This window comes from Pinus tabuliformis, chromosome 1_2 (genome assembly GCF_031772625.1).
Source record: "Pinus tabuliformis cultivar Carrire ecotype Pingquan chromosome 1_2, CPIR1, whole genome shotgun sequence".
Taxonomy (NCBI): domain Eukaryota; kingdom Viridiplantae; phylum Streptophyta; class Pinopsida; order Pinales; family Pinaceae; genus Pinus; species Pinus tabuliformis.
In genome coordinates, this window is record NC_142298.1 from 1,041,263,199 (window position 1) to 1,041,335,287 (window position 72,089).

Sequence of the window (72,089 nt, forward strand, 5' to 3'; positions counted from 1 at the left end):
CAAAGCGTTGTTCTCTGGTCTTTTGAGTTTGAAATCACTTGAAATTTCCAACCACTGGTATCAGAGTATCTTGCCACTGTATTGTGTTTGGAATGACCAGAAGTTCCCGACAACCTCCCCTCTCCCAGAGGCTGCGATTTCAACCACCATGCCCTCTCTTTCTTTTGCTTTTCATCTGCTCTTTCTCCTCCTCATCTTTTCCTTCACCCCTGGGAAAGGATCCCACTCTTTCCACAATGACCACCAATCCCTAGTGGCATTCAGGAACCTCATTGCCAGCAATCCACATCATTCCCTCACAGATTGGACTCCCGCCAACCCCTTCTGCAACTGGACCGGCGTCACCTGCAACCGCCGCCATCCAAACAGAGTGGCCTCCCTCGACCTCATTGGCATGGATTTGCGCGGTCCCATTTCTCCATCGCTCGGCAATTTGTCGTTTCTCCGCACGCTCATTCTCAGAGGAAATGAGCTCACTGGTCATATCCCCAATCAATTGGGACGCCTCTTTCGTTTGAGGGAGCTCGCGTTGGACAACAATGGCTTGGAAGGAGATATCCCAACTCAACTCTGCAGTTGCAGAAATTTGACTCTTCTGGCGCTCTCCTTCAACAACCTGACCGGAAATATCCCGAGTGAGTTGGGTTCCCTTCAGCTTTTGCAAGTGCTTGCCTTGGGAGATAACGAGCTGACATGTACCATTCCCTCTTCCTTGGGAAACCTTTCATCGCTGATTGAATTAGGTTTGGAAGACAATAGTCTGACCAGTCCTATTCTGAGTCAACTTGTCGGCTGCAAAAATTTGACTCTTCTAGTTCTCGCCCGCAACCATCTGACCGGAAATATCCCGAGCGAGTTGGGTTCCCTCCCGCAATTGCAGAATATTTTCTTGGACCAGAACGAGCTGACAGGTACCATTCCCTCTTCCTTGGGTCGCCTCACCCATTTGCAAGGACTTTCTCTTCGCTTGAATGATTTGTCAGGTCACATTCCCACATCTTTGTCAAATATGTTAAACTTGCAATATCTCGATTTAGAGGGAAATCAACTTAGTGGAGAGATTCCAAAGTTTATTGGAAATTTCTCTAACTTGGTATTACTCGGTTTAAGTGTTAACAAGCTGAGTGGGACTGTGCCAATAGAGTTGGCTAAGTTATTTTTTTTAGAATCATTAGAATTGCATAACAATCAACTAGATAGTGGCAATGTTACAAACATGCCTTTTCTCACTACTCTTACTAATTGTTCTCACTTACACTACCTATGGTTGCACAACAATAAATTAAGTGGTGTTTTACCATTTGCCATAGGTAGATTATCTACTAATTTATCTATATTAGATTTATCAAATAATAAAATACAAGGAAACATCCCTCCACAAATAGGTAATCTTAGCAGCCTAACCTTCTTAAAGTTAAGTGAAAATTTTCTAAATGGTAATGTTCCACCATTAGGAAAATTTCTAAAAATAGAAAGATTGTATTTACGTAACAATAATTTAGAAGGAAACATACCTGACGAATTTGAAGGCTTACAACACCTTGGTCTCTTGGACCTTAGTGTAAATAGTCTCTCTGGAAAGATTCCAAATTCCCTTTCACTCCTTAAACAACTAAGAAGACTCCATCTTCATCACAATAACTTATCAGGGACCATACCTTCCAGCTTAGGAGATTGTATAATTTTTGAATTGCTTGACCTATCTCACAATAGCCTCTCTGGAAGTATACCACATGAGATTGGGAAATTATCTAATCTACAATTCTATTTGAATTTGTCATGGAATTTATTAGAAGGTTCCTTGCCCATGGAGATTGGTAAAATTGCAATGGCTCAATCTATTGACATCTCTGTCAATCAATTGATTGGGGCAATCCCCCCTGCACTTGGAAGTTGCAGTGAGCTACAATTATTGAACTTATCTCACAATTCCTTCCAAGGGTCTATTCCAGAGTCCCTTGGAAATTTACAAAGCCTTGCAAGTCTAGACCTGTCTTTGAACAACTTATCAGGTATAATACCAGTGGTCACACTCAAGAATTTTAAAATGCTTCAAACCTTGAATTTGTCTTTCAACAATTTCACTGGGGAAATTCCAGAAGGAGGGTATTTTGCAATTAGAACAATTGTCATGTCCTTAATTGGAAATCCTGGCCTTTGTGGACCGCAAGTATTTTAACTGCCTACATGTCAAACACCAAGACATCATTTTGCACTTGTGGAAAGATTGATACTGCCAGTGAGTGGAGTTGCTGCTTTTATATTATGTTGTTTACTTTTTGGATTCCTTTGCAAAAGAAAGGGATTCCTTTGGAACAGAAATATGCCTGTGCAAAACTTTGATTCCTCACAAGCCATTTTGCAAAGGTTGGAGCACAAAAGGATCTCATATCAAGAGCTTCATATAGCAACTAATGGATTTGTCGAGGCCAACTTGATGGGAACAGGGAATTTTGGTTCAGTTTATGAAGGAATTTTGATTGATGGCACACTTGTTGCTGTAAAAGTTTTCCATTTGCTAAAGGACAAGGCTGAAAAGAGTTTTAAAGTAGAATGTAGCATCTTGCAAAAGGTTCAACATCGAAATCTGGTGAAAATCATAACCTCATGTTGCAACATTGATTTCAAAGGATTAGTGTTCAAGTTTATGTCTAATGGAAGCCTGGAGAAGCATTTGTATCCTAATACAAATGACAACAATGGTGAAGATGCATGTGAAATGGGACTAAAAACAAGATTGGACATTGCAATAGATGTGGCCCATGCCATTGAATATCTTCATCATGATTCATTTGTGCAGGTAGTGCATTATGATTTAAAACCAAATAATGTGCTTATTGATGAAGACATGTCAGGGCATGTAACAGATTTTGGTATTGCAAGGTTAATTGATGAAACCTCTACTGAGTCACTTACTTCAACACTTTCTTTGAAAGGATCTATGGGCTACATTGCACCAGGTATGATATTTAGAATGTTAAATGTTTGCTTTTCATGTATAAATGTCTCACCAACATTTTTGTATGGAATAATAGAGTAAAATTTGATGAATGTTATCTTAAATGCAGAGTATGGATTCGGTCAGCCAGTGTCTACCAAAGGAGATATTTACAACTATGGCATTTTGTTATTGGAAATGATTACGAGGAAACAACCAACTAATGCTATGTTTTCTGGAGACCTGAACTTGCACAAGTGGGTAAATCTAGCCTTTCCAAGCAGCGTTAAGGAGGTAATTGACAACAACCTTCTTAGGGAGGTGGAAGGAGATGAATTTGAAGAAAACATTGTATTCAATTGCATATCTTCTCTTATACAAGTTGGTTTGGTTTGTTCAAAAGATTCACCCAATGAACGACCAACTGTGAGAAATGTGGTAATGGTATTGGAGAACCTTAGAAATGATTTGGGGGCAAATGCAATTGCTTCTAGGAGATAAAGGCAAAGCATATCTAATTTGCTTAGCAATACAAATGCAACAAGGAGTGATACACATGCATCAAATGCCCATAGTTCTTCCTCATTTTAGTTTGTGAAAATTGCAATACCAGAAGATTTCAATATTTCCATTGTGCATACAATGGCACTTGTTTTTTTTTTTTAAGTTATAATCGTTGAAGTAAACTTCTATTAGTATTTATATTTGTATGTTAGTATTACCAAAATAAAAAGTACACGCTTTTGTGACATTGCAACTATACATTGGTTTATTTTATTGGCCATTCATAATGATGATGTTTTTAATTGTCTCAAATTAATTTCATTATTTATTTGTCTATAAATGAAAGGATATAATTAAACAATAACAATCTCCTATAACTTATAAACACACTTTTTTAGATCAGAGAATTGATTTTATGAATTATATTGGATTTTAATTACACTTTTGATATTATTTTTAATTATTTGACCAAACTTTTGTTCATATTTACTATCTATTTATGATTATCATTAATGTGAAAATTCAATTCTTTAATAACACTTTATTAACCAAATTAAAAAATTATATCTTAATGTGATTTATTACTATTATCCATGATGTCAATATTGATATCTACAAAATAAAAACCTCTCTCACAAAAGGTGATATGAAACTAATTGTATTATCTTTAGAGCGCAAATTACTAGATTAATATATTAAATTTAACCATAACTAATTTGTTTATGTCATTAACAATAATTTAAATGTTGAATTCCCATTTAGATGTGATTTTTTTAAATTTTCATGTAAATCAAATTGATGAAACATCAAGAACAATTCTATTCTTTTAAATATATCATTTGATCCATTTAAATTTCAGTTATATATAATTTGTTTATATTATCAATAAAAATTCAAAAGTTAAGTTCTAATCTTAAATATGATTTTTTAATTTTCTTATTAATGAGATTAGTGAGCCATTAATTTAACTTGATGGTGAACTGTATACAATGCACGAATATTTAAGTATACAATTTTGATCTAAAAATCATGTTGAAAGACATGAAAATTTATGTTACAAAACTATGACTTATTATAATTTTTAACAATTTAGAACTTTTTTTAGTTATATTATAATTATATCATATATAAATTTTATATCCCCATACATTGTTGGAGACATGTCTGAGAGATTTCCTTACCCTTTCAACCCTTCTTTTCTTCAAATGACTCTTGTTGACCATGTAGATATTTGGCTTCTTGTATTAGGGCTTCTTATATTCTAGCAAATACTTCAATTTGATAGTTAATGTTATTGACAAAACGATGGGATATGGAAGACGTTTTATTCTATGCTCCTATTAATAAAGTAGCGAGTGATGAAAGTTAAGGTTTTATGCTAAGTTGGCCTCTCTAGCTTCCAATGGATAGAGGTTTCTTGAATAGGGTATAAATACATTATTATTTCAAAACCATAAATCACATAGATTTCAATTCACAATTTTCTAAGTGGTATGTTCATTGAATTTATCTCAAACTACCTTATTAGGATCTACTCCAAATTCAATTGGAAATTTACAGAGTCTTATGAACTTAGATCTTTCTTCCAACTCCCTATTAAGGACAATTCCAATTACTCTTGCATTTGAAAATGTTTTAGTATTTGAAATTATCTTTCAACAATCTCATTGGGGAAATTCCAAAAGGAGGGTTTTTTTTTTATTATAAAAAAAAACATTTTTCATGTCCTTTATTGGAAACCCTATCTTTTTCAAACCACAAGCATTCCAATTACCTATCTCTCAAACAACAAGAGATCATTTTGCATTTGTGAAAGAGTAGTATTTCTAATGAATGTAGTTATTGTTGTTGTACTATGTTGTCTACTTTTGGGATTCATTTCGAAAGGAAATAAGTGTATGCAAAATGTTAATTCCTTGCAACATATTGTCTAAAGGTTAGATTAGAAAAGGATCTCATATGATGAGCTTCACATAGAAATTAATAGATTTACCAAAGCCAACTTGTTAGTAATGAGGAGTTTTGGTTAATTTATAAAGGAATTTTAACGATGACATAGTTGTGGCTACATAAGTTTTCTAGTTGCAAAAGACAAGGTTTTCAAGAGTTCTATATTAGAATGTAGTGTTCTACAAAAGGTTCAAAATTGAAATCTGGTGAGAATCATAACTTCATGTTCCAATCTCCATTATAAAGGATTAATGTTCCAATATATGTCTAACAAAACTTGGAGAAGCATTTTGTAGGGATGACAATAATGGTGAAGATATATGTGAATTGGCTTTGAAAACACAATTGGATATTGCCATAGATGTGGCCCATGCGATGGAGTACTTTCATCATGATTCTTTTGTTCAAGTGGTACTTTTTTATTTGAAATCCGATAATGTGTTTTTGGATGAATACATGATGGTCCATATAGTGGACTTTGGTATCGAAAAATTAATGAATGCAACCTGTACTAACTCACTTCAACATTTGGTTTGAAAGAATCCATGGGATAAATTGTCCCAAGTATGACATTTTAGAACATTAATTTTACTTGTTTTTCCTCATCAATAGTTTTTGTACACAGTGGTAAAGTAAAATATAATGAAGGTTGACTTCAATATGGAGTATGGATTAATTGAGATAGTGTTTACCAAAGTAGATATATATAGTTATGATATTTTTTTTAGTGGAAATGCTTACTAGGAAGCAACCAATTTTTTTTGAGATGACATGTTTTTCTGGAAATGTAAACTTGCACAAGTGAGTGAAGCTAGTGTTTCCAAACAAAGTGAAGGAAGTATTTCTCTTAAGTATTTTTAGTGAGGTGGATGGAGATGGATTTGTAGAAAATAATGTATACAATTACTTTATGTGGTATGAGTTAGTTTGATTTTCTCAAAACATTAAACCAATGAATGAAAAACTATGAAAGATGTGGTAACGATATTAGAGAACCTTAGAAATGATTTGGGGGGGATATGTAGTTGCTTCTAGGAGATTGAGACAAATCATATCTAATTTCCTTAGAAATACAAATGGAATAAGGAGTAATACACATGAATCAAATGCCCATATTTCTTCTACATTTTAGTTTATGAAAATTACGTTACCATAGTTCTTCATGCTATTATTCATACAATGGAATTTTCCATTTAGCTTATACTTGTTGACGTAAAATTTTATTAGTATTTATATCTATGTAATTTATTTATTTTCCTGCAAACCTAGCACTCAACACTTAATTCCTAACAAAGTTAATATATCTATTGATTAAATACAAAATTGGGTTCATAAACATAATAAAATTTAGTGCAACATACGTGGTACCTTAAACGTTTTCTTCTTCACAAGCTTAACAATTATCTCTGGTACCACTTTGTAACACACCCAACCCTTAATCCCACATGAGGGCTATGGGGTATCACATTTTATCTAAGAATTTTATCAAACAATTCCCACACATTATCTAATCACCATTGATAAAAACCACATTTTGAAGGGGCGTTTCATTAATTAGTTTATGTGCACCATTTATTTTTCTAAAACCAAAATATTCCATATAGTATATCTTGTAAATTATAGAGGACCAAATTCAAAAATTTTACCACATATACCTTGACAATACGGAAAGAGTGGAAGGCTAGAATGTGTTTGGCCAAATTATTTAATAAAATAGTGGCCCAATCGAAGATGTACCCCTCAAAAGACCCGTCAATTTAAGGGACCCAATCAGCGGGGAATTTAGACACATTTGGAAATGCATGTAGCCTACAGAGCATGGAAACTACTAACTAAAAGAAGAAGCTAGTGAACATATGGAGTACTTACCATCTTTCTCCTTTTTGTGCTTGTTTGGGTCACTCTTCTAGTCTTTAATGGAGTCAGTTGGATCCTCATGCTTTTTACCTAAGTCATCCACATACTTTTTGTCATAGACGCATTGAGGGTTTGCCAAGTGGTACATCTCCTTAAAGGCTTTTCTTGAAAACAAATCAATTGTGGTGCCCTTAATGGTGTGGAACTTCCTCTCCATGATATCCACCATTTCAATAACCCATCTAACCATGTCTGTGTAAGCCAGAATGCGAGGCCTCACTCCAATTATGTGCAAGAAATAATTGGCCTTGTTATGTGGGGTTGCCTCTGAGGTGGGGGTTTCATTGTTGATGATGACTATTCTAATAGTCACTCGGGGACCTTCATATTTAAAATACTTGTAAAATTCCTCCCACGAGGAATGCCTTGAATCCCAGGTGCATACAGTGTTCGAAAATAGTCCTACCCCTGGTAACTTTTCATCAATGGTTTCTCTAAATGGAGTGGTGGGTTGCTACACAGGGGCTTTCAACTTCCCCTTGGCTTTCTTCATTTCTTCTTGATGAGGGTGGTATAGGATTTCTTTGTAAGTGGAGGGAATAAAACACTGTGAGTGCATGAAGGTCTTCACTTTGGTTGGAAGTTGATTGGAGGTAGCTGCAAATAGATGGAATGGCTTACCATAAAATTGTTTTAAATAGACCTATTTAAATTGCAACAGTCGGCACGTGGGATGCAACCATCGGTTCGCGGGGATTTCAAGTGAGAAAGGGAGGAGATGGCATGGGGGGGAGACACGTGGAGTAACTCTATTGGGTAGAGGAAAAGGGAGGAGGGTGATGTATCAAACTGTCTCACACTGGCTTGCCACGCTCAGTTGATAATGGTCCCAATTGCTGACATGGTTGTTGTGCTACCCTATTAGGTGGCGGGCCCATTTTATCTCTTCTAGCAGGGTTCCTGGGTGGAGTTGGAGGCAAGGCTCGACCCACCAGAATTAGTCACAACCATTGGTTTTCACTATCCATTTTGTTGACTCTAACTTTCCAGGGGCAAGCATCGGATTAATGACCTCGATTGTTTACTGACTGGAGCTTCTCCCGGGTAAGGTAGCTTCAAGATGGATGATGATCTACTCCGTAGGTGGCCTCCCTTTAATCCTTTTCATTTGAGAAATGGGGGAAGGCCCACTACCACTTGGTGATTCCTCCATGCCAAAAAATGGCGCCGCTTACTACTAAGCTGGAACCCAGATGCCCCAGTGCTCTAGTCCCCTGGTCCCTGAAAGCCCGGTTCCTTTTGAAACATAATTTGCAATTGTTACAGGGCTCTGACCCTCTGGGGTATACTATTGGGATGATGCCAACAAAGCCACATGTCAACATGTGATTAATCCATGTGTCATCCATATATGGGTCCTTTGGGTACCTGAAAACTTCAAAACTGTTTGCCATGTGTCCCCATCCCAGTGGGTGGTTGCTGATGTCACCTTTTCCCAATGATATTTTTCCACCTGTTTGGTCAGAGGAGAGAGAGAAGGGTCCCTAGTGATTTTCTATGCGATCATTTCCTTCTATAAATGGTTCAATCTGTGCGCCTTGGAAATTTGAGTTAACAAAAGGTTACAGGGTTTCATGGTAGGAGGTCTAAGCCTCCAATTTTTGTTACAAGGTCACATCAATAGACGACCCTAACTCTGACAATTGATGGATCCATGGTCCCTGGTCCCTAAAAGCCTTTTGAATTTGATTTTATAATGAGTTATGAGATTCTAGGGTCATAGGGTCTCCGAGATTTTGACTTTTATGGGTCCAACTTTGACTTCCCTTATCTTTTGATCTAGGAGGCCAATTTCAAACTTCCTTATACCATTGGAAATATTTTCCAAAGAAATTTCTGATTGAGTGGGTCTAATATGGTCTTTGATCTCATATGTTTCTTCGAAAATGGCCCCAAACTCTTCTATGTTTTCCACTTCACCCCCTTTTTCATGTAAGGCTTAAGGGAAAAGAACAAGAGGGTACAACAGGCAATCTAAAGCTTGATTAGAGAATCTATTACAATGTAATGCTCTTGACCTACAATAAGATACTAGAATACAAAATATGCGAAGAAATATACCCAAAACACAAAAAAATAAGAAATAACAGCAAGTATTTTATTATTCAGAAAGCAATGTTCACTTGCCTCTTCGAGGGGGAAACCTCCAATAGAGCTGGGCTCAATTACAAAATAAGACACGATGCTCCTCGATGGGAGTCTCTATCCTTTATATAGGATTCATACATGCAATACCATGGGTCAATACCATGGTTCTTATTAATACCATCTATTTAATACCATGGCCCATTTACAACTAACTGTGGTCCCTTCTTTAAATGTGGGTCAACCACTTCCAATTACTAATATGGGCTTTATTGACTCTTTACTTAACTATAACTATGACTCAATCCTATTACATCAATAAGCGGGTTAGGGTTGGACCCTAACATGACCTCCCCCATAAGAATAGCCTTGTCCTCAAGGCTGAAGCTGCGAAAACTGCTGAAGGATAGTGGCTGGTTCCCAGGTCACATCTTCGAGAGAGGTGTCTTTCCACTTGACGAGGACTTCCTTGATCGTGTGGCCGCACAGGTGCCATTCTTGTGTGTCAAGAACCTGTTTAGGTTGGAGCCAGATTGACCCTTCTTCATCCAATTCAGGTGGACTGGTTTGAATTCGGAAATGGTTCCCAATCACTTTCTTGAGGCATGAGACATGGAAGACTGGATGGATTTTTGTAGTGGGTGGCAAAGCTAGCTTGTAGGTGACTTCTCCAATGTGCTGAAGTACTTGATAAGGTCCGTAGAATTTTGGAGATAATTTCTGACAACCCTTTCCTTTGAGTGATGTTTGCTTATATGGTTGTGGCCTCAAAAATACCTGATCCCCTTCTTGAAATCGGTGTTTTGAGCGATGTTGATCTGCCTGTTGCTTCATGCGGTTTTGGGCTTGATGAAGATTCTCTCTAAGGTAGGCCAGCATGGTTGTGCGGTTCTGTAGGAGTTGATCCACTGCTTATACCTTCGAGCACCCCTTGAGATAAGAAGTAGGGGAAGGAAGGAGTTGACCATGAATTGCTTCATATGGAGTCATTTTTGTGGTGGCATGATAGTTGGTGTTATACCACCATTCGGCTAGAGGTAACCATTATACCCATATGTGTTGCTTTTCTGAAGTGAAACACCTAAGGTAGGTCTCCAGACATTTGTTGACTGCTTCAGTTTGACCATCAGTTTGTGGATAATAGGAAGTACTGAGTTGAATTTGGGTACCTTGTAGCCTGAAGAGTTCTTGCCAAAAGTTACTGGTGAAGATCGGGTCATGATCAGACACAATGGAAGTGGGCATGCCATGCAATTTGAAGATCTGGTCCATGAAACATTGAGCGACCAAAGTTGGTGTAAAAGGGCGAGGTAGGGCGCAAAAATGAGCATACTTAGAAATTCTGTCGACAACCACAATGATGATGGACTTGTTTCCTGACTTCGGAAGACCCGTAATGAAATCCATAGAAACCTCCGTCCATATTGAGGTCGGGATGGGCGATGGCTGTAATGTGCTTGGGGATTTGACTGTTTCTCCTTTGTGGTGCTGACAGACGTCGCACTCAGCTACAAAAGTAAGAATGTCCTTTTTCATGCCTGTCCAAAAGAATGATCGTCGAGTGCGAGCATAAGTCTTCTGAAAGCCTGAATGTCCTGCAGTGGGAGATGAGTGCAACTCTGCCAAAATGTGGCTTTTGAGGGTGGATGTTGGTGATATCACGACTCTGTCCTTGTAGCAAAGAATCTCATGCCGCCAAGAGTAGCCCGCTGTGGAATTTGGATTCACCTGCAATTGATTAATGAGTTGGGAGAGCCAGGGATGTGAAAACCATTCCTTGCAAGCCTCTTCAATCCACTATGGAATAGGAAGGGAGATTGCGTGTAATGCCCCACTTAAATCTTATCCTACAAATTGTGTTAATATTTACATTATCTGAAAATATTGAGAAATATTGGTCTAAAATAAATTTATGATTTTCATTATTCAAATTCCTCACTTACCTTCTCAATTTGAATATTGTGTAGGATATGGTCTCCTTCCCTTAATTCAAAATATATTTATTCATTTCAAATTCCCCAATGTACCCTCTCATTTAATTGGGAGAAGACATAGTCCTCTCCATCTTATCATCAATATATATATATATATATATATATATATATATATATATATATATATATATATATATATATATATATTTATTCATTTCACATTCCCCAATGTACCCTCACATTTAATTGGGAGAAGACATAGTCCTCTCCATCTTATCATCAATATATATATATATTTATTCATTTCACATTCCCCAATGTACCCTCACATTTACTAAGGAGAAGACAAAGTCCTCTCCATCTTATCATCAATATATATTTATTCATTTCACATTCCCCAATGTACCCTCACATTTAATTGGGAGAAGACATAGTCCTCCCCATGTAATTACACTTCACATTCCCAAATGTACTTTTCAGATTTACATGGGAGAAGACATGATCCTTCCCCATTAAATTCTCAATTTTAAATTCATATCACAATTCCAAATGTACTCTAGCTTGGAAGATAAGTCAACCAAGGATGGGTGAGAGTTAATGACATTAATGAGAGGTGGTTGAGGAAAGAGGGTATAAAAGGGAAGGGGGAAGGAAGAAGAGGGGAGGGGGAGTCTTGCTTAGGATTGTGGGGGTTGGTTGTGATTGTTTGGCCTTGTTATGATTTTTGGGAGACCTTTGAAACCTGTGGAGGTTTCTTGGGTTGAGGGAAGGAAAGTAACATTTTCTAGTTTTGCACATTCTTCTTGAGGACACACTATACCTAGTTGGACATGGGCACGGAGGGCTAGGGAACCTGTGGAGGTTTCCTGGGCTAGGAATTTATTTCCTAGTTGGCTGGGAGGTAAATCCGGTTGGGTCGGCCAGAAGGAGCGTTCAGCTGGAGCTATTAGACAAAGGTATCGTCATCAACCGCCGGAACAGGTATTTTTCCATGGACTACTCTTGTTAAGTTGATATCAATGGAATTCTCACCTTAATTTATGTTGCTTATGATAAAATGATTAGATGTTAAATGTTTAAAAATATGTGAAAAGGTCAGCAAGCTCCTTTTATTATTTATAAATTAACAGGAAAATAGATATGTTAGTGTATAACGAAATAAATGCTCTAATAATAGGATTCAGGTTCTTACACATGGTATCAGAGATTTGGTTCAAAATCTGGACCCAAAGCCCACTAAACCCACAATTTATACTTTCCACAAGTCTCCTTGTCATTTGATGCGAATCCCCACCCATGACTACTGGCCTTTACTTCTGCCAGGATCCCATATTCCATTCGCATTTAGTTTGAAAATCTGCCCTTTCCTCCACCAATCTGATGGCTAGTCTGAGGAGCTTCTGTGTTTTATAATTGATTTTTTTTTGCGCTAGCCAATTATCTGAGGACAACATAAGGATTAGACTCTCTGCAAGATAAATCTGGGCATGTGCAGTTCATAGAGGGACCAACAAAGTCTAGCAGAGGCGGTCAACAATAAGCTGAGCTTCCCTCTTCTGTGATTTTATTTTTGAAATCTTTAGAGCGTAATTTGGTGGAAACTTAATGCCAGCGTTAATGCACCAGGCAATCGGTACAGCTTCTATACTACAAGGCTTTGGATTGGAAAGCCGCCACAAGAATTTGCTCTAATTGTGGATTCAGGAAGCACTGTTACATATGTTCCCTGTTCAACCTGTACACGATGTGGCAATCACGGCAAGTATACATTTGGTCCACATCAAGGGAGTTTAAAAGTCAGACTAATGTCTACAGGCTAAAACTCATTGTTTGGTGAAAATCCTGCCTGGATTCTGTAAATAATAAACAAACTGACTTCTGCTTGTCTAATTCTATCCATCATTGTTGCTTACCAAAGTGTGGCGAGAAATTTGTTACTTGATAAACAAATTAATGTATATCTCTATCTAGAACATAGTAGCTTTCCATGGACTTTCACTTGTCTAGTGGAGTGTTGGGTTGTGATGTCATAAAGAAGGCATTGTTGCTGTGAGCATATGTTCATATTTATCCTTGATGTCTCAATTAACTGAATCCCTTTGAGCTACAGACTATGAGGAGGAAGTAACTTTTACGATTGGGTTACAAGAATAAGCAAGAAGTTTGAAATCCGAGGGAGAGGTTGAGATTCCTGAAATCCGAGACAGGCCTTTGCCGTTTCTGCTTCATGGTCCATCTCTCGCAGGCGAAGCAAGCGGTTCCGTCATAATATCTGATCGCGTTTCTGGGCCTAGCTAGCTTTAGCTTATTTAAGTCGCCACATTCCTTTTGCTGAAGTAGCAGAGGAGGTTCATAATTGTATTTTGTGGATCGTATGCGGTAGAGTTCCAAGGCAATTTGTATCAAGCGTAGTAGTCCAGATGTTTTCGAATTTTATTTTTAAAGATGTTTTGGTATTTTATTTTTAATATTTTTCTGTTATATTTATCATTTTTTTATAAATTAAATATATTTATATAATCAAAATATATAATTTTATAAAAAAAAAAAATTATTAAATTTTAAGAATTAAAAAATCCCATGCTTAATCGTATGCTCAGATTCCTTTGTATTATAGTCGATAGATTTGCAGTATCGAATGCTCAAACGCTTTTGTATTATAGTCAATAGATTTACAGTAGTCCCACCGTGTTCACAAATTTGTGACGAACGACCGATTTACACTGTACAGTCGCCCAGTATTTCAGCGGATCTATCGGTCAAAATAATATATTAATACATAATATCCCTCAATAATATCGGTAAAAATTATCCCTCAATGATATTGGATTCATGACATAATATTCCTCACGAAATTTATGCTTTTGTGACGGCAGATTTATAGTGTCCCACTGTTTCTGCGGATCTGTCGGTCAAAATCAATATATATTATATTAATATATTTAATATGATATAATATAATGGGTAAAAATTACAGATTTACTATGGTTCATTATTTCTGTCTATTTAGTGTCATAATGAGATTTAGTGTCAATGGGATCTTGACTGCTTGTAGTCCGTCAATGATTTATTGTTTTGCAGTTTACGCCCATTCCTTAGTACTGGCTTTTGTTAAGTTCCTCTAAACCCTTTGATATATTCGACCGTCCCAAAAGCTGGTAGCGAGGTGTAAGTTGTAACTAGTAAGGATTAAATCCCAATTATCCTCATTTGATGAAAGGAAATGCTGAAAGTTAGTGCCATAAGAAGAAATTCAGGAATAAAAAAAAAAAAAACTAAATTCCAGACGACCTTTTTATGCACATTGCAGCCAAGCACTTTGATTTTGCCAAGTAGGTTACATACTGTGTTGTGTTAAGTTTCTGTTTTAATGGAGGGTGACATGCGTATTACTCTAATGCAAGCCACTTTTATGCAGCATATACTTATTACTTGTGTTGTAGCCATTTGTCTGAAGTGGATTATGATAGAGAAGTTGTTGGAGACTCATTTAATATTTTAATCCATTCAAAAGTAAATATGTACCATTTCACTCAGTGGTTTATATATATAGCAAATCAGAGCAAAAATTAAATTCCAGATGACCTTTTCATGCACACGCAGCGAAGCACTAAGAGCTTGTCAAGTAGGTTACATACTGTGTTATGTTAAGATTTTGTTTTAAATGGAGGTATGTTGATCAAGCCATTTGGATAAATATCATTTGATTGTGTGCGTGCACTGGAGTATCTCTTCAACCCTAAAGATTCATTGAAAATCAGATAAGTGGCAGTGAAGAAGGTTGCTTTTGTTCTGAATTTTTTTTTGGTGAAAGAAAATTGGGCTCGGTCCTCATTAGGGCGTCATACTCTAAAATAATACATCCTTATTTATATGTTTTGAAGACCTGTGGAGGAGAAACATTTTCAGGACATTTGACCCTTTCTTAAAGAGATCTAAGGGTTGTCTTATCCCTGCAAAGAAGATAGTAAATATTGCGGCCTTGTGATTAAGGTATATCCTCATAATTTTTTAATTTAAGAGCACAAATTGTAATAGCAAGATCTATTCTCGGCCTTAGGTTTCTTCAGAAGTTGTAGACCAATAATTTTGACAATGGCAAGGAATGATGATTACTATTTCCATTCTCTCCACGATTTTAAGGTTTCAATATGAGCCACATTGCAATGTCTCAGCCTTATTGCATAACAACGAAGATTCTGAGTTTAATTGCAGTGGTCAAATTACAACCACAACACTCTCCTTTAGGTGATGTCTAGAATTTCAATTCACTAAGTATAGATCTATGTCTATCAAGGGGAATTGAGCCGACCTATGCTAGATAAAGAACCAAGCAGTTATAGCTAAATGTTTTGATCTCATTCTTCAGGCTGGCTTGAAGTCTTTATTTCTTGTTGAAGACTGTCATGAAAGTTTGCGTATTTATCAGTGATCTAATTACATCACCTTCTTCAACAATCATCTCAAACTAGAATTGATCCTTGTGGATGATATAGATTCAAATCTGTCATATTCTTGAGGCATCAGTAACATCAGTACGTCTGATTTGGGAATTTGGTCCTCAAAAGTGAGTTCAATTCGAAGAGATGATATAGCTCAAGCATGTTAACAAAAGTTTAGCACCCATGTACAAATCATTGAAGCCTCATCATTTATAGCATGTCTGTGTAGTCTAACATATTGGTAAATGAAAAGGCAGTGTAGGATGTGTGAATTGCATTAGCTTTCAGCCTGGTGTAGTTCTTCATGGACTATCATAATCAAGTTTATAGATATAGCAAGGCATTGACATATACAGGCTGGTGGGAAGGTATCCAATCATCCAGGAACATTAATTCAGCCTTGCAATAGTTGGGCTATATATGTACTTGACAGGGATTGTTGATTCTGAGTAAAAAGTCAAGGAACAGAACAATTATAAGGATATCACCAGTCAGACTTATATCATTATCACAGGATATCGTCATCAATGCGCTAGAATATGAGAAATTTCCAGTCCGGAAGATTCTGTTCATACTCTATTCTATTTTGTGCTGAAGTAGCCATTCCAGAAATTTTCAACATGTGGAACTCTGCTTCTGAATTGTGTTTATTCTATTGGGTACTTTATTGCAGTCTAATTCGGTACTCGGCTTGGTACTTGATAGGTTTCCTGGTAGTGGAAATTATAGTGAGTTCACTTTACTCTTTGTCAATGAAAAATTGAGATGCATGAAATGCAACACTGTCTTTCTAATCCAGTAGAAACAACATAACATGAACAAGATTCTGATAATTGTAAGTGCTGAGAAGCAAATACAAGAGACAATGAGATATACCTGTAGATTATAACCCTTGTGTTGATAACTCCAAAACAGAGAGCAATATTCACAGGCAAGTTCAAAATTCGAAAAAAAAAAAAAAAAAAAAAAAGCTTTTCAAGACATCATATACATTTGTGCAGAAATGCCGATACTAACTATAGTAGAGGGTGCACCTTCAAGACACACTTCATGTATATATGGATGTAGGAAGAAGATGATCTGCAGTTACATATAGAAGAGTCCAACAAAGAAAAACTTTCAACGTTATAGATAACATAAATAACTGTCAATCTGTTACTCTTTAATTGAAGGTGAACAGTAACTCAATCCAACGTTGATTATTGTTATAAGCAGCAATGTGGTTCAGGCAAGAAATTGGATAACTTTGGAATCCCTCCAGTTTGCATTATCAAGCTAAACGTGTTGTATCTTAAGGTGGGAGACGATTTCTGCCTAGTCAAGTAAAAGTGGGACAAAGTTGTCTTTAGGTTTAATTAAGAAGATCCTCCCAAGATTATACCTCTTACCACTTGGTATGCATTCATTATGATAGATATATTTACAAACATTTAATTTGATCTAAACCATAGCAACTAGATAGCCACATGTGTTTGATCACCATTTTTCATGATTCTGAAAGGGTGTGAGTTGTTGCTTCCATCTGACGTTACTGACTTTATATTTACGTATAGTAGAATACCAAGCCCTCATGTAGGATTATTTTTGTTCTTATGTCATTCAGTCTTTTACAGCAAAAACCTCAATGACAACCTCATTGTTGCTTTACATTACATTTGCTTGAACCATGTTGATAGCAGCTGTTTCCTAAAGGAATTTGGTTCTTAGGCAACCACATTATATTTAGCCCTCCCTGTGTTTGAGTGAAACATGGGTAACATATATTTTATATAGGCTTATGTTAACTCAGTCTTCATATGCTTCCAGCATCAATATATATATGGAGACAACAACTAAATCTACTTAGACCCAAAAACTTTCCATCTCAGTTTACAAGGAGTATATTCTTCTCCATGGATTAATGGTAATTTCCAAACCTGTCTATAGCTTCAGTATCATGAATTCCTTCTATATAAATACATGAAAACAAACAAAGAGTGCAGAAATAAAGGAATATAGTGGAATGAGAGGGAAAATGATGGAATAGATAAAAAGATTGGATGTTTGACAAAACTGCAAGAATAGATTGATAGATAAGATTTTATTAAACCTTCTGCAAGGCCAACCATCCTATGGGACAAGATCGCTTGTATACTATGCAACATTTCACATAAAATTCAAAAAACACAGCAATGCAAACCTAAAGATTACGACAAAAGAATAGAACAAAGCGATGGCATGTCCAGGTCAGCATTCAAAAAAGTTTTGGACTAATCTGAGTTGGTCTCCTTTGCTCTGAACTGGGATGGGTTTGTCCTTCCACTGTTGATTTCAGTACTCTGTCTCTACCATGCCTCGGTGGTGCAATGATCGAGAGTTCTCTATACCCTTTGTAATGAACCAACTAGTTTGTTATGAGAAAGATATGTGCATAGGAAATCAAACATTGTTGATCATCATCCTTACTGGGACAACGCTCATACACCGCATGTGTCTAAGACCAAAGACTACATAATATTAGTGGTTGTGGCAAGAAGGGAGAACATAACACAATGTTATTAAAATATGAATTATGGGCACAGAAGGTGATGAATTTTATATGGCACTGGTAAACCATGGACCTGTCAGCAGATCTTAAATCCTAACCCGACTAGCACATTGCATTTTAAGACTATTTATCTTTTCTACTTCTATCAACTAGCATATATATATATATATATATATATATATATATATATATATATATATATATATATATACATATATATATATATATATATATATATATATATATATATATATATATATACAATGTATATATATACATATATACATATATATATATATATATATATATATATATATATATATATATATATATATATATATATATATATATATATATATATATATATATATATATGTATATATATATATAGATATATATATATATATATATATATATATATATATATTTCTTTTTATGTGGAAGAGAAATATTGTAGCAATGGAAGCTGAAATATGGCAAAGGATCCCAAAAGAGTTGTTGCATATGATTTTAGCGAGGCTGCCCATTAGGGTTCTTGGCAAAATGAGGACTGTGTGCAAACAGTGGAAACATCTACTGTCTTCCCGTGATGCCTTCGAAGGACTGGTTCCAATTTGGTCGCTGTACTCCACCCCTGGGTTTTTATTCAGATCCATTGGAATCCAAAAGATGACGTGGATTCTTGGGTTATAGAAGAACGCAGTTCAGACATGTACAAAGTTCCTTTTCTCAATCACGTCGTTGTGAATACTTGCAAGGGCATCTTCTGTTGTCATAGAAAAGGGGATATGTTGGATCTTTCCATAGGCATTCCCAGTGCCAGAATCCAACACCTGGACTCAAGTTTCCATGATGGTCCCGGACCATATTCGGCCTACTAGAAAGGGTATCTTCTATAATGGCAAGTTTTACTGGGTGTCTCTGCCTCCCAATCCCCCGAATCCCATCCCTAATCTCATGGTAGCCTTCAATATTGCCGACGGGCTGTGGACAGAAATCTCGTTGCCACAGAGATGCAAAAGGATTAGTCCTGAAAATTTAGGGGATTACAATGGGCAAGTGGTGCTAGTGGAGCACAAGGGCCATGACTCTGTTCGCATATGGAATTTGAATGAAGCAGAAGTATGGTGTGATGTAAAAAAAAAAAAAAAAAACATTTGGCAAAATGCAGCATTCCATTATTGGATTCAGTAGTAGTTAATAGCAGTGGGTTGGTAATGGTAATGGATCGGAAAATGAATATACCGATATATAACTGGAATGGGAAATTGATAGTCTGGCGATTGAGATTCCCTGGGCCTCGCATGTCTCAATGACCAATTCGAGTATCGATATCAGCCTTCGAATCTAACAACTTATGGTGGCCTCAACCATGATTTATATACTGATCCATTACTTAGGAAATTTAGATGGTTGTGTTTTATTTCTCCTAGTTCTTTTTCTAAATTTCGATGATAATTGAAGTGCTGGGTTTATGAATATATTCTTTCTTTTTATCATATATTACCAGCGTAACATTTTTCATTTACTCAAACTATGGATCCTGAAACTTTATTGACAATTAAATTAGAATCGTGGAAGTTAGTTTCTAAACTTGCAGAGCTGTTTTATCTATATATGTAAAAGAGAAGTAAAAGGTATGAATAGAGAAGAAGATTATTCATCGTTATATGCAAAAGAGAAGTAAAAGGTATGAATGGAGAAGAAGATTTGGAGGCTTTTTGGTGTTTATTTTGCAGTTTTGAGATGGCTAGTAGTGTACCATAGCTTGATGGGAAAATGGTATCTGGTGCATCAAGATGAAGACTCTTTTCTACTTGTAAGAAATATATGAGATATCCAAGTGTGAAGATGATGATAATGACTTTGTGAGTTTTGCTATATTTTTTTTTTAATCTGATTCTATTTATTTTGAGAATGTAGTAAAAGAAAGAAAATGGTGTGATGACATGGATGAAGAAATCCAAACAATTGAGGAAAATGAGACGTGAGAGATAGTAAATCTTCTAGCAGAAAAAGGAGTTATTAGTGTGAGGTGAGTTTATGAACCCAGAAATGATGTATAATGCATAATTGAAAGGCACAAAGCACAACTTGTAGTCAAGGGTGCAAACGACAATATGGAAGAGAATATAATTAAACCTTTGCTCTTGTACAAAGAATGGAAACTGTTATAGTTGTCATGGCAATAGTAGCTCAATACAAATGATAAGTCCATCAAATGGATGTAAAATCAACTTTTCCCAATGACGTATAAGTTAAGAAAAGCATTGTGTGGGTTCAAGCAGTTGCCAAATGCTTGGTATAGCTGCATTGACTCGTAACTATTGAGCAATGGTTTTAGTAAAAGTAGCAGGAAGCCAAACAGTTTACATCAAAGTTAGCAATGAAGGTGAAATTATCAAAGTTAGCAATGAAGGTGAAATTATAATTATTTGCTTGTATGTAGATGATTTTATTTTTACAGGAAATAATCTATCCATAGAAGAATCTAGATTAGCAGTCGAGAAAGAATTTGTAATAACAAAATGGGCTTATTGAGATATTTTTTCGTATTAAAGTCGAACAAACAAATGAAAGTATCTTTATATCTCGAACCAAGTATGCAGGGGTTATCTTGGAAAGATTTAGGAAGTTGAATAGCAAGCTAATGCCAACAATTATTGCATGGTGCATAACAGATGGAGGCCTTACAAAGATGGTCTAGTGGGGTAGAAGTTTCTAGTGAAAATATTACGATACACATTTACCCTTATTCTAGTGTTGAATAAAAATATCGTGAAAAGTAATGTGTTGCTAGTTTTGGATAAAAAAACCCTCAACTTTCTTCGCAACTTTGTGGTCACTGGCCACTTATGAAAGGAGTAGGCATCTTTAGAAATGTTGTGCCATTTAGAGGAAATACTAGTAGCAACAGGGAAAAGGAAATTATTCCGTTCATTTAATTAATTTTCAATTGTCTAGTCATATTGTGAGCTGCAATATATATCACAAGATTGTTTTAGTACTAGTAAACAATGATTAAATTTATAATAAATTTGAACCTTTTGACATTTACAGGACATTCCTCTCAATTTACAAAAAAAATAAAGTATGAAAATCATGTTGGAAACAGTTCTGAAGTTTGGAGTTTTTATTTTATTTTCAAGATTAATTAAATGGGTTTGGAAGATTGGGACTTATCTATTCACTAAGGTTTTAAATAAATTATATGCATAAAACTTATACTAACACCTCCTAGTGGAAATTGATAGTGCACTAATTTGTTGCTTGCTATTATCTTGGTTTTGGTACCACCTTATAGCATATACGGGTTCAAATTCTATTTTCCATGATGGACAGTGGAATCTGTTTCAACTCTAATTGTTAATGAGGGGTTCCACAAGGATGTGACATGAGCATTTATGATGCCCATTTTAACATAGATAGCCACCTATGTTAAGGTTCTATTTTGCAGTTCCATGTTATTTATGAACTTTATATACATTTGGTTGGACACGTGAAAATCGATTGATGGATTGGATATTGATGATGGACATGTTGGATGTATGACCAAATGTATGACTTACTTGGTTACAATTTATCTAGTGCATGACTTGTCAAAGTTATTGTTGCATCGTATAGGCTTATATAGATATGATTTATCTAATCAATGACTTAGTGAAATTATGATTTATCTAATGTAAGATTTATTTCCAGTATGAACAACAAAAATTGACACATGGACACTGGGCTTAATAAACATGATGTTTAAGATCATGTACCTATATCTATTTTGTGGTTGTATATATGCATGGATGAGAACTAAACTACAGGTTGGAAAGAACCATATGATAACCAAGATATACTATTCCATTGGGGAAGGTCGAGATGACCAATGAGGGAAGGTACGATGTACATTGTTCTATTACATTTGGTATCTACTTGATATGCACTCTTATGACATGAGTAAAATGCAAATGGCAGGTGGCAAGACGACCTGACTGGATTATTCGATGACAAGTCCAACCAGCTCTGTAGTGTGGTCCATGCTCTGAAGGAGGGGTGGAGGTGTTTCCCACCGTGTATCCTCCGAAACCTGGAATCGTGGAGGAAAGCTGAACACTCCCCCTAGACGTGTGATGACGATTGCCAGATGCATGCTGGGGAAAGTTCGGTCGAGGTATTCGACGCTTCCACCATGTCGGTTTTATCAGTGGTTAGTATGGCCATTGCCACTGATAGAGCAGCAGAGGATGGATAGGGTGGGAACGGAAGTAGGTCAAGGTGGATAGGAGGATATAGATCAGTTGGAAACACTTGATGGGAAGTAATGTCATTGTCTAACTTATCAAATTTAATGCTATAACTCTTTCTGGTTTGCTATGCTTTCAAACTCCTTGTATCTTTTCATTCTAACTTTGGGACGAAGTTTTCTGAAGGAGGGGTGTATGTAATGCCCCACTTAAATCTTATCCTACAAATTGTGTTAATATTTACATTATCTGAAAATATTGAGAAATATTGGTCTAAAATAAATTTATGATTTCCATTATTCAAATTCCCCACTTACCTTCTCAATTTGAATATTGTGTAGGATATGGTCTCCTTCCATTAATTCAAATTATATTTATTCATTTCACATTCCCCAATGTACCCTCACATTTAATTGGGAGAAGACGTAGTCCTCTCCATCTTATCATCAATATATATATATATATTTATTCATTTCACATTCCCCAATGTACCCTAACATTTAATTGGGAGAAGACATAGTCCTCTCCATCTTATCATCAATATATATATATATATATTTATTCATTTCACATTCCCCAATGTACCCTCACATTTACTAAGGAGAAGACAAAGTCCTCTCCATCTTATCATCAATATATATTTATTCATTTCACATTCCCTAGTGTACCCTCACATTTAATTGGGAGAAGACATAGTCCTCCCCATGTAATTACACTTCACATTCCCAAATGTACTTTTCAGATTTACATGGGAGAAGACATGATCCTTCCCCATTAAATTCTCAATTTTAAATTCATATCACAATTCCAAATGTACTCTAGCTTGGAAGAGAAGTCAACCAAGGATGGGTGAGAGTTAATGACATTAATGAGAGGTGGTTGAGGAAAGAGGGTATAAAAGGGAAGGGGAAGGAAGAAGAGGGGAGGGGGAGTCTTGCTTAGGATTGTGGGGGTTGGTTGTGATTTTTTGGCCTTGTTATGATTTTTCGGAGACCTTGGAAACCTGTGGAGGTTTCTTGGGTTGAGGGAAGGAAAGTATCATTTTCTAGTTTTGCACATTCTTCTTGAGGACACACTATACCTGGTTGGACTTGGGCACGGAGGGCTAGGGAACCTGTGGAGGTTTCCTGGGCTAGGAATTTATTTCCTAGTTGGCTGGGAGGTAAATCCGGTTGGGTCGGCCAGAAGGAGCGTTCAGCTGGAGCTATCAGACAAAGGTATCGTCATCAACCGCCAGAACAGGTATTTTTCCATGGACTACTCTTGTTAAGTTGATATCAATGGAATGCTCACCTTAATTTATGTTGCTTATGATAAAATGATTAGATGTTAAATGTTTAAAAATATGTGAAAAGGTCAGCAAGCTCCTTTTATTATTTATAAATTAACAGGAAAATAGATATGTTAGTGTATAACGAAATAAAGGCTCTAATAATAGGATTCAGGTTCTTACATTGCGAGTAGGGTGCTTTCCTCCTCAAATTGGTGTGATAACACATCTGCTACGATATTTTCGCGTCCTTTCTTGTAAATTATCTCATAATCATATCCCAGCATTTTGGCGAGCCATTTATTTTGTTGTGGCGAGGATACGCAATGCTCCAAAAAAAATTTAAGACTTTGATGGTCTGTGCAGATTTGGAAACGCCGCCCCAATAAGTAAGGTCACCAAGTATCTACTGCATGTAAGATGACCATCATCTCCTTCTCATAGGTAGATTGTCCCAGATTTTTCCCACATAGTTGTTTGCTAGTGAAGGCCAAGGGTTGACCTTCTTGCATTAAGACTGCCCCAATACCCGTACCTGAAGCATCACATTCAATCACAAAAGATTTGGTGAAGTCGGGTAGTGCTAATACGGGAGTGGAACACATGGCATGTTTGAGAGCTATAAAGGCCTGTTGTGCTTCATCATTCCAGAGAAATGAATTTTTCTTGAGGAGTTGAGTGACGGGTCTAGCAATGCGACCATAATTGCAAACAAATTTGCGATAGTAGCCTGTGAGACCCAAAAATCCTCTCAAGCTCTTCAAGGTCTTTCATTGAGGCCAATCCTGCATTGCTTGGATCTTTTTGGGGTCCACCCTGACACCTTCACACCCCACAATGTGGCCCAAATACTCAACTTCTTCCATGCCAAAAGAGCACTTGGACATCTTGACAAATAATTTATGCTTCCGGAGTAGTTGCAAGAGCAGATCTACATGCTGAAGATGTGTGGCCCAGGTGTGGCTGTAGATGAGGATGTCATCAAAGAAAACAAGGACAAATTTTCTGAGATATGGTTTGAGCAGGTGGTTCATAAGGCTCCGAAAAGTGGATGGGGCATTACAAAGACCAAATGGCATGACCAGGAACTCATAATGGCCTTCATGAGTTCGGAAAGCAGTCTTTGGAATGTCTACTTCTTTCATGCGAATTTGGTGATAGCCCGAGCGAAGGTCAAGCTTAGTAAAGAACTGAGCCCCATTTAGTTCATCCAACAAATCATCGACAACCGGGATGGGAAATTTATCTTTGACCGTCAACTTGTTGAAGGCCCTGAAGTCTGGACACATACGCCATTCCCCATCTTTCTTGAGCACCATGACCACAGGCGATGAATAAGGAGTAATGCTGGGACGAATGATGCCTGCTTTCAAGAGTTCCTTGATGATTTTTTCAATTTCATTCTTTTGGGCGAATGGATATCTATATGGGCACACATTTGGTGGTTGGGCCCCTGAGACCAAAGTAATGCTATGATCATGTTCCCCTATCGAGGGTGGAAGCTCATGAGGCTTGTCAAAGACTGGTAGATGGTTGTTTAAGATCTGTTGCATCTTAGGATGAATATGAAGAGAAGTGGGTTCGAAGGCCTGGATGGCATTAAATTGGGCTATAACTCCATGGTGGCCCTTTTTCAACAATTTTTCCATCCTATGTGAGCTGATGATAGAGGGATCACCCGCCTGGAGTCCGCGGAGGGTATGTGTGTGGTTGTTCTGCTTAAAGCTCATATATAACTCCTGGAAGTCCATTGTGATTGGGCCAAGTGTGCGAAGCCATTTAGCACCTAGGACAATGTTGCACCCTCCCATGTGTATTGCAAACATGTGGTCTTTAAATGATAATCCCCCATTTTAAGTTTGACATTTTCACAGCGGCCTTGACATTTCATTGTCCCCCCATTAGCAATTTGGACTTGGAAGTTAGAAACTTCTCTGACAAAACAATGCACTGCCTCTGCGACTCTTTGATGGATAAAGTTATGTGTACTGCCACTATCAATCAAGACTACTATCGGGCGATGCTTAATAAAACCTCTGATTTTGAGAGTTTGGGGAGAAGAAATCCCTGCCAAAGAATGTAGTGAGATAGTTGGTTCTTCAGGTACATTGTCCGGCTGGTTGTCCCCATCTTCCTCCTCTGGTTCCTCTAGTGGTGGGGCTTCCTCCGATGAACTGTGATCAGTAGCATCAATTTGAAAGAATTTGGGCTCCTTGCATTTATGCCGAGGGGAGTCTTTCTCATCACAGTAGTAACACAATCCTTGCTTTCTTCTTTCCGCCATTTCTGTTAGTGACACCTTTTGAACCTTAAGTGTTTGGGTAGTGCTTTGAGCCTGGGCGGGGCAACCCTTGGCTATGAAATTTGGGCGATTAGACTGGGCCGCTAACGCACGTTCTACTTCATGGGCTATCCTGCAAGCATGCAGCCATGAGATAGGGTGTTGCAGTCGAACGTGGGCTTGTATGGCTTCTTTGAGACCACTGACAAAACATTCAAAGTGGAACTCATCTTGTAGACATCCTGTGCGGAAAGTTAAGGCTTCAAAGTCTATAATATATTCGTTCACTGTTCCTGTCTGTCGGAGCTTAGTGAGACGACCCAGAAAGTTAGATTCATGGTCAAAGCGATCCGTAAGAGATTTTGTGAATGTCTGCGAAGTCACGGGCCTTCCATAGCAACGTTGATGCCACTGCCACCATTGCCATCTTTCATTGTCCAAGTACATGCTACCCACACTAAGCTGAGTCGCATCATCTCTTATGTGATGCAGTGTGAAATATTGCTCCATTTGTGCTATCCATGTGGCTGGATGAGAGCCATCAAATTTATACATGTCCAGCTTGGGTGGTCACGTCTGAGATTGTTGGTGGTTGCCAAAGAGGTGAAGAGAATGGCTAGACTCGTCCTCAATGTTTTCATTGAAATTATATGCCTCCGCGCGTTCCTCCATCTTGCCCTTTGAGAGTGTGGCAACTAAGGTCTTCAGTGACGATAGTACCTCGTTCAATGTTGATTCCAGGTTGTCGATCTTCTCATTGGCCATAGCTTGAGCTCTAGTTTGTACCATGCACCGCTCTGATGTACTTAAAATTTGGGACCGCCCGAAAAATTTTTGGTGCTAACAATTGAATGGTACCCTCTTGCTCAGCTCGTCGTCCTAATTCTTATGGGCTAAGTCTCATATAAGCGTCCTGGGGGGTCTCCGAAAGGAGTTTTACTCACTTAGGAATACTGCAGTAGCCAAATCCCAGAAAAGTCAATGCTACCCAAAGTCCTGCAAGAATCACGCCCAGGTATAGGAGCCCACACAAATAGTCAGATCTATCAACAGTGATCGAACCCCTACTGCTAGATCTGAATGGCAGATCTGATTGTTGTGACTGCTACAGAACCCAAACTGTTAGATTTGGATGGCGGATCTGATAGATTTGATTGGCATATTTCATGCATCTGAATGGCGGATCAGATAGATATGAATGGCGGAACTGATTGTTACTGCTGCGACAGAACCCCACCTGCTAGATCTTATCTGGAAAAGATGATGCATGATCCAGAGAGAGACATGGGAATGATGGTCACAAGGAGTGTCAGGTGCTACAAATCGCAATATACATAAGGGCCTAAAAGTAGTACTTGGCCCAATCTTTCAGGGCACTAACCAAGGAGGATCAACCGTACCCTTAGCCGTACAACTCGACTACCCTATCGTATGCGCGAGTAATCTCCCCGAGTGTTGTTCTTGGTGTACTGTAGCAGCAAGACGACCGACGGTTTATCTATGGCAAGGTTTCAAGAGAGCCTAGGGGGCTTCTAATATACCCAGAGGGTACTTGGAAGATAGTCCATGCGCGGTTTTGTCTAATGTTCTACTACTCAAAGGGGTACCCACAGGGGTTACAAGGGAGTCCAACAAGTGTGACCACCTCTTGTATTTCCTGCATGCATGCCTCTCCAAATCTGCAGGTTTATGTGCTCAATGATAGATCCCGTGGTTTAAGGACGCCGAAACACGTCTCTAGCCAAAAAAAAATTTGCTAAAAATTAGAGATCCGATCGGCCCCGGAAAGTGCTCTGATACCACTTGTTATGCTCTTGACCTGCGAGAAGATACCAGAATACAAAATATGTGAAGAAATATACCCAGAACATAGAACAATAAGAAATAACAGCAAGTATTTTATTATTCAGAAAGCAATGTTCACTTGCCTCTTCGAGGGGGAAACCTCCAATAGAGTTGGGCTCAATTACAAAATAAGACATGATGCTCCTCGAGGGGAGTCTCTATCCTTTATATAGGATTCATACATGCAATACCATGGGTCAATACCATGGTTCCTATTAATACCATCTATCTAATACCATGGCCCATTTACAACTAATTGTGGTCCCTTCTTTAAATGTGGGTCAACCACTTACAATTATTAATATGGGCTTTATTGACTCTTTACTTAACTATAACTATGACTCAATCCTATTACATCAATAAGGGGGTTAGGGTTGGACCCTAACATACAACCAAGACCCCAATAATTTTAGAAGTTCCTTCTTTGATGGATAAGGTTGAAAGGTGTTTACTCTCTTGAGATGAGTTAGATGTTTTCCTCAATAGGTTCCTTGACACATCTTTCCAAGAGGAGTGGTGGTCCACAAAGAGACAACAAATATCATATTTACAGTCACCAAGTGATTAACAAAATATGCTCACTCCATTTGACTATCTAGAAAAAAGATAAAGCCAGTTAAATTATTGACTCAAAATTCACTAGTAGCTTTTGAAAGGAATTGTTTCACCAAGTGGGAACCTCATTAACAATAAATATTGAATATAATCCAATGAAAAATGGACAAAGTGGTAAACAAATGCCTTGAAGGATATTTGAAGAACTTTATGAATGATTGTGAATTGTGGTGACACAAATGGTTACACCTTGCATAATGGTGACACAAGACTACCTATCACATCTTTTAACACTTTATATGAATACCTAACATTGTCGATTAAAAAATATGTTGTTGTCAATTTCAAAGTTCCTAATGCAAAAAATTATTTAATCACTTGTGGTGATATCCTTGGAATCCTAAAGAATCATCTTGAACAAGCAAGTAATGAGCTTCATGAAAATCATCTACACTGATGAAAACACTTTATCTTATAATACTTTGCTTATGCTCATGCTAGATCTCAATGTCGGAATATTTCTAGTAGCATTGATTTTCATAAATTATTATTTTTTGAAAACTAAAGAGAGAGCTACAAAAATTCTCTCTAAACTTATTAATCATAAACACAAAATGTTGTTGGGGGGAAGCTCAATTGTTGATCGAAGTAATGTGAAATGTAGTATACCTAGGGGGATAATATGGAGGTACCCAAAGAAATAATGTGATGTAAGGATAATAAATAAATGGGCCATAGTTAGTAAATAAAGTGTTCTACCTGCATAATGCAAGAGACCACAAGTAGTTAGGAAATAATGTGATATGCCCATAGTATTGGATATATGGTATTGAAATACCCATGGTTATTACTGGTATTGTATGTATGAAGCCTACATAGAGGCTAGAGACTCTCCATTGAGACATGTCAAGTATTGGTTTTGTATTGACAAACGATGACTTGTGGAGTGATCTCCTTCCTTAAGGAGTATTTGTATGGTGTTACCCTAGCTCAAGAGTTTTGATTAATAAATATCTTAAGATTCTATATTTTGTTCTTGTATTTCTCTTAAGATTATTTGCAATTATTTTTTTGTTAAGCTTGGTAGGATACTTCATTTTCTATTTATAAATGGCGAATTTACACCACATATATGAGATAGGTGGCCTCAACTTGCCCATTGGGAAACAAAGTTTGTTGGCCACCTATCCTTGTTATAAGCCATCCAAAAACAATAAAGTTTCAGTCTTTTTAACCAAGCTAAGTATGTCTTAGTTTCATGACAAAATGCTATATGTCTATCTATCTTAAGCATGCATAATGTAAAGTAAATTCTACCCGCATAAAACAAAAAGAGATCAGATTAAATAACTATTCTTGCTACTCTTCCGATGCCAATTCGACCAGTTTCAAATCCTTGATAGTTTCACCAAGCATCTAAGTTAATTCGATGATGCATGGGATGTACCTTTGGATTCTATCCAGATGGATGTCCTTCTTATGGAACTAGAATTGGATTCACTGCAAATCCTGTTTGTAATTGGGCATGTCTTAGAGGGACAGAGCCATCCCCACTGATATTTGTTCCATGGCCTTCCCGAGAAGGCTTTTCATAAGCCAATAGAGATAAAGGGTCTGCTTAAATTGAGTTATTCTTCCTCTGGTATTCCCAGGGTTTGGGACTAATGTCCTGTAGTTCTCTATCTCCTCCTCTATCTCACTGTGTTGCTTAATTTCTTCCTCCCATTATTCTAGCAGATTACGGATGCCTACATCCATTCCCTCTCGGTAATCCGCAACGAATTTACTAATGAGGTGTTCAACAAACTTTCGTCCTCTACGCAGTTCTGAAGTGCTCAAATCTTTGGCCTTTGCAGGCTCCCTCCCATGTCTGTCGTGACCTCTTCCTCTCGCAAGACAAGCCATCACAACTCTGTTCAAGACCTGTTCACAGGAACGAGATGTTAACCTATAGCTTTGAATCTCATTGCCGGTGTTCTCCTTAATCCTTTTCCTAGCCCACTTACTCTTGGAGCAGAACGTACTTTGGGTGACAACCCGTTGGAAGATGAGGCCAGTCTCCTTATCCTATCATGCTTCTCACTTCTCCCTTCCCAGTGTCACTCATACCCAGAATGGTTGACAATCCCCTCTCTCGGCCAAGCAAGAGTCCCCATGCTCGGGTGAGCCTTTCCATTCCCCTCTGCCCGGTGAAACTACGTCGCTCCTCTGCTTTCCTTATAGTCTACCCATCCCCAGTACACAACCTCTCCCGTTCCGCCCTAGTTATCATGCGAGGTCACAATGCAGCTCTCAGGAGGGGCTTCCCGGCCACTGGCTACATCAATACTCGGATGCCTTATAACCAAGATGCAGAACCAGACAACAACCATACAATCCCTGTGACGCTTTCCCCAGCAAGTCCCCCAATTCCCCTCCCAGGTTTCTCCTGATCCCTCCAGCAAGAAACAAACCATGTTTCCATTGCAAGAGGGTTGCAGGACCAAGATACATACCCGTGCTCGCTCCGCAGATGCCATCGACAATGCCTGCGCCTCCTTGCTCTAGTTATCCAGCTCCAAACTCCACAAAAAACAATACAATTACCACTTCCATATCTTACCTTAACTCCACAAACAACAATACAATTGCCAATCCCCTATCTTACCTTACCTGCTACGCTTCCCGCCTTTTCCTTGCCATGCCTGCCACCTTTCCCACCACCCTTGCATGTATTCATGTGAAGGGCCACCACACCCATCGCCATGATCGTGTGGGGGGCGGTGGGTGGTACCCTTCCTTTACTCCTCATAATTGTTCATTATCCCTGCCATCCTTTGCCACACACCCTGATCGGGGTTTTGGTTGTTTAGATTCCCATTTTCCTAGATTTGCCTGCTATATTGGGCCAATATTTCCTCCAGAGCTTTGAACCTATCATCCCTGGGCTGTATTGGCCATAATTTTTCCAGTGAGCCATTTTGTTGATTACAACCCCAGTTGGCCAAGAAGTCAGCCACTTTATTCCCTTCCCTTCTTACATGTCAGACCATTATATAGTCGAACTTGTGAATGAGATCCCCTATCTCTTGTATAAGGCGCGTTGTCCTCCAACTTTGGCTCAGTTTGTCCCATGATGTGCCATTTTTTAGTTTCACCAAGGTGGTTGTGACCAGACTAGAGTCTCCTTCAACCATGACGTTTCGATATCCCATTCTTACAGCTATTCGAAGTCCTTGACCCACTGCAACGAATTCTGCCTTGTTGTTTCTTGCTATCCCACACGAGTCGGCATAAATGAGCCACATGTTAGCTTGAGTTTCTCGGAAGATGCCACCAAGGCCTGCTACTCCTGAGTTCCATTTTGAAGCCCTGTTGAAATCAAGTTTTATGAAACCTTCTCCAGGGGTAGTGAATTGAACCGGGGAACCTATATCCATCCTATCTTTTTTCCAAGCACTTGGAGCCAACATTTCCATTGTTATGTTAAGTTTTCAAAGGATTCTTGCTTCCTGGGGGGAACTTGCCAATTTTCAGGGCTCCATTTTTCTGCTAATATAGTCTCCCTAATGTTTCTAGTTATTCCTTCCCACACCTGATCTTGGTTTGATATTTTATTTTTGAAAACTCTGTGGTTTCTTTCTTTCCATATGGCCCATAGGTTTAAACCTAAGGCCAGTCCCCATGCTCGGTTCAATACTGGACTTGAGAAAATATTGTTGCACCATAGAAGGATTGTTTCCTTTATGCTGTGGCAGTCCCGATCCATCCTTTTGAAGACTCCTTGCAGCTGACTCCATTTATGTTCTGCAAACGGACAAGAATTTAGCATATGCTCCATATCCTCTCTGTTTTTTTGGCACATCCAGCATAGGGACGGGCCCTGAATTCCCTTTTTCTGAAGTTGGTCCCAGATTAGGATCCTCCCTTTGCATACCAACCATAGGAAATGGGCTACCTTTGGCCACTACCCCCCCTTCCAAATTTTTTTCCAAAGAAGTCCTTGTCCATCTTGAGCTTGTTCTGCTTTCAAGTCATACACTTCTTTGCTGGTGAAGGTACCTTTCATGGTGTGGCTCCATCTTAGAATGTCCGGGTCATTCCTAATCATGATTTGTCTAGATCTTATTTCTTTTTCGAAATATTCCCATTGCTCTGTCTCTATACCCTGGCCCCAATCTTCCTTCTTCTTCCATCTCCTCCAATTCCCTGTTCCTTACTCCTCTTTCCAGAATTTCTCTACATATTGGATGTTGTTATCATTGGTAAATCTATATATGTCTCTGAGGTCTTGCCTATCTATTAGTCTTTCTCTTTGTTGCCATGAGTCCTACCAAAATCTTGTTTTTCTGCCATTGTGAATTTTCCAAAAAGCATGTTGGTTTATAAGATCCCTATTTTGGCTTACCAAGTTCCATATTGTCGATCCTTTGGGTGGGTCTCTATAACGTAGTATGTCCTCAGTTCTCTCCGACATGTTATACTTTCTTGTCCATATTTGTTTCCATAAGTCCCTTCCTCCCCCTAGCCATCTCCACCATAATTTAGCTCCCATTACTTGGTTTAAAGTGTATGGGTCTCTGAGGCCAAGCCCTCCTTCCATATTTTTTTTACCAATCTCTGCCAAGATATAAGGGCCCATTTCCTTGTTTGTTGAGCCCCTCCCCATAGGAATTTTTTAAAGATATCAACCATTTTGGTGCATGCCCCCTTAGGGGTCGCCATGCCTGACAATTGGTATATGGCAATCGACTGAAGCACTACTTTGAGGAGGACAGTTATGCCTGCTAGGTTGAGGAATCTAAAGGTCCAACTTCCCAGCCTTCCTTGTAGCTTCTAAAGGATCTGCTACCATCCTGAGAGTTTTAGAGAGTTTTCTGATAGAGGCATGCCCAGGTATTTAGTGGGGAGTTTTCCTGTACTGAACCCCAGGATCCTAGCAAGATAGGTTTTAACATTCCCTTGGGTGTTGAAGAAGAAGGTACACAATTTTTCATTGTTTATTTGGGTCCTCGATGCCATCATGAAGGTGTTCAAGATTTCTTTGATTCTACAAGCTTCTATAAGCGATACTTGGAAAAAAAGCATGATATCGTCAATGAATTGTTGGTAGGTTATGGAAAGGTCATTCCCCCAAATCCTAAGGCCTTTAATCCTAGACTCATGGGCTTCGTTTTTGATGTATCTGCCCAGACCTTCTGCAACAATAATGAATAGGAAGGGTGACAATGGATCACCTTGTCTCAGCCCCCAGGTAGGGTTAAAGGTTTGGGTAGGGGTCCCGTTCAACAGAATAGAGATGACAGGGGTGGATATCATGGCACTGATCCAGTTTATCCATTTGTGGTTAAATCCATAGGCTGTAAGGATGCTCTTCAGATAATCCAAACTTAACCGTTCGTAGGGCTTTGATAGATCAAGCTTAATCACCATTCCAGCTAGCTTTTTTTCCTTGAGGGAATGAACTACCTCTTGAGAGGTTACCATCCTGTCCAATATTTTCCTTCCCTCGACAAATCCCGTTTGCTTTGGGGATATGATATTCGGCAGAAGAGGTTTTAGTCGCTTTACAATGGAAGTGGCCATAATTTTATAAACAAAAATACATAGGGCTATGGGACAGAATCCCTGAGGGTATTCCAATTTTGATGTCTTGGGAATGAGAGTTATAAAAGTGGAGTTTATACTAGGACATACCTTTTGATTTTGCCTTGATTCCTCCATGACTTCTAGAATGTCTCTTCCTCCCTTGCTGATTGCTCTGCATCCACCAAGCCTCAATTTTTTTAATGAGGGTTGGGTCCCTTAGCCAAAAGGCTTCAAACCTAAAAGGTCGATTTTTCGGGCTCACTTTCAGATCCACTTCCAATCGTATCAACCAGTGGTCTGATCCCATCCCAGGAAGAATTGATGCTTCTATGAATATATCTCAGCTGATAACCTACTAAGATATTAGGAATCTATCCAATCTAGAAGAAATTTGGTGATTCCCTCCTCTTTTGTTGTTCCATATGTGCACCCCATTGATTGTTGGGATGTCTACTAGGTGTTGCTCTGCTATGGTGTCCCCGAATAACTCCATGTCTGTGTCCATTCTTCTCATGCCTCCCCTTTTCTCCTCCAGTGAAGTGATCATGTTGAAGTCTCCTCCCACCACCCACAAGTCATCTGGGTATATACTTCTCATTTTTGCTAAGTTCTGGAGGAAAACCCTTCTTTCTCCCAGGATATGGGGTCCATATACTCCTGTGAGGAGCACCCAATCTTTCGATCTGATGACTCTAAATCTTCCTGAGAGGATTCTCGGGATGCTGACCCAGTCTTCAAACCATATTTCTCCTGGGTTCCAGATGATCGTCAACCCTCCTGCACTTCCATTTGCGTCCTGTCCGATAACTTGGTACTGGGGTTTGATGTTTTCCAAAATTTCTTTTAGTTTTCTTTCATTGATTTTCATTTCCTGAATTATCATTATACCAGGTATATCTTTTTTCAATCTCTCTTTGAGGTATCTTTGCTTGCCTCTGTTATTGAGGCCTCTTATGTTCCATGTTGTAATAATCATTTCAACAATTTTGGGGGTTGTTGAAAGACCTCTGATAATGGCACTACTCTTCGTGAATTTACTAGTAGTTCCCCCACCATCTGTATGGATTCATTCATTGGTCTTCTACCCCGTTTCTTTTCCCCTTTTCCTGAGGTTCCTGGTTCTTGCCCTTGTCCGCCATGGGACCCTAGGTGCTCTAGCTGTGCAATAATAGCTGATCCTTGTTTTATCTTGTATTGCTGAAAGGTTTCCTTGTAGAGTTGTTTTTTATCCTCTAGGATAAAGTGTTCATCCAGATGTGTCCACTCTTGTAGTAGTCGTTTCATCACTTTCTCTTCCACACTGAGATCTTCTTTCTGGGAGTCGATCTCCATTGGGTTTTTCTCTACCATTTGCATGGTATTCTCCTCTCTTTGGTTTTCATCTATTTCTTGTCTCTTTTTATTATTTCCTTCAGCCTCCTTCGTTTGCATGCTTTCCATCTCCTTGGTATGCTCCATGCTTGTCTCCCCCATTTCGTCCACCTGAAGGGTGGTGAATCTGTTATGGTTGCACTGCTCTTTCTCATTTTGATTTTCTTTCTAGTTCCCTATTGGTTTTTGGTTTCTTTTCCTTCTGTGCACCTCTTGGAATCCGTCCCCAACCTCTCTTGTCATTTCCTCTCCTGCCTTCTTCTCATTTGACTAATTTTTTGGGTTATTTAACGGGCAAGCATGATATAGGTGGCCATATTCATGGCATTGCCTACATCTGAATGGGATATGCTCATAGTCTAGGGGTTGTTTCCATATCTCATCATGATATTCTAGCTCTATGTAGTTTGGTAGCGGCTCAATGATATTCATGTACACACAGATTCTTGCGTAGGAGGTGTACCTACCTTTTCTTGTAGAGTTTGCCACTTTGACAAAGGTTCTGATCGAGTTGCCTATTCCTTCCAACATTACGGGATCCCAAAAGTCCATTGGTAGGCCGAAGAGCCGTACCCAGATGGGTGGTGCCAGAAGCTTCTCTTGGTCTGGGTTATAGCATTCCTCCCAGTGTCTCATAAACAGGCCAGCATTGTTGAAGAAATACGACCCATCTTCGAAAACCTTCTCCTTGTCTTGTAGTTTGGAAAATATTACAAAGAAGAATCCTTTCGCCCCCAGCTTGAGGTCTATATGCCCCTTTGGTTGCCATCGTTGTTGGATCCATTTGATCATTATCATGTAACCATACGGAATCAAAAGGTTTCAAAATAAATAACAATCTATCAAATCATATTTATATTAGTTCATTACCAAAATTAACGAAATACAATTTACAAAAATTATGCGAAATCTTTGGTAGCCTGATCTTTCTTAATAAATAATAAATCATTATCATGTAACCATACGGAATCAAAAGGTTTCAAAATAAATAACAATTTATCAAATCATATTTATATTAGTTTATTAATAAATTAAAGTAACTCATTATTATATTAGTTTATTAATAAATTAAAGGAACTTCTATTATTAAGCAGAGTAATGTCTGATTGGAGATTACATAATAGTTTTTGGTTTACACTGATTTCCTTAGTTTTAATATCAAAAAATTATAATTAGTCGATAAAAAGGAGGTGGGAAATCATGTTGAATGGTAAACCATTCACACGAAACTTTATAGGTATATGTTCCAACGAAAACATCGGAAACTAATTTTCTCGGCAGAGTGGAAGACTTTTTTACCGATGAACACCGGCACCCAATTTTCCACGCGGAGCTGTAACAGTTTTTAACTAATGACCGATGTAACATTCACTTTGTTATTAAATAATTTCAAGACAACGGACGGATGATTGATTCCGTTGTCTCCGCTCCACCTTTACAACCACCGCAACCCGTTTTCAAATTACCCAAAGTTTTTAGGTTTTTTTAAACGGAGGAACGGCCTCAGCGGGGGAAGACTTTTGAAAGACTTCTTTGTTTCGCCCCACAGGAGGAACGGCCTCACCATTCATGCCTTCTCCTTCACGTTTTTCCCCTCTCTACGTTCACACTCTGCAACTTGTACTACTCACTCAATTCTCCACCCATACTCACTCACACGGTTTCTCCTTATAAATACTCACTCACTTCTCCACCCATACTCACTGCATTTCTCCCCTCCCCTCCCCTCTCCCAGAGGCTGCGATTTCAACCACCATGCCCTCTCTTTCTTTTGCTTTTCATCTGCTCTTTCTCCTCCTCATCTTTTCCTTCACCCCTGGGAAAGGATCCCACTCTTTCCACAATGACCACCAATCCCTGGTGGAATTCAGGAACCTCATTGCCACCAATTCCCTCGCAGATTGGACTCCCGCCAACCCCTTCTGCAACTGGACCGGCGTCACCTGCAGCCGCCGCCATCCAAACAGAGTGGCCTCCCTCGACCTCAGTGACATGGATCTGAGCGGTCCCATTTCTCCATCGCTCGGCAATTTGTCGTTTCTCCGCACGCTCGATCTTTCAGAGAATGCGCTCACTGGTCACATCCCGCCTCAATTGGGACGCCTCTTTCGTTTGAGGGAGCTGTGGCTGGACGACAATGGCTTGGAGGGAAACATCCCGCCTCAATTGGGACGCCTCTATCGTTTGAGGGTGCTCGTGTTGGGGGGTAATGAATTGGACGGAGATATCCCAACTCAACTCTGCAGTTGCAGAAATTTGACTCTTCTGGCGCTCTCCTTCAACAACCTGACCGGAAATATCCCGAGCGAGTTGGGTTCCCTTCCGCTTTTGCAAGTGCTTTACTTGGGAAAGAACGAGCTGACAGGTACCATTCCCTCTTCCTTGGGAAACCTTTCATCGCTGATTGAATTAGGTTTGGAATACAATAGTCTGACCGGTCCTATTCCGAGTCAACTCGTCAGCTGCAAAAATTTGACTCTTCTGCTTCTCGCCGGCAACCATCTGACCGGAAATATCCCGAGCGAGTTGGGTTCCCTCCCGCAATTGCAGCATATTTTCTTGGACCAAAACGAGCTGACAGGTACCATTCCCTCTTCCTTGGGTCGCCTCACCCGTTTGCAAGAACTTTCTCTTTCCTTAAATGATTTGTCAGGTCGCATTCCCACATCTTTGTCAAATATGTTAAACTTGCAATATCTCGATTTAGCGGGAAATCAACTTAGTGGAGAGATTCCAAAGTTTATTGGAAATTTCTCTAACTTGGTATTACTCGGTTTAAGTGATAACAAGCTGAGTGGGACTGTGCCAATAGAGTTGGCTAAGTTATCTTTTTTAGAATCATTAGAATTGCATAGCAATCAACTAGATAGTGGCAATGTTGCAAACATGCCTTTTCTCACTGCTCTTACTAATTGTTCTCACTTACACTCCCTACGGTTGCACAACAATAAATTAAGTGGTGTTTTGCCACTTGCCATAGGTAGACTTTCTACTAATTTATCTATATTAGATTTATCAAATAATAAAATACAAGGAAACATCCCTCCACATATAGGTAATCTTAGCAGCCTAACCTTCTTAAATTTAAGTGAAAATTTTCTAAATGGTAATGTTCCACCATTAGGAAAATTTCTAAAAATAGAAAGATTGTATTTAAGTAACAATAATTTAGAAGGAAACATACCTGACGATTTTGAAGGCTTACAACACCTTGGTCTCTTGGACCTTAGTGTAAATAGTCTCTCTGGAAAGATTCCAAATTCCCTTTCACTCCTTAAACAACTAAGAAGACTCCATCTTCATCACAATAACTTATCAGGGACCATACCTTCCAGCTTAGGAGATTGTATAATTTTGGAATTGCTTGACCTATCTCACAATAGCCTCTCTGGAAGTATACCACATGAAATTGGGAAATTATCTAATCTACAATTCTATTTGAATTTGTCATGGAATTTATTAGAAGGTTCCTTGCCCATGGAGATTGGTAAAATTGCAATGGCTCAAGCTATAGACATCTCTGTCAATCAATTGATTGGGGCAATCCCCCCTGCACTTGGAAGTTGCAATGAGCTACAATTATTGAACTTATCTCACAATTCCTTCCAAGGGTCTATTCCAGAGTCACTTGGAAATTTACAAAGCCTTGCAAGTCTAGACCTGTCTTTGAACAACTTATCAGGTATAATACCAGTGGTCACACTCAAGAATTTGAAAATGCTTCAAAGCTTGAATTTGTCTTTCAACAATTTCACTGGGGAAATTCCAGAAGGAGGGTTTTTTGCAAATAGAACAATTGTCATGTCCTTAATTGGAAATCCTGGCCTTTGTGGACCGCAAGTATTTCAACTGCCTGCATGTCAAACACCAAGACATCATTTTGCACTTGTGAAAAGATTGATACTGCCAGTGAGTGGAGTTGCTGCTTTTATATTATGTTGTTTACTTTTGGGATTCCTTTGGAAAAGAAAGGGATTCCTTTGGAACAGAAATATGCCTGTGCAAAACTTTGATTCCTCACAAGCCATTTTGCAAAGGTTGGAGCACAAAAGGATCTCATATCAAGAGCTTCATATAGCAACTAATGGATTTGTCGAGGCCAACTTGTTGGGAACAGGGAATTTTGGTTCAGTTTATAAAGGAATTTTGATTGATGGCACACTTGTTGCTGTAAAAGTTTTCCATTTGCTAAAGGACAAGGCTGAAAAGAGTTTTAAAGCGGAATGTAGCGTCTTGCAAAAGGTTCGACATCGAAATCTGGTGAAAATCATAACCTCATGTTGCAACATTGATTTCAAAGGATTAGTGTTCAAATTTATGTCTAATGGAAGCCTGGAGAAGCATTTGTATCCTAATACAAATGACAACAATGGTGAAGATGCATGTGAAATGGGACTAAAAACAAGATTGGACATTGCAATAGATGTGGCCCATGCCATTGAATATCTTCATCATGATTCATTTGTGCAGGTAGTGCATTGTGATTTAAAACCAAATAATGTGCTTATTGATGAAGACATGTCAGGGCATGTAACAGATTTTGGTATTGCAAGGTTAATTGATGAAACCTCTACTGAGTCACTTACTTCAACACTTTCTTTGAAAGGATCTATGGGCTATATTGCACCAGGTATGATATTTAGAATGTTAAATGTTTGCTTTTCATTTATAAATGTCTCACCAACATTTTTGTATGGAATAATAGAGTAAAATTTGATGAATGTTATCTTAAATGCAGAGTATGGATTCGGTCAGCCAGTGTCTACCAAAGGAGATATTTACAGCTATGGAATTTTGTTATTGGAAATGCTTACGAGGAAACGGCCAACTAATGATATGTTTTCTGGAGACCTGAACTTGCACAAGTGGGTAAATCTAGCCTTTCCAAGCAGCGTTAAGGAGGTAATTGACAACAACCTTCTTAGGGAGGTGGAAGGAGATGAATTTGAAGAAAACAATGTATTCAATTGCATATCTTCTCTTATACAAGTTGGTTTGGTTTGTTCAAAAGATTCACCCAATGAACGACCAACTATGAGAGATGTGGTAATGGTATTGGAGAACCTTAGAAATGATTTGGGGGCAAATGCAATTGCTTCTAGGAGATTAAGGCAAAGCATATCTAATTTGCTTAGCCATACAAATGCAACAAGGAGTGATACACATGCATCAAATGCCCATAGTTCTTCCTCATTTTAGTTTGTGAAATTTGCAATACCAGAAGATTTCAATATTTCCATTGTGCATACAATGGCACTTGTTTTTTTTTTTAAGTTATAATCGTTGAAGTAAACTTCTATTAGTATTTATATTTGTATGTCAGTATTATCAAAATAAAAAGTACACGCTTTTGTGACATTGCAACTATACATTGGTTTATTTTATTGGCCATTCATAATGACAATGTTTTTAATTGTCTCAAATTAATTTCATTATTTATTTGTCTATAAATGAAAGGATATAATTAAAAAATAACAATCGCCTATAACTTATAAACACACTTTTTTAGATCAGCGAATTGATTTTATGAATTATATTGGATTTTAATTACACTTTTGATATTATTTTTAATTATTTGACCAAACTTTTGTTCATATTTACTATCTATTTATGATTATCATTAATGTGAAAATTAAATTCTTTAATAACACTTTATTAACCAAATGAAAAAATTATATCTTAATGTGATTTATTACTATTATCCATGATGTCAATATTCATATCTACAAAATAAAAACCTCTCTCACAAAAGGTGATATGAAACTAATTGTATTATCTTTAGAGCGCAAATTACTGGATTAATATATTAAATTTAACCATAACTAATTTGTTTATGTCATTAACAATAATTTAAATGTTGAATTCCCATTTAGATGTGATTTTTTAAATTTTCATGTAAATCAAATTGATGAAACATCAAGAACAATTCTATTCTTTTAAATATATCATTTGATCCATTTAAATTTCAGTTATATATAATTTGTTTATATTATCAATAAAAATTCAAAAGTTAAGTTCTAATCTTAAATATGATTTTTTAATTTTCTTATTAATGAGATTAGTGAGCCATTAATGGAACTTGATGGTGAACTGTATACAATGCACGAATATTTAAGTATACAATTTTGATCTAAAAATCATGTTGAAAGACATGAAAATTTATGTTACAAAACTATGACTTATTATAATTTTTAACAATTTAGAACTTTTTTTAGTTATATTATAATTATATCATATATAAATTTTATATCCCCATACATTGTTGGAGACATGTCTGAGAGATTTCCTTACCCTTTCAACCCTTCTTTTCTTCAAAGGACTCTTGTTGACCATGTAGATATTTGGCTTCTTGTATTAGGGCTTCTTATATTCTAGCAAATACTTCAATTTGATAGTTAATGTTATTGACAAAACAATGGGATATGGAAGACGTTTTATTCTATGCTCCTATTAATAAAGTAGCGAGTGATGAAAGTTAAGGTTTTATGCTAAGTTGGCCTCTCTAGCTTCCAATGGATAGAGGTTTCTTGAATATGGTATAAATATGTTATTATTTCAAAACCATAAATCACATAGATTTCAATTCACAATTTTCTAAGTGGTATGTTCATTGAATTTATCTCAAACTACCTTATTAGGATCTACTCCAAATTCAATTGGAAATTTACAGAGTCTTATGAACTTAGATCTTTCTTCCAACTCCCTATTAAGGACAATTCCAATTACTCTTGCATTTGAAAATGTTTTAGTATTTGAAATTATCTTTCAACAATCTCATTGGGGAAATTCCAAAAGGAGGGTTTTTTTTTATTATAAAAAAAAACAATTTTCATGTCCTTTATTGGAAACCCTATCTTTTTCAAACCACAAGCATTCCAATTACCTATCTCTCAAACAACAAGAGATCATTTTGCATTTGTGAAAGAGTATTATTGCTAATGAATGTAGTTATTGTTGTTGTACTATGTTGTCTACTTTTGGGATTCATTTGGAAAGGAAATAAGTGTATGCAAAATGTTAATTCCTTGCAACATATTGTCTAAAGGTTAGATTAGAAAAGGATCTCATATGATGAGCTTCACATAGAAATTAATAGATTTACCAAAGCCAACTTGTTAGTAATGAGGAGTTTTGGTTAATTTATAAAGGAATTTTAGCGATGACACAGTTGTGGCTACATAAGTTTTCTAGTTGCAAAAGACAAGGTTTTCAAGAGTTCTAGATTAGAATGTAGTGTTCTACAAAAGGTTCAAAATTGAAATCTGGTGAGAATCATAACTTCATGTTCCAACCTCCATTTTAAAGGATTAATGTTCCAATATATGTCTAACAAAAGCTTGGAGAAGCATTTGTAGGGATGACAATAATGGTGAAGATGTATGTGAATTGGCTTTGAAAACACAATTGGATATTGCCATAGATGTGGCCCATGCGATGGAGTACTTTCATCATGATTCTTTTGTTCAAGTGGTACTTTTTTATTTGAAATCCGATAATGTGTTTTTGGATGAAGACATGATGGTCCATATAGTGGACTTTGGTATCGAAAAATTAATGAATGCAACCCGTACTAACTCACTTCAACATTTGGTTTGAAAGAATCCATGGGATAAATTGTCCCAAGTATGACATTTTAGAACATTAATTTTACTTGTTTTTCCTCATCAACAATTTTTGTACACAGTGGTAAAGTAAAATATAATGAAGGTTGACTTCAATATGGAGTATGGATTAATTGAGATAGTGTTTACCAAAGTAGATATATATAGTTATGATATTTTTTTTAGTGGAAATGCTTACTAGGAAGCAACCAATTTTTTTTGAGATGACATGTTTTTCTGGAAATGTAAACTTGCACAAGTGAGTGAAGCTAGTGTTTCCAAACAAAGTGAAGGAAGTATTTCTCTTAAGTATTTTTAGTGAGGTGGATGGAGATGGATTTGTAGAAAATAATGTATACAATTACTTTATGTGCTATGAGTTAGTTTGATTTTCTCAAAACATTAAACCAATGAATGAACAACTATGAAAGATGTGGTAACGATATTGGAGAACCTTAGAAATGATTTGGGGGGGATATGTAGTTGCTTCTAGGAGATTGAGACAAAGCATATCTAATTTCCTTAGAAATACAAATGGAATAAGGAGTAATACACATGAATCAAATGCCCATATTTCTTCTACATTTTAGTTTATGAAAATTACGTTACCATAGTTATTCATGCTATTATTCATACAATGGAATTTTCCATTTAGCTTATACTTGTTGACGTAAAATTTTATTAGTATTTATATCTATGTAATTTATTTATTTTCCTGCAAACCTAGCAATCAACACTTAATTCCTAACAAAGTTAATATATCTATTGATTAAATATGAAATTGGGTTCATAAACATAATAAAATTTAGTGCAACATACGTGGTACCTTAAACGTTTTCTTCTTCACAAGCTTAACAATTATCTCTGGTACCACTTTGTAACACACCCAACCCTTAATCCCACATGAGGGCTATGGGGTATCACATTTTATCTAAGAATTTTATCAAACAATTCCCACACATTATCTAATCACCATCGATAAAAACCACATTTTGAAGGGGCGTTTCATTAATTAGTTTATGTGCACTATTTATTTTTCTAAAACCAAAATATTCCATATAGTATATCTTGTAAATTATAGAGGACCAAATTCAAAAATTTCTACCACATATACCTTGAGATATTTTCTCTAAATCCTCCAAGTTTCATAGTCTGGAACATCCAAGAAAGAAAATTATGGCAATAATAACACATTGACTATTTTTGAGGTTTGATTTTAGGAGAATTTAAGAGACCCAACTTCCTCAAGGAATATCTTTGAAAATATAGAGAAAAAAGATCTGAATTATGTTAGAAATTAATTAACGAAGAAATGAAATACACAAAATACAGAAACACGTAAAACAAGAGAGACACAGATATAGGTAGTTCACCCAATTTGGGCTATGTCAAAGAAGAAACAACCAGTCCTTCCTTTTATATTATCCAACAAAATGAAGAGATACAATCTACAAAAGATCCACTGTAATTTCCTCTTCTCTCTCACATAATGTCCTCTCTCTGTCTCGTTCAACATAATAATACACATTTGCAATACAATTCCTTCATATAAACCGATGGGTTTCCTTCTAGGACAAAAAACCCTAAATTAAACATAACTTCTACCATTAGATCATCTGCTTAATGAACGACCCAGATTGACTATGAAATTACAATATTATACAAGGAAAATTTTCATCTATTTTTAGCTTCGGGGGCGCTGCCCTTGAACCCCCACCAGGGGGGGATCAAAATATGTAGGAGCCCCCCCATGGACCCTCCAGGCAGCAATAGTGGGTGGAGGGGAGGGGGAACAATTGCCCCCACACCCCACCATCAGGGATTGGGATCCAAACGTCGCTGAAACATGACCTCTGAATTAGGAAGATAATTAGGCTCCACATCCAACAATCTCCTACTTGGAGACTGATTATATCAACTCCATCGATGCTTCAATTGTTGGACAATTCTTCCACTTTCAACCTAGTTGTTTCTCATCTTCACCATCATACTTGAAGACCAATTGAAACTGAGTAGAATCTCAGTTTCTCCCTAGTTACAACTTTTGTTAACATATCTGAAGGATTCTGGCTAGTGTGTATCATTTCCAACTTCAACTGTCCATCTTCCAACACTGACCATATGAAATGGTACTTGAATTGTATATGTTTAGTCTTGGAATGAAATCCTGAGTTCTTTGCAAGATGAAGACACTTTGGTTGTCACTGTATAACCTTCCCATCTCCATCTTCTTTACCAATTCGTCCATAAACCTTTGTAACCAAATAATTTATTTACTAGCCTCTATAGCAGCAACGTACTCTGCTTCCGTTGTTGAAAGTGCAACAATGTTTTACAATTTTGAAACCCAACTGATAGTTATTCCACCTATAGTAACACATACCTTATGGTGCTCCTTCTGTTATCTCTATCACCTGCCATATTTTCGTCAACATATCCTTGTAGAGCAATGTTTAAACCACCAAATCATAATGCTTGATTTGTGGTACCTCTCAAATACCTGAGAATCCACTTTACTACCAGCTAATGCTCTTTTCACAGATTGTTCATATACCTGCTTACAACTCCCATTGCATGTGCAATATCAGGCCTTATGCAGACCATTTCATACATTAATCTTCCAACTTTTGATGCATATGGAACTTTACACATATAATCCATCTCTTCTCGAGTCTTGGAACACATCTCCTTACTTAGTTTGAAATGGCTAGCCACAGGTGTACTAACTGTTTTTGTATTCTGCATATTAAATATTCCCAGTACCTTTTCTATGTACTCACTCTGATACAATGTTAATTTGCGATTTTTCCTATCTCTAGTTATTCTCATACCAAGGATTTGTTTTGCAGCACCCAAATCCTTCATTGCAAATGAATTTGCCAATTTTCCTTTGAGAAAATTTATTTCCTACATGTTAGACCCTGCACCAAGCATGTCATCTACATATAATACAAATATAATATAGTATAACCTTGTTCAAATATAAACCTTTCAAATTTTAGATACCACTACCTTGGAGCCTGTTTTAAGCCATACAAGCTCTTCTTCAATTTTCATACTAACTTCTCCTTCCATTTGACCTCATACCCTTGTGGCTGATGCATGTATATTTCTTCCTCCAAATCCCCATAGATAAAGGTTGTCTTTTCATCTAACTACTCAAGATGTAAATCTTCTGCTGCCAATAGACTTAAAATAGTTCTGATTGAAGTCATTTTAACAACAGGAGAAAAAATCTCATCAAATTCTATACATTTATTTTACGCAAACCCCTTCACTACAAGTCTATCCTTATACCTCTATTTACCTCCATCTTCATCCTTCAACTTGTAAACCCATTTATTTTGCAATGTTGTTTTACCTGCAGGAAACTTGACTAAGTCCCAAGTCTGGTTATGCATCAAGGAATCCATCTCTTCTTCCATGGCTTGCTCCCACTTCTTCCTGGTTTCTACCTGCATTTCTTCTTCATATCTTTCTGGTTCACTAGAATCAATCAACAATACACAATATAATGAAGGATAGTATTGTTCATTGGGTCTACTTATTGTGGTATATCTTCTAACAACTCAACTCAACTCTACAATACCGAAATTAACGTAATAAAATTTATGAAAGTCTAAAAATTGCGAAATCTTTGTTAGCCTCATCTTTCTTAAATAATAAATTTAAAAATGTTTTATCAAATCAGTAGTAAATTAAAGCAACTTATATTTATTGATGGGATATTAGATCGTTTACATATCGCTTAGACACGGAGTTCGTGCTTCTATTGGTAATCGATTTTAGTTTTGGACTAACATTAACCTGTTTTCAAATTACCCAAAGTTTCCATTTTATATGATCAAGTTGAATGGGAAACCATTCACACCAAACTTTATAATTATATATGTTTTAACGACAACATCAGAAACCACTTTTCTCAGCAGTGGAAGACTTTTGGAAGACTTCTTTGACTTCTTTTGACACAGGAGGAACGGCCTCATGATTCATGCCTTCTCCTTCTAAGTTCACACTATACACGGTACTACATATTCTTCACGACACCGAAACACTCGGTTTCTCTCCTTTTTGCCCTTTATAAATACTCACTCACATCTCCACCTATACTCACTGCATTTCTCCCCTCCCCTCTCCCAGAGGCTGCGATTTCAACCACCATGCCCTCTCTTTCTTTTGCTTTTCATCTGCTCTTTCTCCTCCTCATCTTTTCCTTCACCCCTGGGAAAGGATCCCACTCTTTCCACAATGACCACCAATCCCTGGTGGCATTCAGGAACCTCATTGCCAGCGATCCACATCATTCCCTCGCAGATTGGACTCCCGCCAACCCCTTCTGCAACTGGACCGACGTCACCTGCAACCGCTGCCATCCAAACAGAGTGGCCTCCCTCGACCTCACTGGCATGGATTTGTGCGGTCCCATTTCTCCATCGCTCGGCAATTTGTCGTTTCTCTGCACGCTCATTCTCACAGGCAATGAGCTCATTGGTCATATCCCCAATCAATTGGGACGCCTCTTTCGTTTGAGGGAGCTCAGGTTGGACAACACTGGCTTGGACAGAAATATCCCAACTCAACTCTGTAGTTGCAGAAATTTGACTCTTCTGGCGCTCTCCTTCAACAACCTGACCGGAAATATCCCGAGCGAGTTGGGTTCCCTTCCGCTTTTTCAAGTGCTTTCCTTGGGAGATAACGAGCTGACAGGTACCATTCCCTCTTCCTTGGGAAACCTTTCATCGCTGATTGAATTAGGTTTGGAATACAATAGTCTGACCAGTCCTATTCCGAGTCAACTCATCAGCTGCAAAAATTTGACTCTCCTGCTGCTCTCAGACAACCATCTGACCGGAAATATCCCGACTGAGTTGGGTTCCCTCTGGCAATTACAACGCCTTAACTTGGGACACAACGAGCTGACAGGTACCATTCCCTCTTCCTTGGGTCGCCTCACCTGTTTGCGAGAACTTTCTCTTTCCTCAAATGATTTGTCAGGTCGCATTCCCTCTTCCTCGGGAAACCTTTCATCGTTGACTGTTTTGAATTTGCAACTAAACAGTCTCACCGGTTCTATACCACAAGAATTGGGTAGCCTCACCCGTATGCAAGGACTTTCTCTAGCCTCAAATGATTTTTCAGGTCGCATTCCCACATCTTTGTCAAATATGTTAAACTTGCAATATCTCGATTTAGCTTTAAATCAACTTAGTGGAGAGATTCCAAAGTTTATTGGAAATTTTTCTAACTTAGTACAACTCGATTTAAGTCATAACAAGCTGAGTGGGACAGTGCCTATAGAGTTGGGTAAGTTATCTTTTCTCGAATTCTTATTTTTGAATAGCAATCAACTAGATAGTGGAAATGCTATAAACATGCCTTTTCTTACCGCTCTTACTCATTGTTCTCACTTAAAGTATTTATGCTTGAACAACAATAAATTAAGTGGTGTTTTGTCATTTACTATAGGTAGATTTTCTACTAATTTATCTATGCTATTATTATCAAATAATAAAATACAAGGAAACATTCCTCCACATATAAGTAATCTTAGCAGCCTAATCTTATTAAATTTAAGTGAAAATTTTCTAAATGGTAATGTTCCACCATTAGGAAAACTTGTAAAAATAGAAAGATTGTATTTAAGTAACAATAATTTAGAAGGAAACATTCTTGATGATTTTGAAAGCTTACAACACCTTGGTCTCTTGGACCTTAGTGGAAATAGTCTCTCCGGAAAGATTCCAAATTCCCTTTCACTCCTTAAACAACTAAGAAGACTCCATCTTCATCACAATAAGTTATCAGGGACCATACCTTCCAGCTTAGGAGATTGTATAAATTTGGAATTGCTTGACCTATCTCACAATAGGCTCTCCGGAAGTATACCACATGAAATTGGGAAATTTTCTAATCTACAATTCTATTTGAATTTGTCATGGAATTTATTAGAAGGTTCCTTGCCCACTGAGATTGGTAAAATTGCAATGGCTCAAGCTATAGACACTTCTTTCAATCAATTGACTGGGGAAATCCCCCCTGCACTTGGAAGTTGCAATGAGCTACAATTATTGAACTTATCTCACAATTCCTTCCAAGGGTCTATTCCTGAGTCACTTGGAAATTTACAAAGCCTTGCAAGCCTAGACCTCTCTTCCAACAACTTATCAGGTGTAATACCAGTGGTCACACTCAAGAATTTGAAAATGCTTCAAAGCTTGAATTTGTCTTTCAATAATTTCACAGGGGAAATTCCAGAAGGAGGGTTTTTTGCAAATAGAACAATTGTCATGTCCCTAATTGGAAATCCTGGCCTTTGTGGACCGCAACTATTTCAACTGCCTGCATGTCAAACACCAAGACATCATTTTGCACTTGTGAAAAGACTGATACTGCCAGTGAGTGGAGTTGTTGCTTTTATATTATGTTGTTTACTTTTGGGATTCCTTTGGAAAAGAAATATGCCTGTGCAAAACTTTGATTCCTCACAAGCCATTTTGCAAAGGTTGGAGCACAAAAGGATCTCATATCAAGAGCTTCATATAGCAACTAATGGATTTGCTGAGACCAACTTATTAGGAACAGGGAATTTTGGTTCTGTTTATAAAGGAATTTTGAGTGATGGCACACTTGTTGCTGTAAAAGTTTTCCAGTTGCTAAAGGACAAGGCTGAAAAGAGTTTTAAAGCAGAATGTAGCATCTTGCAAAAGGTTCGACATCTAAATCTGGTGAAAATCATAACCTCATGTTGCAACATTGATTTCAAAGGTTTAGTGTTCAAATTTATGTCTAATGGAAGCCTCGAGAAGCATTTGTATCCTAGTACAAATGACAACAATGGTGAAGATGCTTGTGAAATGGGACTAAAGACACGATTGGACATTGCAATAGATGTGGCCCATGCCATTGAATATCTCCATCATGATTCTTTTGTGCAGGTAGTTCATTGTGATTTAAAACCCAATAATGTGCTTATTGATGAAGACATGTTGGGGCATGTAACTGATTTTGGTATTGCAAGATTAGTTGATGAAACCTCCACCGAGTCACTTACTTCATCACTTTCTTTGAGAGGATCTATGGGCTATATTGCACCAGGTATGACATTTAGAATGTTAAATGTTTACTTTTCGTTTCTAAATGTCTCATCAACATTTTTATATGGGCCAATAGAGTAAAATTTGATGAATGTTATCATGAATGCAGAGTATGGATTCGGTGAGCCAATGTCTACCAAAGGAGATATTTACAGCTATGGCATTTTGTTATTGGAAATGCTTACCAGGAAACGACCAACTAATGATATGTTTTCTGGAGACTTAACTTGCACAAGTGGGTAAATCTGGCCTTTCCGAGTAGAGTAAAGGAGGTAATTGATCACAACCTTCTTAGGGAGGTGGATGGAGATGAATTTGAAGAAAATAATGTATTCAATTGCATTTTTTCTTTGATACGGGTTGCTTTGCTTTGTTCAAAAGATTCACCCAATGAACGACCAACTATGAGAGATGTAGCATCGGTATTGGAGAGGCTCAGAAATGATTTGGGGGCAAATGAAGTTGCTTCTAGGAGATTAAGACAAAGCATATCTAATTTGCTTAGCAATACAAATGCAACAAGGAGTGATGCACATGCATCAAATGCCAATAGTTCTTCTTCATTTTAGTTTGTGAAAATTGCAATACCAGAAGATTTCAATATTGCTATTATTCATACAATGACACTTGGGTTTTTAACTTATAATTATTGAAGTAAATCTCTTTTAGTATTTATATTTATATGCCATTATTGTTAAAAGAAAAAGTGCATGCTTTTGCAACACAATATTATATAAATTGCAACTCGTTTATTTTATTATCCATTCATAATGTCAATATTTTTAGTTGTTTAAAAAATCATTCCGCTCTTTGTTTTTCTATAATTGAAAGGCTATGATTATTTTTAAAAAAACATCTATGACTTTTAAACACATATTTTAGCTTAATGAATTGATTTTATGAATTATGTTGGAGTTTGATTCTTTTTTTAATATTATCTTTAATTGTTCAACTAAATTTTTGTTAATGTTTACGATCTATTTATAATTAATATTAATGTGAAAATTAAATGCTTTAGTAACACTTTATTAACTAGATGAAAATTTTACATCTTGATGCGATTTATTATTATCAGCCATGATGTCAATATTCATATCCACAAAGTAAGATCCCCTAGGAAAGAAATAGGAAAAAAATCATAGGAAATTAATTGTATTATCCTTGTAGCATAAGTGAATGGATTATTATTATTTTAAATTTAATTATAAGTAATTTGTTTATGTTATTAACAATAGTTTATATATTGAAAATTCATTTAAATGTGATTATTTACTTATTTATTTATTTTCATATAAATCAAATTAATGATACATCAATAAGAAGTATTTTCCTTTAAATATATAATTTGCTCAATATAATAACTTGATGTTGTACTATAACAAACAGAGAAAAAGCCTCGACCCATCCCAAAAAATTCGGTAAGACAAAACCCAGGAATGAAACTGTATATACAATGTATTCCTTAAGCATACAATTTTCATTTACAAATCATGCTAAAAGACATGAAAATTAATATTATGAAACTATGACTTATTATAGATTTTAGTAATTTTGATCTTTTTTAGTTATATTATAACTATATGATCTATAAATTTTCTATCTTCATATATTTTTGCACACATGTTTAAGAGACGTCCTTACCCTTTCAACCCTGGTTGTTTTCAAAGGACTCTTGTTGACCATGTAGATATTTGGCTTCTTGTAGTAAAGTTCTTATATCCTATTCAACACTTCAATTTGATAGTTAATCTTATTGATAAAACAATGAGATATGAAGATTGAGGTTTTTTTTCTATGCTCCTATTCTTAAAGTAGAGAGTGATGAAATCTAAGGTTTTATTTTTAAGTTGGACTCACTAGCTTCAAGTGGATAGAGGTTTGTTAAATATCGTATAAATATGTTATAATTTCAAAATGGAAAATCACATAGACTTCATTTCTCAAATTTCTAAGTAGCATGTTCATCGATATGTCATTGAATTTATCTTAAAATGCATTGTTAGGCTCTATTCCAAATTTAATTAGAACTTATAATCTTATGAGCTTATATCTCTCTATCAACTCCCTATTAAGGACAATTCAAAGTACTCTCAAGAATTTGGAAATGCTTCAGTGTTTGAAATTTTCTTTCAATAATATCATGGGGGAAATTCCAAAAGGGTTTTTTTCTCTTCCAAATAGAACAACTCTCATGTCCTTCATTGGAAATCCTAGCCATTTTAGACCACAAGATTTCCAATTACCTATCTCTCAGACAACAAGAGGTCATTTTGTATCTATGAAGGAGTATTATTGCTAATGAGTGGACTACTGCTTTTATATTGTGTTGTCTACTTTTGAGATTCATTTGGAAAGTAAATAAGTGTATACAAAATGTTGATTCTTGAAACGTATTGTCCGAAGGTTAGAGTAGAAAAGAATCCCATATCAAGGGATTCACATAGAAACTAATGGATTTACCAAGGCCAACTTGTTTGCAACAAGGAACTTTGTGATTGATAAGGGAACTTTGATTGATGACACACTTTTTGCTATGAAATTGACTTATAAACACATATTTTAGCTTAATGAATTGATTATATGAATTATGTTGGAGTTTGATTACTTTTTTAATATTATTTTAAATTATTCAACCAAACTTCTATTAGTGTTTATTATCTATTTATAATTAATATTACTGTGAAAATTAAATTCTTTAGTGACATTTTATTAACTAGATGAAAATTTACATCTTGATATGATTTATTATTATTATCTGTGATGTCAATATTCATGTCCATAAAGTAAGAGCCCCTCACGAAAAATCATACGAAACTAATTGTATTATATTTAAAGCATAACTGAATGGATTATTATTTTAATTATAAATAATTTTTTTATGTTCTTAACAATAGTTTAAATGTTGAAATCCCATTTTAATGCGATTTTTTAAAATTTCATATGAATTAAATTAATGAGACATCAACAACAATTCTATTCTTTTAAATATATAATTTGATAAATTTAAATGTAAGTTATATATAATTTGTTTAAATTATCAACAAAATTTTAAAAGTTGAATTTTAATTTTAAATATGATATTTGTTTTTTTTTTATAAATAAGATTAGTGAACCATTAATTGAACTCGATGTTGTACTATATACAATGTATTTTTTAAGCATACAATTTTGATTTACAAATCATGTTAAATGGATGAAAATTAATATTATGAAACTATGACTTATTATAATTTTTAGTTTTTTTATCATTTTTAGTTATATTATAACTATAACATCTAAAAAAAAACGTGCGCGCTCTGATACGCGACCAAGCTAGGTCTGCGAACGATTGCCGCCGCCATGGCTGCACCAGGGGGTGCGGAGCCCTCTCCCACCCCTCCGCTAACACCAGCAGAAGCCTTCCGAAGTATTCTAACGCAGAGGGGAAAAAACGATCTCACCCTGAAGTCCCGAAGTTTATCAAAAAGCTGGATGAAATTCCAGAAATCGCTTTACCAGAAGACCAAACGATCAAAATCGCCCTTGCCTTGGCTGACAGAGGCTTAGTGGGGCAATTTATGGGTCGGTGGCCAACCACAAAATCGACTGATGAATGGGTTCAACGAAACTGGAGACCCCTGCTGCCCAACAATGTGATCAGTTACGCGGTTGGAAGGGGCTTTTTCATATTCGAATTCACTACCAAGGAAGACCGAGATCTGGTGTTCAGAAATGGCCCATATTTCATGGGAAATCAAGGTCTCTTTCTGAATAAATGGACACCCGATTTTGACCCCTCAGTCGATGTTCCAAAGGAGGTCCCTGTTTGGGTTCGGCTTCCCAATCTGCCAATACACTGCTGGAGCTATCAATCTCTGCAAAAGATAGGAAACAGACTGGGTAGATTCATCGACAAAGCTGATAACAAGGGCCAATACACCTGCGCCAGAATCTGCGTGGAAGTTGACCTCGAAGCTGGACTACCGGAAGCCATCAAGCTTACAGTGGGAGATTGGCACCACTTCCAGAAGCTGGATTACGAGCAATTGCCCTTTAAATGCAGAATCTGCCATGAGCACGGCCATTTTCAAAGAAACTGCCCCAAAGCACCATCAGGGGACAAAGAGGAAGAAGAAGGATGGAAGGAAATAAAAAAGGGAAAGGTAGTCTCAAAGCCAAACGAGAAGAAGCAGACAGGACCAAAGGGGAATCCCCAGCCCAATGACAAGTCCAAACCAGTCTCAAATGAAGGCACATCCTCAGGTGAAAAGGTGGAGGCCTCAGAGAACCATGAAGAACCTCAAGATCAGCCGAAGAAAAGGAAAGATACCGAAGAAGAATCAAATGCCCACCTAGCCAAAGCAGATCAAGGAGAAAAAGCAGGCAACGACGAGCACATTAGTCTTGCATCTGACTCAGGGGAAGAAACAGAAGAAAGAGAATCCGAATCAGACAGCTCACAAATATCTCCTATCAAATCGACCAGGGGCCGGAAATCCAAGAAGAAACAGAGAGAGGAGAAAACCTACATGGATGTTCTCCAAGGCTCCCAGAAAACTCTCAAGGGAATGATGAACACCAGATCCGGGCGCAAGCATAACAAGGCTCCAAAAGGAGCCACTCCCCCCCAATCCAATAAATAATGAAATACGTCTCCTGAAATTGCAGAGGATTAAGTAGCAGGCTGAAATAAGAGGCCCTGGAAGACATTGTGAGGTTGCATGTGCCTGAAATCCTTCTCATCCAGCAGACAAAGCTGGAGGACACTCTTCTCCTCCAATCCAGCAAAACATTCTGGCGCAAAGGCCCTGGTAGAGCAGTCAGTGCTAGAGGTGCCTCTGGTGGGATTGCCTCCTTCTGGGACAGCTCCAAATACGACTTGATTCAAGAAGAAAGTTGCCAGCACTGGATATTCACTCAGCTCCTACACAAAGACTCTGGTCAACAAGTAAGTATGTTTAATCTTTATGCTCCGGTCTCCCCATCAGAGAAAAAATTTTGTTGGGACTCGCTGCAGTCCTTTCTTTTACTGCAAAATCCAGAAAACATCATTATTGCAGGGGATCTGAACGTTACTCTAGGCGCTGAAGAGAAAAAAGGTGGTTCCCCTGTAAGGGATCCAGCTAGAGAATGGGTAGAAGATATAATGATTGGCTGGGATCTGGAGGACATCAAACCTTCAGCTGGGAAATACACCTGGTCTAATAAAAGATTAGGCCCCAGCCATATAGCTGCTCGTTTGGACAGATTCCTAATCCAAGCCTCCTTCCTTACTAGCGGTCTAATGGCCTCATCCAAAATTCTGCCCAACTGCACCTCCGATCATAAACCCATAAGTCTCGAGCTCTCCATGGATGGGTTTCTTGGCCCCATTCCATTTAGATTTAGTCCTTTGTGGATTCAGCAAGAGGATTTCAATGAGGTGGTTTCTGAAGTCTGGAACCAGAAAATACAGGGATCCCCTTTCTTCGTGTGGGAAGAAAAGTTGCGGGCTCTTAAGAGAAGACTCAAGGAGTGGGCTAAAGCTTTGAAAACTCCTGCTGCCAAGAGAAAAGAGTCTGAAGAAAATCTTGCTGTCCTCCAAACATCAATGGAGAATTCAATTATTACCCAAAGTCTGCTCCAAAAAGAAATTGAGTTGCAAAAAGCCCTTCATAAAGCCAGTAGAGACGAAGAGGAGTATTGGAGACAAAAATCCAGAAACTTATGGTTGCAAGCCGGCGACAAAAATACTAGTTTCTTCCACAAGCATGCCGAAGCCCGAAAGCAATTCAAAAATGTTTCTGAAATTCGCTCCCATGATGCAGTGGTTAAAGACTTTGAAGGCATCAAAAGAGCAGCCTTCTCTTACTTCAAAGATCTCTATTCAGCGCCGGATGACCAGCCTATAAATCCTCAAGCCTATCCGTATAATCTAATTCCCCTCTGTGTGCAAGACCCTGTCAATAATATGCTGACTGCTCCGATCAGCATGGATGAGCTCAAGAAAGCCTTGGATTGCATGGAACCGGATAAGGCGCCAAGGCCTGATGGGTTCACTGCTAGGTTCCTTCAGTCTTGCTGGTCAACTATCAATAAAGACCTTCTGAGAATGGTTAGGAAGTCCCAATACTGCGCAAATATAGGAGGCAGTACCAATTCAGCCTTCCTTGCACTAATACCGAAAGAGAAAGGAGCTTCAGATTTCAGTAGATTTCGACCCATTTCGCTGTGTAATACTAGCTATAAACTGATTACCAAAATAATATCCATTCGCCTCAAGAATATTCTGCCGGACATCATACCGGAGAACCAAGGAGGCTTCATTAAAGGGAGAAAGATACTGGATAATATTGTGCTGGTACAAGAGGCAGTTCACTCAAGTGGCCAGAGGAAAGAGAAAGGAATGGTAATAAAACTCGATTTGGCTAATGCCTTTGACAGGGTGAGGCATGACTTTCTGTTTGTTGTTATGACGAAAATGGGCTTCTCAATAAAATTCATAAATTGGGTGAAAGCCTGCATCGCCTCTCCTTGGATTGCACCGTTGGTAAATGGTCGTTCGACTGAATTTTTTAAAGCTTCCAGGGGATTAAGACAAGGCTGTCCGTTGTCACCGCTTCTCTATGCTATTCAAGCCTCAGTGCTTAGTTTCCAGCTCGACTTCTGTCAGCAAGTCCAAATTCTGCCAGGACTCAGAATGGTGCATAAAGTCAAAGACATAAACCATGCCCAATTTGCCGACGATACTCTGCTTCTAGGTGGAGCGAGCATTAATTCGGCCAGATCTTTTAAAAAGGAACTGGACATTTATAAGGAAGCCTCCGGCAGCAAGATAAACTACTCAAAAAGCACAATCTATGGCTGGAACTGCTCAGCCAAAAATCTGGCTGATATAGCTAGGCTTCTTGAGATGAAAATTTGTCAGGATTGGGAATCATTCAAATATCTTGGGATCCCAATTTTCAGATCCATCCCTAAAGTTACCCATTGGATGCCCCTATTGGATAAGCTTAAGCTCAGAATTCAAGCCTGGGGAGCCTCCTGGCTGAACACTGCTGGGAAAATAATTCTTATAAAATCTGTCCTAACAAGCATGCCACTTTTTCAGCATTCCATTCTCCTTGCCCCCAAAACCTTTCTCAGTAAAATGGATGGTATGCTGAGGAGATTCCTGTGGGAAGGGGGGAAAAACAATGAAAGAAGACTTCATCTCGTAAATTGGGATACCATTAAGAGACCATTCATGGAAGGAGGACTGCAAATGAGAGAGTTGGCTGCTCAAAACCTCGCTCTAGGCTCAAAAATTTTGTGGAATATTGTGGCTGGGAAAACAAGCTGGAGCAAGAAAGTACTGTGGAAGAAATACTTTCAAGGTCAACGTTTGAGATGTTTGGACCTTCCACCAAAAACCTCCAAAGGTTCCCCAATATCCAAGCTCTGTATCGCGGCTCTGGAGAATTTCAGTCCCAACCTCTACTGGATTCCAGGTAATGGGAAAAAAATCAGAATTTGGGAAGATCAGATTCTTGGAGACCAGCCGCTACACCATATAGAAGGCCTGGCAAATATTAAATCATGGCTGCACTCCAACAATAAAGAAACCCTTTGGGACATATCCACCTGGACGGAGGATGATGGTAGAAGATGGGAGAGCTGGAATCTAGGAGAGGTGCCTCACCGGTTGAAATCTGAAGCTTCATTACTCTTAGACAAACTCCAAGGAAAATCTCCCTTGTCAGCAACAGCCAAGGACAAAAGAGGGTGGGGCTCCCATACTGGTTCCTTCTCGGTTGCTGAAGGATACAAAAGTTTGATTGCTGTTCCGAATGTTCCTCCAGACCCAACGCAATGGAAATTCATATGGAACTTCCCTTCTCTCCCAAAAATAGATTTCTTCTGTTGGACGCTTGCTCATAACAGTATTCTCACTGGAGATAACCTGAGAAAACGTGGAATGGAAGGGCCTTCCAGATGCCCATTATGTATATCAGAGGAAGAAACAACTGATCACCTGTTGTTGTTGTGCCCCTTTGCCAAGGCTGTTTGGAACGGGGTTCTGAGCTCAAGGGCGGACAAGATTGAGATGCCAAGAAATGTGCCAAACCTGCTTCACGAGTGGGCCAAGCTAGCTCCGTTCTGTTTCAATAAAAAAAACCTGCTAAAAACTGCATGGATGTGGATCCCGAAATTCATCTGCTGGAAGTTATGGCTGGAAAGGAATAGCAGAATATTCAGAGGAGAAATCTGCACATCTAACAAGGTTATATCCAAAATTAAAGCTATGCTGGGAGAGACACTGGAAGCTAAGACGGCTTTAAGGAACGAAGTGAGTCTGGACAGCGAGGAGGAGCTTTGGCTGAAAGATATTGTTCCAAATAATCAAACCAACCCTGTTTCTCCAGCCTCTTGCCATGCTATGTGGGAAATACGCCTGGAAGAACAGGAATTTCTAAAGTGGAGATCGGCCCTAGATGACCACTGTCTATTCTTCGACGGGGCCTCTAAAGGCAATCCTGGAGCTGCGGGTGGAGGTGGAATACTGCTGAATCCCGATGGCACTACATTACTCAGGTATCATTGGGGTCTGGGAATCGAATCAAACAATAGATCAGAGGCTCTAGCTTTGTGGCAGGGGCTGACTTTGGCTCTTAAACGGAACATCCAATCCCTGACGGTCTTTGGAGACTCTCGGCTCATCATTCAAGCAATGAACTCTCTCTCGAACCCTTTGCAGATCCACTTAGGCCGCATTCTCAAGAAAATTAGATCCATGCTGGTCAAGTTTCAAAAAATTTCCTTCTACCACATATTGAGGCAGTTGAATCAACAAGCTGATTTGGAAGCCAATCTTGGCTCAGCCAGTAGCCATCGAACCCTTACAGTCAACTCTGAAGAATCTCACTGCATCATCCCTTAATAGCCTTCCAAGAAATCTGTTCTTTCGGATGAATGGGGGATCAGCTTCTGAACCAGTAACTTTGGATATGCTTCAGGCTATTGCTGAGCTAGTTACCAGATCACCGGTTTCTGAATCAATTCTTCAAGCTCCAAAGGCGGGCATTCAAGAAACTTTGATGCTCAGGATTCTCTGTCCCTGGCAGACTCTTTAATTCTCAGCAGAAGCAGGAACCTGAGGATGAATATCTGAATTTAAGTAAACAAAAGCAGAGGTGACCTCACAACAAGAAGGGTACATCATGAAAAAAGAAAGGAATCAATGGGCAGCAACTGATTCGTTTTCCAGACGTGACCAATCCCAAATTGAAAGACGGTTTCTCCTGTGTCGGCTTGGATATTGTGAGATCGAATGAAAGCTTGTACCAGCGATCCCCTGTTACAGGTGTGCAGCTTCCCGGTTCAACTGATGTCGAGTGGCTGTAATCAGATCTGGGGCGCAATTTCAATCAATAATGTTGATGGAGGTAAAGTTTAGAATCACTTCTGCAGCTGAAAACATCGCTTTGGTATGAATGCCAAGGCTCTGTTGTTGCAGTAGCCAGGAGGGTAAAAGCAAGCAGCGGAGCAGCATTGCCTAAGATCGTCCCTTCTTCATTCCACCCAGAAAGCGGGTGGTTCTTCAATTGATCGTGCATTCAGTGAAAGACGAGGAATAGGCATTGATCCATATTGCGAGACAGAGCATCAAATCGGACAGCACAAACTTTTAAATGGCCGATCATCCAGACTCTAACTGGCGACCTGGACTAGTCTGGCAGATCTCAGAACCAATAAGGCAAGGATTCTGTGAAACTCTCCCCAAAGGGCGACACTGTGTCAAAGTATGTCCATGGACCCTCATTGTGTAACAAGAAATCTGAGAGACATGAATTTTGAGAAATCTCTTCCAGGTGTAATAAGTATGCGGCAGCTGTTTTGCCGCCAATAAAAAATTAACCGTTACAGTAAAAAAAAAAAAACTATAACATCTATAAATTTTCTATCTACATATATTGTTGCACACAAGTTAAAAAGATTTCCTTACCGTTTTCAATGAAGTTTTGTTGACCATGCAAATATTTGGCTTCTTGTAGTATGATTCTTATATCCTAGTCAACACTTCAATTTGGTAGTTAATCTTATTGATAAAACAATGAGATATGGAAATTGATGTTTTTTTTCTATGCCTTATTCATAAAGTAGTGAGTAATGAAATCTAAGGTTTTATGTAGAATTTGTCTCTCTAGCTTCAAGTGGATAGAGGTTTGTTGAATTGTATATATATGTTATTATTTCAAAATGGAAAATCACATATATTTCATTTCTCAAATTTCTAAGTAGCATGTTCACCGATATGCTCATTGAATTTATATAAAAATACATTATTAGGATCTATTCCAAATTCAATTGGAAATTTATTGTCTTATGAACTTATATCTCTCTTCTAACTCTCTATTAAGGACAATTCCAATTACTCTCAAGAATTTGGAAATGATTCAATATTTGAAATTTTCTTTCAATAATCTCATGGAGAAAATTCCAAAAGTGGAGGGTTTTTTCCAAATAGAATAGTTGTCATGTCCTTCATTGGAAATCCTGGCCTTTTTAGACCACAAACATTCCAATTATCTATGTCTCAAACAACAAGAGGTCATTTTTCATCTATGAAAGAATATTATTGCTAATGAGTGGAGCTATTTCTTTTGTACTATGTTGTCTACTTTTGATATTCATTTGGAAAGGAAATAAGTGTATACAAAATGTTGATTCTTGCAACAAATTATCCAAAGGTTAGAGCAGAAAAGGATCCCATATCAAGAGATTCACATAGCAACAAATGGATTTACCAAAGCCAACTTGTTAGGAATTTTTTTTTTGTAATTTATAAGGGCACTTTGATTGATGACACACTTATTGCTATGAAAGTTTTGAAATTGCAAAAGAGAAGGTTGAAAAGAGCTTTAGAGTAGAATGTAATGTTCTATTAAAGTTTCAACATTGAAATCTAGTGAAAATCATAACTTCATGTTCCCACCTCCATTTTAAAGGATTAGTGTTACAATTTATGTATAACACAAGCTTGGAGAAAAATTTGTATCTTAGTAAAAGTGATAACAATGGTGAAGATGCATCTGAATTGGAATTGAAAACAAAACTAGAAATTTCCATAGATCTGGCCCATTCCATGGAATACTTTCAGCATGATTATTTTGTTCAAGTAGTTAATTGTTATTAAAACCCAATAACATGTTTTTGGATGAAGACATGATGGGAAATACAATGGATTTTGGCATTGCAATATTAATTGATGCAACCCCTATTAACTCACTTTAACACTTGCTTTGAAGGGATCTATGTGATAAATTGTCCCAACTATGACATTTTAGAACATTAATTTTACTTGTTATTTTGCATTAAAAAAATTGTGCACATTGGTCAAGTAAAATTTAACGGAAGTTGACTTCAATGCAAAGAATGGCTTAACTGAGGCAATGTCTACCAAAGTAGATATTTGTAGCTATGAAATTTTTCTATTGGAAATGCATATTAGGAAGCAACCAACTAGTGAAATATATTTTGGAGAACTAAACTTGTGCAAGTGAGTGAAGCGAGTGTTTCCAAACATAGTGAATGTTAGAATTTTGGGTATCTCAGAAGGTATTTTTGATAAGAATACCCACCAAAATTTATTGGTTGGGAAATTTACCCAAAAGTGGGGTTTTAGACCCAAAGTGTGGGTTTAGGACCAAAAGAAAACTAATTATTTATTTTTAAGGGTCAAGAGGCTAAACCCTAAGCCTAGAGGTTTCTTAAGTGACCTGAGGAGAAGGATAAATAGAGGAGACCTAAGATGAGGTCTCACACATTGTATATAAGTGAGATGGACTTCACTTGAACAAGGAAGGGAGTTAAAGGAGCAAACTATACAACCCTAGATGAGGAGGGTTGTAATTAGCAAGGAGGGTCAAGCTTCTTCCCAGGAGGAGGCTAAAGTGGTTCGAATATCTTCATTGTAGACAAAAGAAGTTGGTTAGAGTAGATCAAGGTTATGTAGAAATTCCTTGTAGATTCAAATTGCTAAATTAATTTGCTAAAACATTAGACTTGAATATACTCTACTCATCAACGAAAATAATTAAACAATCTCTAAATCATGAAGCATACAAGAGAAATAATTAATTCAACACATTACACAATGATTTCCTGGGGGAAGCCACAACTAAAAACCCCTACTATATGTATATTGCATTAGTCAGAAAATATGAGAATATTACAATGCTTTGCTCAAGCCCGAGCATCCTCTGCACTATCTCTATCTGTCTCACTGCTTCCTAGACAAGCCATGGCCAATACTTAACCATTTTTCTGCTTGGCCAAGTCCCTATTTCCTTGTGTTGTTTCCTTGGGAATTAGCCCCCTATTAATTAGGTAAATTCCTCAATTGGAATTGCACAATCCTCATAGGCCTTCCTTTGACTGCATGCACCACATGTATAATTCAAATTATTATACAACTGATAGTACATTGTCCTTGAACTCCAAGATCAACTAGGTAACTCTCAAATCTGACATGCATGAGTTATTTATGAGTGAGACATCAATTTACTTGTTGATCACGGCAGGAAACACCACACTACTAGATCTCCCACTAGTTCCTCCAACAGTTGGAACTAGTTATCTGACTTTAATTCAGTTAAACTAAATTAATTAATTACAACTCAAGATAAACTCAACCAGGGCTCCTATAATGTAGGAGACACTCTAAATGACTCAAGTTAGACCCTCCACTCGAATTAATTGAGCCAACTAAGTCAAATTAAATTAGTTAACTAATATAAGTTGTCATGAGATGTGGAATTACAATTTTATTCCTAATTTAATTCAAGGACAAAATTAAATTAGGATTTTCTTATTGTTTTTTCAACACTCCCTCTCAACAAGAAAGGGATTATCTGCTAACCCAATCCTACCTCTATGAAACTCGAATTTGCATCTTAACAAAGCCTTTGTCAAAATATCTGCATCTTGTTCCTCTGTAGAAGTGTACTCCAAAAACATGATTCTCCTATGCACACAATTTTGTAGATGGTGATATCGGATGTCGATATGATTGGACCAATCATGAAAAATTGGATTCTCATAGAGTTTGATACAACTCTGATTATCACAGTAAATCACTGTAGGATCCATTTGTTGACCAAATCACCCAACAAGGATCTTCCTCGTCCAGATAGCTTCACAAGTTGCTTGAATAGTAGCCATGTACTATGCTTCTACTGAACTGAGTGCAACTGATCTATGCTTCCTGTTGTACCAAGAAACTACTGTTGATTTCCCCTAATGTGCTCTTCTTGTCAGATGGACTCCCTGCCCAATCTGCACCTATGAAGCCTTGAAGCTTCACTCTCTCTGTCCATTTGTACCAAAAACCAATCTAAGTGGTACCTCTGAGGTATCTTAACACATGTTTAGATGCCTTCCATGAGAGTTTGGTTGGCTTAACCATTTCTTGACTAAGATGGTTAACTGCAAAACATATGTTCGATCGTGTGTTCACCAAATACATAAGTGAACCCACAAGCTGCCTGTAAATAGTAGCCTCCACTACTTCACCTGAAGTAGCATCTTCCTTCCTCCAATTTCCTGCTAGAGGAGTCTCCATGGGTTTGCTACTCTCCATGTGGAACTTCTTCAGTATCTCGTTGGCATACTTTCCCTGAGAGACAAACAATTCCTCATCTCCCTGCCATACTTCCATACCAAGGAAATAATGCATGAGCCCCATGTCCTTCATCTTGAATTCTTTTGCAATATCCTATTTGCAATATTTTACCAGCTTATCATCCCTTGTTAGAATTAAATCATCGAAATATAATAATATAATCAACAATTTACCTTCAACCAAAATATGGTAAAGGTTCGCATCGACTTCACTTTTGGTGAAGCCCAACCTGGTGAAATAACTTTCAATCTTGGTGTACCAAGCACAAGGTGCTTGTTTGAGTTTGCATGCATGTGACTCTCTTTTGAAGGTATCAAATCCTTTCAATTGCTCATTGTACACCTCTTCCTCAATCACACCATTGAGGAATGTTGTTTTCACATCCATATGATGTATCTTCCATCCCATCTTCGTTGAAAGTGCTAGAATAGATATGATTGAAGAGTACCTTGATACTAGAGCAAAGGTCTCCTCGTAATCAATTCCCTCCACATGAGAGAACCCTCTGGCCAAAAATATGTCCTTGTGTTTCTGTACACTCCCATATGATGCTTTCTTTACCTTGTAAAGCCATTTGGAACTCACCACCGACTTGTCTGTTGGTCTTGGGACCACTTCCCAAACATTGTTTCTAATAATGGAGTCATACTCCTCAACCATGGCATCAACCCATATTGGTTTTGGCATTGCTTCCTCAAATGAGGATGGCTCAATATCTACACTCTCGCTCATCAGGGCCATGTAGCCAGTGTACCAATCTGGTAACCTTCTCTAACTGTGTTGTGATGTGGGTGCTCCCACATTCTTAGATAGCTTGAGGCATATTTTGGCCTCCATTATGGTTTGGATCAGACCAAGGCTCCAACATGGTACCACAGTGCTCGTGGGCCCTCTTCGCAACCTAGATTAAGGCTATACCAACCTCATTTTAGGGCTTGAATCCCTCCCTTCTTCATGAAAGAGAATAGATCCTACATGCATAAATTTTTGGTGGTAAAAATAGCTAGTTCATACATCTTCTAGGGCATTATGCGCACATAGAACTTGGTGCCTTTACCTCTTTAACATGGCCAAAACCAAGCCCTACTAGGAAAAAAATATCCACAAAACTCAACCCTTATCTCAGCACAAACTTAGCCTTCCTTAGCATAGAAAATTAGACCATTAACTTGATTCTCTAAGGTTGTGGCTTCTTCCTGACGTATGGATCTCCCTTAGCTTATCAAAATTGACTCTTGAGATGAGATCGTTAGTGTTTTAGCTCTGCCCTTGATCTTTTCTAAGATTTATATTCACAACAACTAACAAAGAACATGGGACAACTTCAACATTGACCTTAGATCAAGCCTTAAAACCCCTGACAGTATTGCACCCTTGACGATTTTCATAGAACAAGACTCTCTAGGACCCCTTCAGTAGAAATAGGCCCTCCTAGGAATTTCTTGGAATAAGAGAGCTACATATCTCTTGCACTTAATTGTCTCATGAACCTCACCTTAGGCTCTTTAAATAATTTTCCTTGGGTCACTTAGGAAACCTTCTAGATCCAAGGTTTTCACTTATTTGACCCTTAGAATAAATTATTATTTATTTATTTTGGTCCTAAACCTCATCTTGGGTCCAAATCCCCATTTTGGGTAAATCGCCCAACAAACAACTTATTGTGGGTTATCCTCTCTTGGAAATACCTTCTGAGCTGCCCAAAATATAACACTCCCTCTTAGTGAGGAAGTTATTCCCTTCATGTTTTTAGCTCCATGACTTTCCTTGCATATCCATCACCTCCTCGTACGTTTCATGAATTTCCTTGCGTAGCCATATCCATCCACGTATGTGCCATGACTTCTTTGTATTAGGCATAGTTTTGACTTGCATGGTGCATGAATATTCCTACATGCAACATGAATTTTCCAGCATGATCCTTACCTATCCTTGTAGGATCTATGACTTTCCTTACACCACCATGAATGATCTCTCATGGTTCAGGATTGTCCTTGCATGGGATGAAAAATTCTCAAAATTTCTTGAACCTAATGATTCAAACTTTTATAGGGCAGTTGACAATCCTTTGTAGTGTCCCTCTGAAGCTAGACTCCCTCTTAGTCTACACAACCTTCACTGTCTCACTCTAATTTCTACATGCACTCTGATCCATTGTCCCTTCAAAGTAGGTCTGATACCATGTTGATTTTTCTTTAGCACGTTAGAATTAGGTCTATGTCTAAAAACACAATCACAAACATATTGAAATACCACAACTCTTAGCACTTTGCATAGTAGAAATATTTAGCAGTGAATTCAAGTTAGTGCATAGATATATGAGCCTAATGCGCAATTATTTTATTAGTACATTAATAAAAGAATCATGGGGATCTTGTACCAACGATCATGGCCCTCGACCTCTAATACAACTAGTATACATAATATACAACTAAGGCTTGTGGTCTACAGCATGAGATCTGTAATCTACCCAAAAAAAAATAGACAAGAACAAACACATATCTTACTTGCTGAATTAGATCATATAGATCAATCCTTTCTGCACTTTTTGTCCTTGACACCTAGCATATCCTTTTCCTCCTTTAATCAAATTCTCACAAGGGTTCTACTACTCCAAAACCTTTACACTTTTCAGCTCCATGAATCTGGTTTCTCATAGTGAAGTGGCCTATTCTAACCACTATACATCAGCCTCCAGAAATCTGCATTCTTACAGTGACAATGCTCCTCCAATATCATTGTTCATAGGCCCCAAGTATCTACCCTCTAATAGAAATTTGATATTTATGTTTGGAAATTACTTAGGGGAGGGGGGTGAATCAATAATTTAAAAAATTTAATTTTTTCTCAACTTAATTTTCTTCTTATGTAGCTAATGGTTTATCTATATTCTCTATTATTATTGGACTCCTTTTGCATTTGTCAGAGAGAGAAATTTGCAGATATACTTATCACAAATTCAAGAACACTCACAGAACATTCAAGAACCAACACATGAAGACACCATATATAAGGGGAAACCCTGAAGGGAGAAAACCACAAATTTTAGGTTGAAAGTGATGTGAAGGAAAGTTAATACTCCTTATTACATCATATTTTTGTAGGATCCAACATACAAGAGGCTCCTACCTCAAAGGGAGCTCTAACAACCACAAATTTTCTGTAGGCTACAACCCATAGGAGGCTCCCACCTCAACTGGCTACAACCTGTATTTTATCAAGCTACAACATAGAAAGTGACTGCAATATCTCAATCACAATATCAAGTCAAAAGCGTTGGTCACCTAATATACAATTTTGTTTTCAAGTCTACTGCAAATCTTCATTGCTTCTCCTCTTCAACTATGTTCCTCTTTTGTCACTGCTCATCAACTTTCTCATGTAGATTGCTTCACTTCAAAAGTTCTCTTTGTTAATTTTTGCAACTGAAATCAAATTCCACCTTGGACAACTCAGATGATTGAGATGACGATTGCATTAGATTCCTCCTTTCGAGAGGACCAAAATCAACCTAAATATCACCTTATTTTGATAAGCGAAAGTTGGGTTTTGAATTTATTTATTCACTCATGTATATTGGGTTAGGTTGGCCCTAAGCACATGTTCATTTGGACAGGTCGACCTCAACCCCAAGTGGGCCCTCATGAAATCCTTTAAATAGAATATACCTCAAGCTCATTTGGACACATTGATCAAACCATATTCTCTTCTCTTATTGTCTTGGTTCACACAGGTCTGATGGAGGAAAGCTCGTGCAAATGGTCTGAAACTATAGGGTTGAAGCTCACACTCATCTAGGGTTTTATGGATCTTAGACGCTAACATGTAACTAAGTATTTTTGTCTCTGGATGCGAGAACGGTATGGTCCTGACAACGTATAGGGAGCCTTGGATGCTAGCACATAGTGTTCACTGGAGCGTCTAGGAGGCTAGGATTTTTGCTGCTTAGTTTGGTCCCCGAACACATGCACAGTATGGTCCTGAGAGCATTCGAGCTTCCATAGATTCTCACACAGAATCCTTATGAGAGCGTCTAGGGTTGAGGCAGATCTGGGAAATTTTTACCCCAGACACCCTCATCCATTTTACCTGGGAGCGTCCATATTTGTTCTGGAAAAGTCTTCCAGTTCTATATAGAGCATCCAAGACTACTATAGACGCTCACACAACCCCTCCTCCCTTCCTCTGGGACTCAAAGATGATATTTCAGTATTCCGAAGATTCCACTCAGTGAAAGCAGTGTTCAATAGTGTTCAACACAGTGACAACAATATCTAGCATTTGACTACAGTTAATGACAACACACTACATTCCTCATAATCATGGTTGTGATTATAAGCATGATTAGATATGTTTCATGGATATCATAGTTGTTTTGTTGCATAGATAAATTTATGGATCCTTGTACTCTCTTTTGTTGAATCATTTGATGATGATCTAAGAAGAATAATATTTTCAAGGGCTTTCCCCATAGTGGGTTTTTCCCTGGTCTCGGACCAATCCCGATGTCTCTATGTGTTTGTATGTTTTTCTTCTATTGTTCCTTTATGTTCTGTTGCACTGATGATGATGTTGTTCTTTCTATATAATTGTATATGTTGATGAATAATGGTGTAGATTTCTGAATAATGTATTGATGATATGGGGTGAACTTAATGTATTAATGAAGAAATGCAATTATCAAAGCAAAGAACAATGTAGCCCTATGAAAAATTAACATGGTATTGGAGTTGGGCAGAAGAAAAGCCATGGAGATCACCCTGATGATGACACCTTTGATGGAAGCAAGAAGAGGATGGTGGAGACCTAAAAGAATTCTAGGGTTTGAAGAAAACCCTAGGCAACTTGATTATTAGGGTTTGATGGATTTTATAAGGTTAAGGTTGGAGAGAAAACCCTGGTTTATGGAAAAAATATGAGATATGGAACCTAGCTGGTCAATGTGAAGATACTCAAGCACTTGTGAAAGATTTGATGGGATAATCCCTAGTAGGCTTGGTTGGATAATTGAATGCAACATTGGTATATGGACCATGGACACTGGTGACTCTTGAAGATTGGTTCAAGAGGGAGAGGATCACCTCTCATTGAAGATAAGTATTTCTTGACTTATGATGCCTCTTACTTTTGTTTAGATTTATGGATCTAATCATTATAATCATTGTTTATACTTCCTACATATGTATTTGAGTATATGGATGTTTCTAACCTCCTTGATGAGATAGATACTTCTTGAGGATTATTTGAATTGCAGGAAGGATGGTTAGAGCTGGAAAAGGTTAAAAGGAACTATGACAAAGTGCTTCTAGCAGCCTATGTCTAATGAAAAGGTGCACATGTATTTGAATACCACAAGATATGCATGGTATGTTGTATTTGAGAAATAACATTGACGGCTAGGTAATCCCTAAGGTATGATGAGAATGTCTCTTTCTTTGATGGCTCATACATGCATATGAATGTCACTTGGATCTATATGATGAACTGGTGCACCTGGTGTTGAACATTTTGATCTTCTTGAATTCTATAAAGAAGGATATCACCTTGACTCTAGTAAATGATAATTTTCATGATGGATTTCATATAGAATTATAGCTCATTGACTCTTATACGTGATACTACTGGTAATCCTTGTGATAAGCATGATGAAAGCATATGGAAAGAGAGATTGACACTCTCGTTGTTTTGGTAAATATTTATTGAATGACCTAACTTAATCTCAGTGATCATGATAAGCATGGTAACCTTGATGTTAGAGGTATAACTATGAGATTGATATTCTATATCTCTTACTACTTGTGGTCATGTCTTGATAGCATATGGTAAAGTTGAATTCCCTAACTTGATCAAGTGCCTTGACAGAAAGTGTTATTGTGTTCATAACCTTTGAGATATGATGTTGCATCTATCTATTGCTTTGAGTCTAACCTTTGATGAAAGATTGATGTCATGATGCTAATAGCCATGATAGATATATGTTTATGATCTAATAGATTTGCCATTGCTTGACTCTAGTAGAGACAGGTTGATGATATGAATGAAGATGAATGAAGTAGATTCCCAGTCAAAGGGAGAATCTCTTCTCAAGATTCTTACTCTATTACTATTTTCATTATGTATTGTTGAATCATGATTTATGTGCATCTGACATTATTGTTCTGCAACAAAGTCTCAGATCAGCTTGTATAGAAATTAGGGTTCCTGCTCCGGACATAGGCACAGAAATGGGAAATCTCGTCCCTAGACGCATGCATGCAAAGGACCAGATAGCGTCCAAGCATCTAACCTGAAGGGAGTGTCCAGGGGTTTGACTACATTTTACCATCATATGAAGCTTTCTGAAGCTGTCTGAACTCTAAATCAAGGTGTCTCTGACATATTCTGCCACTGTAGTCTGATTTCTGAAGTTGTTGAGTTAAATTGTTGATCACATAAACATGAAGTATTGTGCATGAAAACAGTTGTTCACCTAAAAGATGTTAGTACCACAGATGTGTTGTAGATAACAACAAGATATGCAAGAAGAAAAAGCTTGAATGTTTTCCATAACATGAACATGCAGATCGAAATTGTGTTTGCAGGTGACTGGGACATACATGTAGATATGTCACTATGTTTGTGCTACAAGAGGTTGGCATGATTTGGCTTATTGATATAGATGAACAATGTTTTGTCATGATGCTTGAAAACAACTTTGAATTGATGATTGAAATTTGGACTTGACCTGATGTCGAATGATTTGATCCGACGATTGTTGATTTGGCTTGATGTCTATGCTATGTCGACATAATGACTTATGTGGGTATTCAGAAAAATGATTTTGTATTGGCCTCCTTGTTCCTAGCACAATGTTTGAGGTACTGATAGTTGTGATTCAACATGAAATTGAAACATGCATGACTCATCCTTGGTGTATGCATTTGCACCTAGTGACAAAAATGACTTATGAAAATGACCTGATGAAGTTTGGATTGATATTGCATGGTTGGTTACAACCTGTTGGCACTATAATTAAATGTGGTCAATATCTGATATGAGCTCCACCTATATCCCAGTTGAAAGAATTGATATTGTGATGTTGATGACTTTGATATTGGTTGTGATCTGACTTCTAAACTTTGATAAGCTGACTTTGTTGATGTGATGGTACAACATTGATTTATGTAAGGCTGATTATGTTGGCTTAGCAAGGCATTATGCTTAGAGCATTGCATGAAGAAAAATCCCTAATCCAGATATGTCTATATTTGACATTTATCTGATGAAGTAAGGATGATGAGTTCCAAGGTATAATGGCTTTGATTTTTATTATGATTTTGGCCTTATATCCTGATGATCTACTCTTGATAGGTGATGATCCTTTGATGATCTAAATCAAAGGGAGATGGCTTCCGAAGCTCAAAATGATGTATCATGGCATGATGAATCGATTTCTTGAATTTGGAAAATAAATATTGCAAATCTATTGGAAAAATTTTTGAATAATGAAAATGCAAATCCTTGGATACTCTGATTTGAAGTTCAATATGTTGTTGAACTTGACATGGCATCCATCAGTTGATTGAAGCATTGATGTTCTATTTCAAACATCCATATCTATATGTATGGTGTTCATAGAACTTGAATAAATTCATGAGTGAGCCGCTTCATTCACATAGAGTTTCCACCGAGCATCCTTTGAAATATCTTCATGAGATATTCTATTTTTGAGGCTGAGATATTTCTCCTATGATATGTGACTTCATGGATGTATTGTTGTTGATTTGGATGCTTCTTTAGTATGAGATCTGCCATGATATCTTGGATGAGAGGTTCATATACGATTGAGGATGAGTACGATGTTGCTAGCATGGATAGTTGTGAGGAAGGATGAAGAAGCTCCTTAGAGAGTTGTCTAAGAATGATCTAGATATGGCATAGAGTGAGATACGATTGACAAAAAATCCCATATTTATAGTTGGGACCGAGATAATCTCATATATTGAGACAGTGTAGTTCTTCAAAACAAGCTCAGGATTGTGGTTGGCACCTCCTTGAGAGGGAGGATGATTATGGTATCCTTTTGTGATTTATATTATTATTTATGTTCTGACATGATATTTGATTTGATGTCTTGTATGAACAAGAAACAAATTCTATTGAGACAAGAAGATACCATATTTTAGTATGATGAGAGCAACACTGATCGAGGAAACTAAGCCAACTCTTCCTCCCTGTCTGATCTCCTAGGGTGAGGAATTGAGATAGAGGACTCGTGGGGTTGAGGGAACTCTGGACAATAGGGTATGATCCCTATCTATTACCCATAGGGTTGAATATGTTTCTCCCCTATCTTCATAGGGTAGTAGAAT

At 37.6% G+C, this 72,089-nt stretch overlaps 2 protein-coding genes and 1 pseudogene across 2 annotated transcripts; 2 read left to right on the plus strand and 1 right to left on the minus strand.

Annotated features, from left to right (window-relative positions):
• Nucleotides 1–2,323: 2,323 nt before the first annotated feature.
• Nucleotides 2,324–3,439, plus strand: LOC149209694 (putative LRR receptor-like serine/threonine-protein kinase At3g47570 pseudogene; annotated as a pseudogene).
• Nucleotides 3,440–31,506: 28,067 nt separating this feature from the next.
• LOC149209695 (uncharacterized) lies at nucleotides 31,507–31,941 on the minus strand. Its single transcript, XM_089398708.1, has one exon. It carries the CDS (start codon nucleotides 31,939–31,941, stop codon nucleotides 31,507–31,509), a length of 435 nt encoding a protein of 144 aa, XP_089254834.1.
• Nucleotides 31,942–38,360: 6,419 nt separating this feature from the next.
• On the plus strand, nucleotides 38,361–40,710 carry LOC149209696 (putative LRR receptor-like serine/threonine-protein kinase At3g47570). Its single transcript, XM_089394312.1, has 2 exons — nucleotides 38,361–40,052; nucleotides 40,161–40,710. The coding sequence occupies exons 1-2, from the start codon at nucleotides 38,900–38,902 to the stop codon at nucleotides 40,619–40,621; spliced, it is 1,614 nt and encodes a 537-aa protein (XP_089250438.1). The 5' UTR covers nucleotides 38,361–38,899; the 3' UTR covers nucleotides 40,622–40,710.
• Nucleotides 40,711–72,089: the final 31,379 nt, after the last annotated feature.

Coding starts and splice junctions, on each gene's coding strand:
- LOC149209695 (XM_089398708.1), bottom strand. CDS start 31,941: ATGGAAATGTTGGCTCCAAGTGCTTGGAAAAAAGATAGGATGGATATA.
- LOC149209696 (XM_089394312.1), top strand. CDS start 38,900: ATGGAGATTGGTAAAATTGCAATGGCTCAAGCTATAGACATCTCTGTC. Junction 40,053..40,160: donor TATGGGCTATATTGCACCAG/GTATGATATTTA, acceptor TCTTAAATGCAG/AGTATGGATTCGGTCAGCCA.